We start from the raw sequence: 72,089 nt of genomic DNA, 5'->3' as shown, positions 1-72,089 counted from the left end.
ATGCGGTATGCAGAGTCACTACAAGCGGCATAGTAGAACACTGAAGAAGCATCTAAGTTTATGCAATCGCCCAGTAAGAAGAGCTACATTTCAAGTTTTAGTTATCGATTAATGAATTATTGGGCGGTTTGGTGCCTCGGACCTTGACCGAGGACCTTAAGCTTTTGCATGAACCGAGGACTGGCAGCCAGGTAAGACGCGAAATTGTGTAAAGTGTCAATATGTAGTAAATACATAAGAAAATCTCCCGTTTCCGTCATTTACTATCGAATCGACATAACGCCAGATCGTCACATTGGTCGCTTTTCTCTCTGAAACGGTTACATTTATCGTCTGCAAGCCGTTGTCGCGTGATGCGGTATGCAGAGTCACTACAAGCGGCATAGTAGAACACTGAAGAAGCATCTAAGTTTATGCAATCGGCCAGTAAGAAGAGCTACATTTCAAGTTTTAGTTATCGATTAATGAATTATTGGGCGGTTTGGTGCCTTGGACCAGACCGACGACCTTAAGATTATGCATGAACCGAGGACTGGCAGCCAGGTAACACGAGAAATTGTGTAAAGTGTTAATATGTAGCAAAAACCTCTGAAAATCTCCCGTTTCCGCCATTTACTATCGAATCGACATAACGCCAGATCGTCACATTGGTCGCTTTTCTCTCTGAAACGGTTACATTTATCGTCTGCAAGCCCTTGTCGCGTGATGCGGTATGCAGAGTCACTACAAGCGGCATAGTAGAACACTGGAGAAGCATCTAAGTATATGCAATCGCCCAGCAAGAAGAGCTACATTTCAAGTTTTAGTTATCGATTAATGAATTATTGGGCGGTTTGGTGCCTTGGACCAGACCGAGGACCTTAAGATTTTGCATGAACCGAGGACTGGCAGCCAGGTAACACGAGAAATTGTGTAAAGTGTTAATATGTAGTAAAAACCTAAGAAAATCTCCCGTTTCCGTCATTTACTATTGAATCGACATAACGCCAGATCGTCACATTGGTCGCTTTTCTCTCTGAAACGGTTACATTTATCGTCTGCAAGCCCTTGTCGCGTGCTGCGGTATGCAGACACAGTACAAGCAGGACACTAGAACACATAATAAGAATCTACGTTGATGCAATCTGCCAAAAAGAAGAACTACACTTCAAATTTTAGTAATCGAAAATTGAATTATTGGCCGGTTTAATGCCTTTGACATGACCGAGGACCTTAAGATTTTGCATGAACCGAGGACTGGCAGCTACGTAACACGAGAAAATGTGGAAAGTGTTAATATGTAGTAAAAATATAAGATAATCTCCTGTTTCCGTTATTTACTATCGAATCGACATAACTCCATATAGTCAAAATGGTCGCTTTTCTCTCTGAAACGGTTACATTTATCGTCAGCAAGCCCTTGTCGCGTGATGCGGTATGCAGACTCAGTACAAGCAGCACACTAGAACACAGAATAAGAATCTACGTTGATGCAATCGGCCAGTAAGAAGAGCTACATTTCAAGTTTTAGTTATCGATTAATGAATTATTGGGCGGTTTGGTGCCTTGGACCAGACCGAGGACCTTAAGATTTTGCATGAACCGAGGACTGGCAGCCAGGTAACACGAGAAATTGTGTAAAGTGTTAATATGTAGTAAAAACCTAAGAAAATCTCCCGTTTCCGTCATTTACTATCGAATCGACATAACGCCAAATCGTCACATTGGTCGCTTTTCTCTCTGAAACGGTTACATTTATCGTCTGCAAGCCCTTGTCGCGTGCTGCGGTATGCAGACACAGTACAAGCAGCACACTAGAACACAGAATTAGAATCTACGTTGATGCAATATGCCATAAAGAAGAACTACACTTCAAATTTTAGTAATCGAAAATTGAATTATTGGCCGGGTTAATGCCTTTGACATGACCGAGGACATTAAGATTTAGCATGAACCGAGGACTGGCAGCCACGTATCACGAGAAAATGTGGAAAGTGTTAATATGTAGAAAAATATAAGATAATCTCCTGTTTCCGTTATTTACTATCGAATCGACATAACTCCATATAGTCAAAATGGTCGCTTTTCCCTCTGAAACGGTTACATTTATCGTCTGCAAGCCCTTGTCGCGTGATGCGGTATGCAGACACAGTACAAGCAGCACACTAGAGCACAGAATAAGAATCTACGTTGATGCAATCGGCCAGTAAGAAGAGCTACATTTTAAGTTTTAGTTATCGATTAATGAATTATTGGGCGGTTTGCTGCCTTGGACCAGACCGAGGACCTTAAGATTTTGCATGAACCGAGGACTGGCAGCCAGGTAACACGAGAAATTGTGTAAAGTGTTAATATGTAGTAAAAACCCAAGAAAATCTCCCGTTTCCGTCATTCACTATCGAATCGACATAACGCCAGATCGTCACAGTGGTCGCTTTTCTCTCTGAAACGGTTACACTTATCGTCTGCAAGCCCTTGTCGCGTGCTGCGGTATGCAGACACAGTACAAGCAGCACACTAGAACACAGAATTAGAATCTACGTTGATGCAATATGCCATAAAGAAGAACTACACTTCAAATTTTAGTAATCGAAAATTGAATTATTGGCCGGTTTAATGCCTTTGACATGACCGAGGACATTAAGATTTAGCATGAACCGAGGACTGGCAGCCACGTATTACGAGAAAATGTGGAAAGTGTTAATATGTAGAAAAATATAAGATAATCTCCTGTTTCCGTTATTTACTATCGAATCGACATAACTCCATATAGTCAAAATGGTCGCTTTTCTCTCTGAAACGGTTACATTTATCGTCTGCAAGCCCTTGTCGCGTGATGCGGTATGCAGACACAGTACTAGCAGCACACTAGAACACAGAATAAGAATCTACGTTGATGCAATCGGCCAGTAAGAAGAGCTACATTTTAAGTTTTAGTTATCGATTAATGAATTATTGGGCGGTTTGGTGCCTTGGACCAGACCGAGGACCTTAAGATTTTGCATGAACCGAGGACTGGCAGCCAGGTAACACGAGAAATTGTGTAAAGTGTTAATATGTAGTAAAAACCCAAGAAAATCTCCCGTTTCCGTCATTCACTATCGAATCGACATAACGCCAGATCGTCACAGTGGTCGCTTTTCTCTCTGAAACGGTTACATTTATCGTCAGCAAGCCCTTGTCGCGTGATGCGGTATGCAGAGTCACTACGAGCGGCATAGTAGAACACTGAAGAAGCATCTAAGTTTATGCAATCGCCCAGTAAGAAGAGCTACATTTCAAGTTTTAGTTATCGATTAATGAATTATTGGGCGGTTTGGTGCCTTGGACCAGACCGAGGACCTTAAGATTTTGCATGAACCGAGGACTGGCAGCCAGGTAACACGAGAAATTCTGTAAAGTGTTAATATGTAGTAAAAACCTAAGAAAATCTCCCGTTTCCGTCATTTACTATCGAATCGACATAACGCCAGATCGTCACAGTGGTCGCTTTTCTCTCTGAAACGGTTACATTTATCGTCTGCAAGCCCTTGTCGCGTGATGCGGTATGCAGAGTCACTACAAGCGGCATAGTGGAACACTGAAGAAGCATCTAAGTTTATGCAATCGCCCAGTAAGAAGAGCTACATTTCAAGTTTTAGTTATCGATTAATGAATTATTGGGCGGTTTGGTGCCTTGGACCAGACCGAGGAACTTAAGATTTTGCATGAACCGAGGACTGGCAGCCAGGTAACACGAGAAATTGTGTAAAGTGTTAATATGTAGTAAAAACCTAAGAAAATCTCCCGTTTCCGTCATTTACTATCGAATCGACATAACGCCAGATCGTCACAGTGGTCGCTTTTCTCTCTGAAACGGTTACATTTATCGTCTGCAAGCCCTTGTCGCGTGATGCGGTATGCAGACACAGTACAAGCAGCACACTAGAACACAGAATAAGAATCTACGTTGATGCAATCGGCCAGTAAGAAGAGCTACATTTCAAGATTTAGTTATCGATTAATGAATTATTGGGCGGTTTGGTGCCTTGGACCAGACCGAGGAAATTAAGATTTTGCATGAACCGAGGACTGGCAGCCAGGTAACACGAGAAATTGTGTAAAGTGTTAATATGTAGTAAAAACCTAAGAAAATCTCCCGTTTCCGTCATTTACTATCGAATCGACATAACGCCAGATCGTCACAGTGGTCGCTTTTCTCTCTGAAACGGTTACATTTATCGTCTGCAAGCCCTTGTCGCGTGCTGTGGTATGCAGACACAGTACAAGCAGCACACTAGAACACAGAATAAGAATCTACGTTGATGCAATCTGCCAAAAAGAAGAACTACACTTCAAATTTTAGTAATCGAAAATTGAATTATTGGCCGGTTTAATGCCTTTGACATGACCGAGGACCTTAAGATTTTGCATGAACCGAGGACTGGCAGCCACGTAACACGAGAAAATGTGGAAAGTGTTAATCTGTAGTAAAAATATAAGATAATCTCCTGTTTCCGTTATTTACAATCGAATCGACATAACTCCATATAGTCAAAATGGTCGCTTTTCTCTCTGAAACGGTTACATTTATCGTCTGCAAGCCCTTGTCGCGTGATGCGGTATGCAGACACAGTACAAGCAGCACACTAGAACACAGAAAAAGAATCTACGTTGATGCAATCTGCCAAAAAGAAGAACTACACTTCAAATTTTAGTAATCGAAAATTGAATTATTGGCCGGTTTAATACCTTTGACATGACCGAGGACCTTAAGATTTTGCATGAACCGAGGACTGGCAGCCACGTAACACGAGAAAATGTGGAAAGTGTTAATATGTAGTAAAAATATAAGATAATCTCCTGTTTCCGTTATTTACAATCGAATCGACATAACCCCATATAGTCAAAATGGTCGCTTTTCTATCTGAAACGGTTACATTTGTCGTCTGCAAGCCCTTGTCGCGTGCTGCGGTATGCAGACACAGTACAAGCAGCACACTAGAACACAGAATAAGAATCTACGTTGATGCAATCGGCCAGTAAGAAGAGCTACATTTCAAGTTTTAGTTATCGATTAATGAATTATTGGGCGGTTTGGTGCCTTGGACCAGACCGAGGACCTTAAGATTTTGCATGAACCGAGGACTGGCAGCCAGGTAACACGAGAAATTGTGTAAAGTGTTAATATGTAGTAAAAACCCAAGAAAATCTCCCGTTTCCGTCGTTTACTATCGAATCGACATAACGCCAGATCGTCACAGTGGTCGCTTTTCTCTCTGAAACGGTTACATTTATCGTCTGCAAGCCCTTGTCGCGTGATGCGGTATGCAGACACAGTACAAGCAGCACACTAGAACACAGAATAAGAATCTACGTTGATGCAATCGGCCAGTAAGAAGAGCTACATTTCAAGTTTTAGTTATCGATTAATGAAATATTGGGCCGTTTGGTGCCTTGGACCAGACCGAGGACCTTAAGATTTTGCATGAACCGAGGACTGGCAGCCAGGTAACACGAGAAATTGTGTAAAGTGTTAATATGTAGTAAAAACCCAAGAAAATCTCCCGTTTCCGTCATTTACTATCGAATCGACATAACGCCAGATCGTCACAGTGGTCGCTTTTCTCTCTGAAACGGTTACATTTATCGTCTGCAAGCCCTTGTCGCGTGATGCGGTATGCAGAGTCACTACAAGCGGCATAGTAGAACACTGAAGAAGCATCTAAGTTGATGCAATCGCCCAGTAAGAAGAGCTACATTTCAAGTTTTAGTTATCGATTAATGAATTATTGGGCGGTTTGGTGCCTTGGACCAGACCGAGGACCTTAAGATTTTGCATGAACCGAGGACTGGCAGCCAGGTAACACGAGAAATTGTGTAAAGTGTTAATATGTAGTAAAAACCCAAGAAAATCTCCCGTTTCCGTCGTTTACTATCGAATCGACATAACGCCAGATCGTCACAGTGGTCGCTTTTCTCTCTGAAACGGTTACATTTATCGTCTGCAAGCCCTTGTCGCGTGATGCGGTATGCAGACACAGTACAAGCAGCACACTAGAACACAGAATAAGAATCTACGTTGATGCAATCGGCCAGTAAGAAGAGCTACATTTCAAGTTTTAGTTATCGATTAATGAATTATTGGGCGGTTTGGTGCCTTGGACCAGACCGAGGACCTTAAGATTTTGCATGAACCGAGGACTGGCAACCAGGTAACACGAGAAATTGTGTAAAGTGTTAATATGTAGTAAAAACCCAAGAAAATCTCCCGTTTCCGTCATTTACTATCGAATCGACATAACGCCAGATCGTCACAGTGGTCGCATTTCTCTCTGAAACGGTTACATTTATCGTCTGCAAGCCCTTGTCGCGTGATGCGGTATGCAGAGTCACTACAAGCGGCATAGTGGAACACTGAAGAAGCATCTAAGTTTATGCAATCGCCCAGTAAGAAGAGCTACATTTTAAGTTTTAGTTATCGATAAATGAATTATTGGGCGGTTTGGTACCTTGGACCTTGACCGAGGACCTTAAGCTTTTACATGAACCGAGGACTGGCAGCCAGGTAACACGAGAAATTGTGTAAAGTGTTAATATGTAGTAAATACCTAAGAAAATCTCCCGTTTCCGTCATTTACTATCGAATCGACATAACGCCAGATCGTCACATTGGTCGCTTTTCTCTCTGAAACGGTTACATTTATCGTCTGCAAGCCCTTGTCGCGTGATGCGGAATGCAGACACAGTACAAGCAGCACACTAGAACACAGAATAAGAATCTACGTTGATGCAATCGGCCAGTAAGAAGAGCTACATTTCAAGTTTTAGTTATCGATTAATGAATTATTGGGCGGTTTGGTGCCTTGGACCAGACCGAGGATCTTAAGATCTTGCATGAACCGAGGACTGGCAGCCAGGTAACACAAGAAATTGTGTAAAGTGTTAATATGTAGTAAAAACCTAAGAAAATCTCCCGTTTCCGTCATTTACTATCGAATCGACATAACGCCAGATCGTCACATTGGTCGCTTTTCTCTCTGAAACGGTTACATTTATCGTCTGCAAGCCCTTGTCGCGTGATGCGGTATGCAGACACAGTACAAGCAGCACACTAGAACACAGAATAAGAATCTACGTTGATGCAATCGGCCAGTAAGAAGAGCTACATTTCAAGTTTTAGTTATCGATTAATGAATTATTGGGCGGTTTGGTGCCTTGGACCAGACCGAGGACCTTAAGATTTTGCATGAACCGAGGACTGGCAGCCAGGTAACACGAGAAATTGTGTAAAGTGTTAATATGTAGTAAATACCTAAGAAAATCTCCCGTTTCCGTCATTTACTATCGAATCGACATAACGCCAGATCGTCACATTGGTCGCTTTTCTCTCTGAAACGGTTACATTTATCGTCTGCAAGCCCTTGTCGCGTGATGCGGTATGCAGACACAGTACAAGCAGCACACTAGAACACAGAATAAGAATCTACGTTGATGCAATCGGCCAGTAAGAAGAGCTACATTTCAAGTTTTAGTTATCGATTAATGAATTATTGGGCGGTTTGGTGCCTTGGACCAGACCGAGGACCTTAAGATTTTGCATGAACCGAGGACTGGCAGCCAGGTAACACGAGAAATTGTGTAACGTGTTAATATGTTGTAAAAACCTAAGAAAATCTCCCGTTTCCGTCATTTACTATCGAATCGACATAACGCCAGATCGTCACATTGGCCGCTTTTCTCTCTGAAACGGTTACATTTATCGTCTGCAAGCCCTTGTCGCGTGATGCGGTATGCAGACACAGTACAAGCAGCACACTAGAACACAGAATAAGAATCTACGTTGATGCAATCGGCCAGTAAGAAGTGCTACATTTCAAGTTTTAGTTATCGATTAATGAATTATTGGGTGGTTTGGTGCCTTGGACCAGACCGAGGACCTTAAGATTTTGCATGAACCGAGGACTGGCAGCCAGGTATCACGAGAAATTGTGTAAAGTGTTAATATGTAGTAAAAACCTAAGAAAATCTCCCGTTTCCGTCAATTACTATCGAATCGACATAACGCCAGATCGTCACATTGGTCGCTTTTCTCTCTGAAACGGTTACATTTATCGTCTGCAAGCCCTTGTCGCGTGATGCGGTATGCAGAGTCACTACAAGCGGCATAGTAGAACACTGAAGAAGCATCTAAGTTAATGCAATCGCCCAGTAAGAAGAGCTACATTTCAAGTTTTAGTTATCGATTAATGAATTATTGGGCGGTTTGGTGCCTTGGAACAGACCGAGGACTTAAAGATTTTGCATGAACCGAGGACTGGCAGCCAGGTAACACGAGAAATTGTGTAAAGTGTTAATATGTAGTAAAAACCTAAGAAAATCTCCCGTTTCCGTCATTTACTATCCAATCGACATAACGCCAGATCGTCACATTGGTCGCTTTTCTCTCTGAAACGGTTACATTTATCGTCTGCAAGCCCTTGTCGCGCGATGCGGTATGCAGACACAGTACAAGCAGCACACTAGAACACAGAATAAGAATCTACGTTGATGCAATCGGCCAGTAAGAAGAGCTACATTTCAAGTTTTAGTTATCGATTAATGAATTATTGGGCGGTTTGGTGCCTTGGACCAGACCGAGGACCTTAAGATTTTGCATGAACCGAGGACTGGCAGCCAGGTAACACGAGAAATTGTGTAAAGTGTTAATATGTAGTAAAAACCCAAGAAAATCTCCCGTATCCGTCGTTTACTATCGAATCGACATAACGCCAGATCGTCACAGTGGGCGCTTTTCTCTCTGAAACGGTTACATTTATTGTCTGCAAGCCCTTGTCGCGTGATGCGGTATGCAGACACAGTACAAGCAGCACACTAGAACACAGAATAAGAATCTACGTTGATGCAATCGGCCAGTAAGAAGAGCTACATTTCAAGTTTTAGTTATCGATTAATGAATTATTGGGCGGTTTGGTGCCTTGGACCAGACCGAGGACCTTAAGATTTTGCATGAACCGAGGACTGGCACCAAGGTAACACGAGAAATTGTGTAAAGTGTTAATATGTAGTAAAAACCCAAGAAAATCTCCCGTTTCCGTCATTTACTATCGAATCGACATAACGCCAGATCGTCACAGTGGTCGCTTTTCTCTCTGAAACGGTTACATTTATCGTCTGCAAGCCCTTGTCGCGTGATGCGGTATGCAGAGTCACTACAAGCGGCATAGTAGAACACTGAAGGAGCATCTAAGTTGATGCAATCGGCCAGTAAGAAGAGCTACATTTCAAGTTTTAGTTATCGATTAATGAATTATTGGGCGGTTTGGTGCCTTGGACCAGACCGAGGACCTTAAGATTTTGCATGAACCGAGGACTGGCAGCCAGGTAACACGAGAAATTGTGTAAAGTGTTAATATGTAGTAAAAACCCAAGAAAATCTCCCGTTTCCGTCATTTACTATCGAATCGACATAACGCCAGATCGTCACAGTGGTCGCTTTTCTCTCTGAAACGGTTACATTTATCGTCTGCAAGCCCTTGTCGCGTGATGCGGTATGCAGAGTCACTACATGCGGCATAGTAGAACACTGAAGAAGCATCTAAGTTTATGCAATCGCCCAGTAAGAAGAGCTACATTTCAAGTTTTAGTTATCGATTAATGAATTATTGGGCGGTTTGGTGCCTTGGACCAGACCGAGGACCTTAAGATTTTGCATGAACCGAGGACTGGCAGCCAGGTAACACGAGAAATTGTGTAAAGTGTTAATATGTAGTAAAAACCCAAGAAAATCTCCCGTTTCTGTCGTTTACTATCGAATCGACATAATGCCAGATCGTCACAGTGGTCGCTTTTCTCTCTGAAACGGTTACATTTATCGTCTGCAAGCCCTTGTCGCGTGATGCGGTATGCAGACACAGTACAAGCAGCACACTAGAACACAGAATAAGAATCTACGTTGATGCAATCGGCCAGTAAGAAGAGCTACATTTCAAGTTTTAGTTATCGATTAATGAATTATTGGGCGGTTTGGTGCCTTGGACCAGACCGAGGACCTTAAGATTTTGCATGAACCGAGGACTGGCAGGCAGGTAACACGAGAAATTGTGTAAAGTGTTAATATGTAGTAAAAACCCAAGAAAATCTCCCGTTTCCGTCATTTACTATCGAATCGACATAACGCCAGATCGTCACAGTGGTCGCTTTTCTCTCTGAAACGGTTACATTTATCGTCTGCAAGCCCTTGTCGCGTGATGCGGTATGCAGAGTCACTACAAGCGGCATAGTAGAACACTGAAGAAGCATCTAAGTTCATGCAATCGCCCAGTAAGGAGAGCTACATTTCAAGTGTTAGTTATCGATTAATGAATTATTGGGCTGTTTGGTACCTTGGACCTTGACCGAGGACCTTAAGCTTTTACATGAACCGAGGACTGGCAGCCAGGTAACACGAGAAATTGTGTAAAGTGTTAATATGTAGTAAATACCTAAGAGAATCTCCCGTTTCCGTCATTTACTATCGAATCGACATAACGCCAGATCGTCACATTGGTCGCTTTTCTCTCTGAAACGGTTACATTTATCGTCTGCAAGCCCTTGTCGCGTGATGCGGTATGCAGACACAGTACAAGCAGCACACTAGAACACAGAATAAGAATCTACGTTGATGCAATCGGCCAGTAAGAAAAGCTACATTTCAAGTTTTAGTTATCGATTAATGAATTATTGGGCGGTTTGGTGCCTTGGACCAGACCGAGGACCTTAAGATTTTGCATGAACCGAGGACTGGCAGCCAGGTAACACGAGAAATTGTGTAAAGTGTTAATATGTAGTAAAAACCTAAGAAAATCTCCCGTTTCCGTCATTTACTATCGAATCGACATAACGCCAGATCGTCACAGTGGTCGCTTTTCTCTCTGAAACGGTTACATTTATCGTCTGCAAGCCCTTGTCGCGTGATGCGGTATGCAGAGTCACTACAAGCGGCATAGTAGAACACTGAAGAAGCATCTAAGTTTATGCAATCGCCCAGTAAGAAGAGCTACATTTCAAGTTTTAGTTATCGATTAATGAATTATTGGGCGGTTTGGTGCCTTGGAACAGACCGAGGACTTTAAGATTTTGCATGAACCGAGGACTGGCAGCCAGGTAACACGAGAAATTGTGTAAAGTGTTAATATGTAGTAAAAACCTAAGAAAATCTCCCGTTTCCGTCATTTACTATCGAATCGACATAACGCCAGATCGTCACATTGGTCGCTTTTCTCTCTGAAACGGTTACATTTATCGTCTGCAAGCCCTTGTCGCGCGATGCGGTATGCAGACACAGTACAAGCAGCACACTAGAACACAGAATAAGAATCTACGTTGATGCAATCGGCCAGTAAGAAGAGCTACATTTCAAGTTTTAGTTATCGATTAATGAATTATTGGGCGGTTTGGTGCCTTGGACCAGACCGAGGACCTTAAGATTTTGCATGAACCGAGGACTGGCAGCCAGGTAACACGAGAAATTGTGTAAAGTGTTAATATGTAGTAAAAACCCAAGAAAATCTCCCGTTTCCGTCGTTTACTATCGAATCGACATAACGCCAGATCGTCACAGTGGGCGCTTTTCTCTCTGAAACGGTTACATTTATTGTCTGCAAGCCCTTGTCGCGTGATGCGGTATGCAGACACAGTACAAGCAGCACACTAGAACACAGAATAAGAATCTACGTTGATGCAATCGGCCAGTAAGAAGAGCTACATTTCAAGATTTAGTTATCGATTAATGAATTATTGGGCGGTTTGGTGCCTTGGACCAGACCGAGGACCTTAAGATTTTGCATGAACCGAGGACTGGCACCAAGGTAACACGAGAAATTGTGTAAAGTGTTAATATGTAGTAAAAACCCAAGAAAATCTCCCGTTTCCGTCATTTACTATCGAATCGACATAACGCCAGATCGTCACAGTGGTCGCTTTTCTCTCTGAAACGGTTACATTTATCGTCTGCAAGCCCTTGTCGCGTGATGCGGTATGCAGAGTCACTACAAGCGGCATAGTAGAACACTGAAGAAGCATCTAAGTTTATGCAATCGCCCAGTAAGAAGAGCTACATTTCAAGTTTTAGTTATCGATTAATGAATTATTGGGCGGTTTGGTGCCTTGGACCAGACCGAGGACCTTAAGATTTTGCATGAACCGAGGACTGGCAGCCAGGTAACACGAGAAATTGTGTAAAGTGTTAATATGTAGTAAAAACCCAAGAAAATCTCCCGTTTCTATCGTTTACTATCGAATCGACATAATGCCAGATCGTCACAGTGGTCGCTTTTCTCTCTGAAACGGTTACATTTATCGTCTGCAAGCCCTTGTCGCGTGATGCGGTATGCAGACACAGTACAAGCAGCACACTAGAACACAGAATAAGAATCTACGTTGATGCAATCGGCCAGTAAGAAGAGCTACATTTCAAGTTTTAGTTATCGATTAATGAATTATTGGGCGGTTTGGTGCCTTGGACCAGACCGAGGACCTTAAGATTTTGCATGAACCGAGGACTGGCAGCCAGGTAACACGAGAAATTGTGTAAAGTGTTAATATGTAGTAAAAACCCAAGAAAATCTCCCGTTTCCGTCATTTACTATCGAATCGACATAACGCCAGATCGTCACAGTGGTCGCTTTTCTCTCTGAAACGGTTACATTTATCGTCTGCAAGCCCTTGTCGCGTGATGCGGTATGCAGAGTCACTACAAGCGGCATAGTAGAACACTGAAGAAGCATCTAAGTTTATGCAATCGCCCAGTAAGGAGAGCTACATTTCAAGTGTTAGTTATCGATTAATGAATTATTGGGCGGTTTGGTACCTTGGACCTTGACCGAGGACCTTAAGCTTTTACATGAACCGAGGACTGGCAGCCAGGTAACACGAGAAATTGTGTAAAGTGTTAATATGTAGTAAATACCTAAGAGAATCTCCCGTTTCCGTCATTTACTATCGAATCGACATAACGCCAGATCGTCACATTGGTCGCTTTTCTCTCTGAAACGGTTACATTTATCGTCTGCAAGCCCTTGTCGCGTGATGCGGTATGCAGACACAGTACAAGCAGCACACTAGAACACAGAATAAGAATCTACGTTGATGCAATCGGCCAGTAAGAAAAGCTACATTTCAAGTTTTAGTTATCGATTAATGAATTATTGGGCGGTTTGGTGCCTTGGACCAGACCGAGGACCTTAAGATTTTGCATGAACCGAGGACTGGCAGCCAGGTAACACGAGAAATTATGTAAAGTGTTAATATGTAGTAAAAAACTAAGAAAATCTCCCGTTTGCGTCATTTACTATCGAATCGACATAACGCCAGATCGTCACAGTGGTCGCTTTTCTCTCTGAAACGGTTACATTTATCGTCTGCAAGCCCTTGTCGCGTGATGCGGTATGCAGAGTCACTACAAGCGGCATAGTAGAACACTGAAGAAGCATCTAAGTTTATGCAATCGCCCAGTAAGAAGAGCTGCAAATCAAGTTTTAGTTATCGATTAATGAATTATTGGGCGGTTTGGTGCCTTGGACCAGACCGAGGACCTTAAGATTTTGCATGAACCGAGGACTGGCAGCCAGGTAACACGAGAAATTGTGTAAAGTGTTAATATGTAGTAAAAACCCAAGAAAATCTCCCATTTCCGTCATTTACTATCGAATCGACATAACGCCATATCGTCACAGTGGTCGCTTTTCTCTCTGAAACTGTTACATTTATCGTCTGCAAGCCCTTGTCGCGTGATGCGGTATGCAGACACAGTACAAGCAGCACACTAGAACACAGAATAAGAATCTACGTTGATGCAATCGGCCAGTAAGAAGAGCTACATTTCAAGTTTTAGTTATCGATTAATGAATTATTGGGCGGTTTGGTGCCTTGGACCAGACCGAGGACCTTAAGATTTTGCATGAACCGAGGACTGGCAGCCAGGTAACACGAGAAATTGTGTAAAGTGTTAATATGTAGTAAAAACCCAAGAAAATCTCCCGTTTCCGTCATTTACTATCGAATCGACATAACGCCAGATCGTCACAGTGGTCGCTTTTCTCTCTGAAACGGTTACATTTATCGTCTGCAAGCCCTTGTCGCGTGACGCCGTATGCAGAGTCACTACAAGCGGCATAGTAGAACACTGAAGAAGCCTCTAAGTTTATGCAATCGCCCAGTAAGGAGATCTACATTTCAAGTTTTAGTTATCGATTAATGAATTATTGGGCGGTTTGGTGCCTTGGACCTTGACCGAGGACCTTAAGATTTTGCATGAACCGAGGACTGGCAGCCAGGTAACACGAGAAATTGTGTAAAGTGTTAATATGTAGTAAAAACCTAAGAAAATCTCCCGTTTCCGTCATTTACTATCGAATCGACATAACGCCAGATCGTCAAATTGGTCGCTTTTCTCTCTGAATCGGTTACATTTATCGTCTGCAAGCCCTTGTCGCGTGATGCGGTATGCAGACACAGTACAAGCAGCACACTAGAACACAGAATAAGAATCTACGTTGATGCAATCGGCCAGTAAGGAGAGCTACATTTCAAGTTTTAGTTATCGATTAATGAATTAATGGGCGGTTTGGTGCCTTGGACCAGACCGAGGACCTTAAGATTTTGCATGAACCGAGGACTGGGAGCCAGGTAACACGAGAAATTGTGTGAAGTGTTAATATGTAGTAAAAACCTAAGAAAATCACCCGTTTCCGTCATTTACTATCGAATCGACATAACGCCAGATCGTCACAGTGGTCGCTTTTCTCTCTGACACGGTTACATTTATCGTCTGCAAGCACTTGTCGCGTGATGCGGTATGCAGAGTCACTACAAGCGGCATAGTAGAACACTGAAGAAGCATCTAAGTTTATGCAATCGCCCAGTAAGAAGAGCTACATTTCAAGTTTTAGTTATCGATTAATGAATTATTGGGCGGTTTGGTGCCTTGGACCAGACCGAGGACCTTAAGATTTTGCATGAACCGAGGACTGGCAGCCAGGTAACACGAGAAATTGTGTAAAGTGTTAATATGTAGTAAAAACCTAAGAAAATCTCCCGTTTCCGTCATTTACTATCGAATCGACATAACGCCAGATCGTCATATTGGTCGCTTTTCTCTCTAAAACGGTTACATTTATCGTCTGCAAGCCCTTGTCGCGTGATGCGGTATGCAGAGTCACTACAAGCGGCATAGTAGAACACTGAAGAAGCATCTAAGTTTAAGCAATCGCCCAGTAAGAAGAGCTACATTTCAAGTTTTAGTTATCGATTAATGAATTATTGGGCGGTTTGGTGCCTTGGACCAGACCGAGGACCTTAAGATTTTGCATGAACCGAGGACTGGCAGCCAGGTAACACGAGAAATTGTGTAAAGTGTTAATATGTAGTAAAAACCTAAGAAAATCTCCCGTTTCCGTCATTTACTATCGAATGGACATAACGCCAGATCGTCGCAGTGGTCGCGTTTCTCTCTGAAACGGTTACATTTATCGTCTGCAAGCCCTTGTCGCGTGATGCGGTATGCAGACACAGTACAAGCAGCACACTAGAACACAGAATAAGAATCTACGTTGGTGCAATCGGCCAGTAAGAAGAGCTACATTTCAAGTTGTAGTTATCGATTAATGAATTATTGGGCGGTTTGGTGCCTTGGACCAGACCGAGGACCTTAAGATTTTGCATGAACCGAGGACTGGCAGCCAGGTAACACGAGAAATTGTGTAAAGTGTTAATATGTAGTAAAAACCCAAGAAAATCTCCCGTTTCCGTCATTTACTATCGAATCGACATAACGCCAGATCGTCACAGTGGTCGCTTTTCTCTCTGAAACGGTTACATTTATCGTCTGCAAGCCCTTGTCGCGTGATGCGGTATGCAGACACAGTACAAGCAGCACACTAGAACACAGAATAAGAATCTACGTTGATGCAATCGGCCAGTAAGAAGAGCTACATTTCAAGTTTTAGTTATCGATTAATGAATTATTGGGCGGTTTGGTGCCTTGGACCAGACCGAGGACCTTAAGATTTTGCATGAACCGAGGACTGGCAGCCAGGTAACACGAGAAATTGTATAAAGTGTTAATATGTAGTAAAAACCTAAGAAAATCTCCCGTTTCCGTCATTTACTATCGAATCGACATAACGCCAGATCGTCACATTGGTCGCTTTTCTCTCTGAAACGGTTACATTTATCGTCTGCAAGCCCTTGTCGCGTGATGCGGTATGCAGACCCAGTACAAGCAGCACACTAGAACACAGAATAAGAATCTACGTTGATGCTATCGCCCAGTAAGAAGAGCTGCAAATCAAGTTTTAGTTATCGATTAATGAATTATTGGGCGGTTTGGTGCCTTGGACCAGACCGAGGACCTTAAGATTTTGCATGAACCGAGGACTGGCAGCCAGGTAACACGAGAAATTGTGTAAAGTGTTAATATGTAGTAAAAACCTAAGAAAATCTCCCGTTTCCGTCATTTACTATCGAATCGACATAACGCCAGATCGTCACATTGGTCGCTTTTCTCTCTGAAACGGTTACATTTATCGTCTGCAAGCCCTTGTCGCGTGATGCGGTATGCAGAGTCACTACAAGCGGCATAGTATAACACTGAAGAAGCATCTAAGTTTATGCAATCGCCCAGTAAGAAGAGCTACATTTCAAGTTTTAGTTATCGATTATTGAAGTATTGGTCGGTTTGGTGCCTTGGACCAGACCGAGGACCTTAAGATTTTGCATGAACCGAGGACTGGCAGCCAGGTAACACGAGAAATTGTGTAAAGTGTTAATATGTAGTAAAAACCTAAGAAAATCTCCCGTTTCCGTCATTTACTATCGAATCGACATAACGCCAGATCGTGACAGTGGTCGCTTTTCTCTCTGAAACGGTTACATTTATCGTCTGCAAGCCCTTGTCGCGTGATGCGGTATGCAGACACATACAAGCAGCACACTAGAACACAGAATAAGAATCTACGTTGGTGCAATCGGCCAGTAAGAAGAGCTACATTTCAAGTTTTAGTTATCGATTAATGAATTATTGGGCGGTTTGGTGCCTTGGACCAGACCGAGGACCTTAAGATTTTGCATGAACCGAGGACTGGCAGCCAGGTAACACGAGAAATTGTGTAAAGTGTTAATATGTAGTAAAAAATCAAGAAAATCTCCCGTTTCCGTCATTTACTATCGAATCGACATAACGCCAGATTGTCACAGTGGGCGCTTTTCTCTCTGAAACGGTTACATTTATCGTCTGCAAGCCATTGTCGCGAGATGCGGTATGCAGAGTCACTATAAGCGGCATAGTAGAACACTGAAGAAGCATCTAAGTTTATGCAATCGCCCAGTAAGAAGAGCTACATTTCAAGTTTTAGTTATCGATTAATGAATTATTGGGCGGTTTGGTGCCTTGGACCAGACCGAGGACCTTAAGATTTTGCATGAACCGAGGACTGGCAGCCAGGTAACACGAGAAATTGTGTAAAGTGTAAATATGTAGTAAAAACGTAAGAAAATCTCCCGTTTCCGTCATTTACCATCGAATCGACATAACGCCAGATCGTCACAGTGGTCGTTTTTCTCTCTGAAACGGTTACATTTATCGTCTGTAAGCCCTTGTCGCGTGATGCGGCATGCAGACACAGTACAAGCAGCACACTAGAACACAGAATAAGAATCTACGATGATGCAATCGGCCAGGAAGAAGAGCTACATTTCAAGTTTTAGTTATCGATTAATGAATTATTGGGCGGTTTGGTGCCTTGGACCAGACCGAGGACCTTAAGATTTTGCATGAACCGAGGACTGGCAGCCAGGTAACACGAGAAATTGTGTAAAGTGTTAATATGTAGTAAAAACCTAAGAAAATCTCCCGTTTCCGTCATTTACTATCGAATCGACATAACGCCAGATCGTCACAGTGGTCGATTTCTCTCTGACACGGTTACATTTATCGTCTGCAAGCCCTTGTCGCGTGATGCGGTATGCAGACACAGTACAAGCAGCACACTAGAACACAGAATAAGAATCTACGTTGATGCAATCGGCCAGTAAGAAGAGCTACATTTCATGTTTTAGTTATCGATTAATGAATTATTGGGCGGTTTGGTGCCTTGGACCAGACCGAGGACCTTAAGATTTTGCATGAACCGAGGACTGGCAGCCAGGTAACACGAGAAATTGTGTAAAGTGTTAATATGTAGTAAAAACATAAGAAAATCTCCCGTTTCCGTCATTTACTATCGAATCGACATAACGCCAGATCGTCACAGTGGTCGCTTTTCTCTCTGAAACGGTTACATTTATCGTCTGCAAGCCCTTGTCGCGTGATGCGGTATGCTGACACAGTACAAGCAGCACACTAGAACACAGAATAAGAATCTACGTTGATGCAACCGGCCAGTAAGAAGAGCTACATATCAAGTTTTAGTTATCGATTAATGAATTATTGGGCGGTTTGGTGCCTTGGACCAGACCGAGGACCTTAAGATTTTGCATGAACCGAGGACTGGCAGCCAGGTAACACGAGAAATTGTGTAAAGTGTTAATATGTAGTAAAAACCTAAGAAAATCTCCCGTTTCCGTCATTTACTATCGAATCGAGATAACACCAGATCGTCACAGTGGTCGCTTTTCTCTCTGAAACGGTTACATTTATCGTCTGCAAGCCCTTGTCGCGTGATGCGGTATGCAGACACAGTACAAGCAGCACACTAGAACACAGAATAAGAATCTACGTTGATGCAATCGGCCAGTAAGAAGAGCTACATTTCAAGTTTTAGTTATCGATTAATGAATTATTGGGCGGTTTGGTGCCGTGGACCAGACCGAGGACCTTAAGATTTTGCATGAACCGAGGACTGGCAGCCAGGTAACACGAGAAATTGTGTAAAGTGTTAATATGTAGTAAAAACCTAAGAAAATCTCCCGTTTCCATCATTTACTATCGAATCGAGATAACGCCAGATCGTCACAGTGGTCGCTTTTCTCTCTGAAACGGTTACATTTATCGTCTGCAAGCCCTTGTCGCGTGATGCGGTATGCAGAGTCACTACAAGCGGCATAGTAGAACACTGAAGAAGCATCTAAGTTTATGCAATCGCCCAGTAAGAAGAGCTACATTTCAAGTTTTAGTTATCGATTAATGAATTATTGGGCGGTTTGGTGCCTTGGACCAGACCGAGGACCTTAAGATTTTGCATGAACCGAGGACTGGCAGCCAGGTAACACGAGAAATTGTGTAAAGTGTTAATATGTAGTAAAAACCTAAGAAAATCTCCGGTTTCCGTCATTTACTATCGAATCGACATAACGCCAGATCGTCACAGTGGTCGCTTTTCTCTCTGAAACGGTTACATTTATCGTCTGCAAGCCCTTGTCGCGTGATGCGGTATGCAGACGCAGTACAAGCAGCACACTAGCACACAGAATAAGAATCTACGTTGGTGCAATCGGCCAGTAAGAAGAGCTACATTTCAAGTTTTAGTTATCGATTAATGAATTATTGGGCGGTTTGGTGCCTTGGACCAGACCGAGGACCTTAAGATTTTGCATGAACCGAGGACTGGCAGCCAGGTAACACGAGAAATTGTGTAAAGTGTTAATATGTAGTAAAAACGTAAGAAAATCTCCCGTTTCCTTCATTTACCATCGAATCGACATAACGCCAGATCGTCACAGTGGTCTTTTTTCTCTCTGAAACGGTTACATTTATCGTCTGTAAGCCCTTGTCGCGTGATGCGGCATGCAGACACAGTACAAGCAGCACACTAGAACACAGAATAAGAATCTACGATGATGCAATCGGCCAGGAAGAAGAGCTACATTTCAAGTTTTAGTTATCGATTAATGAATTATTGGGCGGTTTGGTGCCTTGGACCAGACCGAGGACCTTAAGATTTTGCATGAACCGAGGACTGGCAGCCAGGTAACACGAGAAATTGTGTAAAGTGTTAATATGTAGTAAAAACCTAAGAAAATCTCCCGTTTCCGTCATTTACTATCGAATCGACATAACGCCAGATCGTCACATTGGTCGCTTTTCTCTCTGACACGGTTACATTTATCGTCTGCAAGCCCTTGTCGCGTGATGCGGTATGCAGACACAGTACAAGCAGCACACTAGAACACAGAATAAGAATCTACGTTGATGCAATCGGCCAGTAAGAAGAGCTACATTTCAAGTTTTAGTTATCGATTAATGAATTATTGGGCGGTTTGGTGCCTTGGACCAGACCGAGGACCTTAAGATTTTGCATGAACCGAGGACTGGCAGCCAGGTAACACGAGAAATTGTGTAAAGTGTTAATATGTAGTAAAAACATAAGAAAATCTCCCGTTTCCGTCATTTACTATCGAATCGACATAACGCCAGATCTTCACAGTGGCCGCTTTTCTCTCTGAAACGGTTACATTTATCGTCTGCAAGCCCTTGTCGCGTGATGCGGTATGCTGACACAGTACAAGCAGCACACTAGAACACAGAATAAGAATCCACGTTGATGCAACCGGCCTGTAAGAAGAGCTACATTTCAAGTTTTAGTTATCGATTAATGAATTATTGGGCGGTTTGGTGCCTTGGACCAGACCGAGGACCTTAAGATTTTGCATGAACCGAGGACTGGCAGGCAGGTAACACGAGAAATTGTGTAAAGTGTTAATATGTAGTAAAAACCTAAGAAAATCTCCCGTTTCCGTCATTTACTATCGAATCGACATAACGCCAGATCGTCACAGTGGTCGCTTTTCTCTCTAAACGGTTACATTTATCGTCTGCAAGCCCTTGTCGCGTGATGCGGTATGCAGACACAGTACAAGCAGCACACTAGAACACAGAATAAGAATCTACGTTGATGCAATCGGCCAGTAAGAAGAGCTACATTTCAAGTTTTAGTTATCGATTAATGAATTATTGGGTGGTTTGGTGCCTTGGACCAGACCGAGGACCTTAAGATTTTGCATGAACCGAGGACTGGCAGCCAGGTAACACGAGAAATTGTGTAAAGTGTTAATATGTAGTAAAAACCTAAGAAAATCTCCCGTTTCCGTCATTTACTATCGAATCGAGATAACGCCAGATCGTCACAGTGGTCGCTTTTCTCTCTGTAACGGTTACATTTATCGTCTGCAAGCCCTTGTCGCGTGATGCGGTATGCAGAGTCACTACAAGCGGCATAGAAGAACACTGAAGAAGCATCTAAGTTTATGCAATCGCCCAGTAAGAAGAGCTACATTTCAAGTTTTAGTTATCGATTAATGAATTATTGGGCGGTTTGGTGCCTTGGACCAGACCGAGGACCTTAAGATTTTGCATGAACCGAGGACTGGCAGCCAGGTAACACGAGAAATTGTGTAAAGTGTTAATATGTAGTAAAAACCTAAGAAAATCTCTCGTTTCCGTCATTTACTATCGAATCGACATAACGCCAGATCGTCACATTGGTCGCTTTTCTCTATGAAACGGTTACATTTATCGTCTGCAAGCCCTTGTCGCGTGCTGCGGTATGCAGAAACAGTACAAGCAGCACACTAGAACACAGAATAAGAATTTACATTGATGCAATCGGCCAAAAAGAAGAGCTACACTTCAAATTTTAGTTATCGAAAATTGAATTATTGGCCGGTTTAATGCCTTTGACATGACCGAGGGCCTTAAGATTTCGCATGAACCGAGGACTGGCAGCCACGTAACACGAGAAAATGTGGAAAGTGTTAATATGTAGTAAAAACCTAAGAAAACTCCCGTTTCCATCATTTACTATCGAATCGACATAACGCTAGATCGTCACAGTGGTCGCTTTTCTCTCTGAAACGGTTACATTTATCGTCTGCAAGCCCTTGTCGCGTGATGCGGTATGCAGAGTCACTACAAGCGGCATAGTAGAAAACTGAAGAAGCATCTAAGTTTATGCAATCGCCCAGTAAGAAGAGCTACATTTCAAGTTTTAGTTATCGATTAATGAATTATTGGGCGGTTTGGTGCCTTGGACCAGACCGAGGACCTTAAGATTTTGCATGAACCGAGGACTGGCAGCCAGGTAACACGAGAAATTGTGTAAAGTGTTAATATGTAGTAAAAACCTAAGAAAATCTCCCGTTTCCGTCATTTACTATCGAATCGACATAACGCCAGATCGTCACAGTGGTCGCTTTTCTCTCTGAAACGGTTACATTTATCGTCTGCAAGCCCTTGTCGCGTGATGCGGTATGTAGAGTCACTACAAGCGGCATAGTAGAACACTGAAGAAGCATCTAAGTTTATGCAATCGCCCAGTAAGAAGTGCTGCATTTTAAGTTTTAGTTATCGATTAATGAATTATTGGGCGGTTTGGTGCCTTGGACCAGACCGAGGACCTTAAGATTTTGCATGAACCGAGGACTGGCAGGCAGGTAACACGAGAAATTGTGTAAAGTGTTAATATGTAGTAAAAACCTAAGAAAATCTCCCGTTTCCGTCATTTACTATCGAATCGACATAACGCCAGATCGTCACAGTGGTCGCTTTTCTCTCTGAAACGGTTACATTTATCGTCTGCAAGCCCTTGTCGCGTGATGCGGTATGCAGACACAGTACAAGCAGCACACTAGAACACAGAATAAGAATTCACGTTGATGCAATCGGCAAGTAAGAAGAGCTACATTTCAAGTTTTAGTTATCGATTAATGAATTAATGGGCGGTTTGGTGCCTTGGACCAGACCGAGGACCTTAAGATTTTGCATGAACCGAGGACTGGCAGCCAGGTAACACAAGAAATTGTGTAAAGTGTTAATATGTAGTAAAAACCAAAGAAAATCTCCCGTTTCCGTCATTTACTATCGAATCGACATAACGCCAGATCGTCACATTGGTCGCTTTTCTCTCTGAAACGGTTACATTTATCGTCTGCAAGCCCTTGTCGCGTGATGCGGTATGCAGACACAGTACAAGCAGCACACTAGAACACAGAATAAGAATCTACGTTGATGCAATCGGCCAGTAAGAAGAGCTACATTTCAAGTTTTAGTTATCGATTAATGAATTATTGGGCGGTTTGGTGCCTTGGACCAGACCGAGGACCTTAAGATTTTGCATGAACCGAGGACTGGCAGCCAGGTAACACGAGAAATTGTGTAGAGTGTTAATATGTAGTAAAAACCTAAGAAAATCTCCCGTTTCCGTCATTTACTATCGAATCGACATAACGCCAGATAGTCACAGTGGTCGCTTTTCTCTCTGAAACGGTTACATTTATCGTCTGCAAGCCCTTGTCGCGTGATGCGGTATGCAGAGTCACTACAAGCGGCACAGTAGAGCACTGAAGAAGCATCTAAGTTTATGCAATCGCCCAGTAAGAAGAGCTACATTTCAAGTTTTAGTTATCGATTAATGAATTATTGGGCGGTTTGGTGCCTTGGACCAGACCGAGGACCTTAAGATTTTGCATGAACCGAGGACTGGCAGCAAGGTAACACAAGAAATTGTGTAAAGTGTTAATATGTAGTAAAAACCTAAGAAAATCTCCCGTTTCCGTCATTTACTATCGAATCGACATAACGCCAGATCGTCACAGTGGTCGCTTTTCTCTCTGAAACGGTTACATTTATCGTCTGCAAGCCCTTGTCGCGTGATGCGGTATGCAGACACAGTACAAGCAGCACACTAGAACACAGAATAAGAATCTACGTTGATGCAATCGGCCAGTAAGAAGAGCTACATTTCAAGTTTTAGTTATCGATTGATGAATTATTGGGCGGTTTGGTGCCTTGGACCAGACCGAGGACCTTAAGATTTTGCATGAACCGAGGACTGGCAGCCAGGTAACACGAGAAATTGTGTAAAGTGTTAATATGTAATAAAAACCTAAGAAAATCTCCCGTTTCCGTCATTTACTATGGAATCGATATAACGCCAGATCGTCACAGTGGTCGCTTTTCTCTCTGAAACGGTTACATTTATCGTCTGCAAGCCCTTGTCGCGTGATGCGGTATGCAGAGTCGCTATAAGCGGCATAGTAGAACACTGAAGAAGCATCTAAGTTTATGCAATCGCCCAGTAAGAAGAGCTACATTTCAAGTTTTAGTTATCGATTAATGAATTATTGGGCGGTTTGGTGCCTTGGACCAGACCGAGGACCTTAAGATTTTGCATGAACCGAGGACTGGCAGCCAGGTAACACGAGAAATTGTGTAAAGTGTTAATATGTAGTAAAAACCTAAGAAAATCTCCCGTTTCCGTCATTTACTATCGAATCGACATAACGCCAGATTGTGACAGTGGTCGCTTTTCTCTCTGAAACGGTTACATTTATCGTCTGCAAGCCCTTGTCGCGTGATGCGGTATGCAGACACAGTACAAGCAGCACACTAGAACACAGAATAAGAATCTACGTTGGTGCAATCGGCCAGTAAGAAGAGCTACATTTCAAGTTTTAGTTATCGATTAATGAATTATTGGGCGGTTTGGTGCCTTGGACCAGACCGAGGACCTTAAGATTTTGTATGAACCGAGGACTGGCAGCCAGGTAACACGAGAAATAGTGTAAAGTGTTAATATGTAGTAAAAAATCAAGAAAATCTCCCGTTTCCGTCATTTACTATCGAATCGACATAACGCCAGATCGTCACAGTGGTCGCTTTTCTCTCTGAAACGGTTACATTTATCGTCTGCAAGCCCTTGTCGCGTGATGCGGTATGTAGAGTCACTACAAGCGGCATAGTAGAACACTGAAGAAGCATCTAAGTTTATGCAATCGCCCAGTAAGAAGAGCTACATTTCAAGTTTTAGTTATCGATTAATGAATTATTGGGCGGTTTGGTGCCTTGGACCAGACCGAGGACCTTAAGATTTTGCATGAACCGAGGACTGGCAGCCAGGTAACACGAGAAATTGTATAAAGTGTTAATATGTAGTAAAAACCTAAGAAAATCTCCCGTTTCCGTCATTTACTATCGAATCGACATAACGCCAGATCGTCACATTGGTCGCTTTTCTATCTGAAACGGTTACATTTATCGTCTGCAAGCCCTTGTCGCGTGATGCGGTATGCAGACCCAGTACAAGCAGCACACTAGAACACAGAATAAGAATCTACGTTGATGCAATCGGCCAGTAAGAAGAGCTACATTTCAAGTTTTAGTTATCGATTAATGAATTATTGGGCGGTTTGGTGCCTTGGACCAGACCGAGGACCTTAAGATTTTGCATGAACCGAGGACTGGCAGCCAGGTAACACGAGAAATTGTGTAAAGTGTTAATATGTAGTAAAAACCTAAGAAAATCTCCCGTTTCCATCATTTACTATCGAATCGACATAACGCCAGATCGTGACAGTGGTCGCTTTTCTCTCTGAAACGGTTACATTTATCGTCTGCAAGCCCTTGTCGCGTGATGCGGTATGCAGACACAGTACAAGCAGCACACTAGAACACAGAATAAGAATCTACGTTGGTGCAATCGGCCAGTAAGAAGAGCTACATTTCAAGTTTTAGTTATCGATTAATGAATTATTGGGCGGTTTGGTGCCTTGGACCAGACCGAGGACCTTAAGATTTTGCATGAACCGAGGACTGGCAGCCAGGTAACACGAGAAATTGTGTAAAGTGTTAATATGTAGTAAAAAATCAAGAAAATCTCCCGTTTCCGTCATTTACTATCGAATCGACATAACGCCAGATCGTCACAGTGGTCGCTTTTCTCTCTGAAACGGTTACATTTATCGTCTGCAAGCCCTTGTCGCGTGATGCGGTATGCAGACACAGTACAAGCAGCACACTAGAACACAGAATAAGAATCTACGTTGATGCAATCGGCCAGTAAGAAGAGCTACATTTCAAGTTTTAGTTATCGATTAATGAATTATTGGGCGGTTTGGTGCCTTGGACCAGACCGAGGACCTTAAGATTTTGCATGAACCGAGGACTGGCAGCCAGGTAACACGAGAAATTGTGTAAAGTGTTAATATGTAGAAAAAACCTAAGAAAATCTCCCGTTTCCGTCATTTACTATCGAATCGACATAACGCCAGATTGTCACAGTGGTCGCTTTTCTCTCTGAAACGGTTACATTTATCTTCTGCAAGCCCTTGTCGCGAGATGCGGTATGCAGAGTCACTATAAGCGGCATAGTAGAACACTGAAGAAGCATCTAAGTTTATGCAATCGCCCAGTAAGAAGAGCTACATTTCAAGTTTTAGTTATCGATTAATGAATTATTGGGCGGTTTGGTGCCTTGGACCAGACCGAGGACCTTAAGATTTTGCATGAACCGAGGACTGGCAGCCAGGTAACACGAGAAATTGTGTAAAGTGTTAATATGTAGTAAAAACGTAAGAAAATCTCCCGTTTCCGTCATTTACCATCGAATCGACATAACGCCAGATCGTCACAGTGGTCGTTTTTCTCTCTGAAACGGTTACATTTATCGTCTGTAAGCCCTTGTCGCGTGATGCGGCATGCAGACACAGTACAAGCAGCACACTAGAACACAGAATAAGAATCTACGATGATGCAATCGGCCAGGAAGAAGAGCTACATTTCAAGTTTTAGTTATCGATTAATGAATTATTGGGCGGTTTGGTGCCTTGGACCAGACCGAGGACCTTAAGATTTTGCATGAACCGAGGACTGGCAGCCAGGTAACACGAGAAATTGTGTAAAGTGTTAATATGTAGTAAAAACCTAAGAAAATCTCCCGTTTCCGTCATTTACTATCGAATCGACATAACGCCAGATCGTCACATTGGTCGCTTTTCTCTCTGAAACGGTTACATTTATCGTCTGCAAGCCCTTGTCGCGTGATGCGGTATGCAGACACAGTACAAGCAGCACACTAGAACACAGAATAAGAATCTACGTTGATGCAATCGGCCAGTAAGAAGAGCTACATTTCAAGTTTTAGTTATCGATTAATGAATTATTGGGCGGTTTGGTGCCTTGGACCAGACCGAGGACCTTAAGATTTTGCATGAACCGAGGACTGGCAGCCAGGTAACACGAGAAATTGTGTAAAGTGTTAATATGTAGTAAAAACCTAAGAAAATCTCCGGTTTCCGTCATTTACTATCGAATCGACATAACGCCAGATCGTCACAGTGGTCGCTTTTCTCTCTGAAACGGTTACATTTATCGTCTGCAAGCCCTTGTCGCGTGATGCGGTATGCAGACGCAGTACAAGCAGCACACTAGAACACAGAATAAGAATCTACGTTGGTGCAATCGGCCAGTAAGAAGAGCTACATTTCAAGTTTTAGTTATCGATTAATGAATTATTGGGCGGTTTGGTGCCTTGGACCAGACCGAGGACCTTAAGATTTTGCATGAACCGAGGACTGGCAGCCAGGTAACGCGAGAAATTGTGTAAAGTGTTAATATGTAGTAAAAACGTAAGAAAATCTCCCGTTTCCGTCATTTACCATCGAATCGACATAACGCCAGATCGTCACAGTGGTCGTTTTTCTCTCTGAAACGGTTACATTTATCGTCTGTAAGCCCTTGTCGCGTGATGCGGCATGCAGACACAGTACAAGCAGCACACTAGAACACAGAATAAGAATCTACGATGATGCAATCGGCCAGGAAGAAGAGCCACATTTCAAGTTTTAGTTATCGATTAATGAATTATTGGGCGGTTTGGTGCTTTGGACCAGACCGAGGACCTTAAGATTTTGCATGAACCGAGGACTGGCAGCCAGGTAACACGAGAAATTGTGTAAAGTGTTAATATGTAGTAAAAACCTAAGAAAATCTCCCGTTTCCGTCATTTACTATCGAATCGACATAACGCCAGATCGTCACATTGGTCGCTTTTCTCTCTGAAACGGTTACATTTATCGTCTGCAAGCCCTTGTCGCGTGATGCGGTATGCAGACACAGTACAAGCAGCACACTAGAACACAGAATAAGAATCTACGTTGATGCAATCGGCCAGTAAGAAGAGCTACATTTCAAGTTTTAGTTATCGATTAATGAATTATTGGGCGGTTTGGTGCCTTGGACCAACCCGAGGACCTTAAGATTTTGCATGAACCGAGGACTGGCAGCCAGGTAACACGAGAAATTGTGTAAAGTGTTAATATGTAGTAAAAACATAAGAAAATCTCCCGTTTCCGTCATTTACTATCGAATCGACATAACGCCAGATCGTCACAGTGGTCGCTTTTCTCTCTGAAACGGTTACATTTATCGTCTGCAAGCCCTTGTCGCGTGATGCGGTATGCTAACACAGTACAAGCAGCACACTAGAACACAGAATAAGAATCCACGTTGATGCAACCGGCCAGTAAGAAGAGCTACATTTCAAGTTTTAGTTATCGATTAATGAATTATTGGGCGGTTTGGTGCCTTGGACCAGACCGAGGACCTTAAGATTTTGCATGAACCGAGGACTGGCAGGCAGGTAACACGAGAAATTGTGTAAAGTGTTAATATGTAGTAAAAACCTAAGAAAATCTCCCGTTTCCGTCATTTACTATCGAATCGACATAACGCCAGATCGTCACAGTGGTCGCTTTTCTCTCTAAACGGTTACATTTATCGTCTGCAAGCCCTTGTCGCGTGATGCGGTATGCAGACACAGTACAAGCAGCACACTAGAACACAGAATAAGAATCTACGTTGATGCAATCGGCCAGTAAGAAGAGCTACATTTCAAGTTTTAGTTATCGATTAATGAATTATTGGGCGGTTTGGTGCCTTGGACCAGACCGAGGACCTTAAGATTTTGCATGAACCGAGGACTGGCAGCCAGGTAACACGAGAAATTGTGTAAAGTGTTAATATGTAGTAAAAACCTAAGAAAATCTCCCGTTTCCGTCATTTACAATCGAATCGAGATAACGCCAGATCGTCACAGTGGTCGCTTTTCTCTCTGTAACGGTTACATTTATCGTCTGCAAGCCCTTGTCGCGTGATGCGGTATGCAGAGTCACTACAAGCGGCATAGTAGAACACTGAAGAAGCATCTAAGTTTATGCAATCGCCCAGTAAGAAGAGCTACATTTCAAGTTTTAGTTATCGATTAATGAATTATTGGGCGGTTTGGTGCCTTGGACCAGACCGAGGACCTTAAGATTTTGCATGAACCGAGGACTGGCAGCCAGGTAACACGAGAAATTGTGTAAAGTGTTAATATGTAGTAAAAACCTAAGAAAATCTCCGGTTTCCGTCATTTACTATCGAATCGACATAACGCCAGATCGTCACATTGGTCGCTTTTCTCTATGAAACGGTTACATTTATCGTCTGCAAGCCCTTGTCGCGTGCTGCGGTATGCAGAAACAGTACAAGCAGCACACTAGAACACAGAATAAGAATCTACATTGATGCAATCGGCCAAAAAGAAGAGCTACACTTCAAATTTTAGTTATCGAAAATTGAATTATTGGCCGGTTTAATGCCTTTGACATGACCGAGGGCCTTAAGATTTCGCATGAACCGAGGACTGGCAGCCACGTAACACGAGAAAATGTGGAAAGTGTTAATATGTAGTAAAAACCTAAGAAAATCTCCCGTTTCCGTCATTTACTATCGAATCGACATAACGCTAGATCGTCACAGTGGTCGCTTTTCTCTCTGAAACGGTTACATTTATCGTCTGCAAGCCCTTGTCGCGTGCTGCGGTATGCAGAGTCACTACAAGCGGCATAGTAGAAAACTGAAGAAGCATCTAAGTTTATGCAATCGCCCAGTAAGAAGAGCTACATTTCAAGTTTTAGTTATCGATTAATGAATTATTGGGCGGTTTGGTGCCTTGGACCAGACCGAGGACCTTAAGATTTTGCATGAACCGAGGACTGGCAGCCAGGTAACACGAGAAATTGTGTAAAGTGTTAATATGTAGTAAAAACCTAAGAAAATCTCCCGTTTCCGTCATTTACTATCGAATCGACATAACGCCAGATCGTCACAGTGGTCGCTTTTCTCTCTGAAACGGTTACATTTATCGTCTGCAAGCCCTTGTCGCGTGATGCGGTATGTAGAGTCACTACAAGCGGCATAGTAGAACACTGAAGAAGCATCTAAGTTTATGCAATCGCCCAGTAAGAAGTGCAGCATTTCAAGTTTTAGTTATCGATTAATGAATTATTGGGCGGTTTGGTGCCTTGGACCAGACCGAGGACCTTAAGATTTTGTATGAACCGAGGACTGGCAGCCAGGTAACACGAGAAATTGTGTAGAGTGTTAATATGTAGTAAAAACCTAAGAAAATCTCCCGTTTCCGTCATTTACTATCGAATCGACATAACGCCAGATAGTCACAGTGGTCGCTTTTCTCTCTGAAACGGTTACATTTATCGTCTGCAAGCCCTTGTCGCGTGATGCGGTATGCAGAGTCACTACAAGCGGCACAGTAGAGCACTGAAGAAGCATCTAAGTTTATGCAATCGCCCAGTAAGAAGAGCTACATTTCAAGTTTTAGTTATCGATTAATGAATTATTGGGCGGTTTGGTGCCTTGGACCCGACCGAGGACCTTAAGATTTTGCATGAACCGAGGACTGGCAGCAAGGTAACACGAAAAATTGTGTAAAGTGTTAATATGTAGTAAAAACCTAAGAAAATCTCCCGTTTCGGTCATTTACTATCGAATCGACATAACGCCAGATCGTCACAGTGGTCGCTTTTCTCTCTGAAACGGTTACATTTATCGTCTGCAAGCCCTTGTCGCGTGATGCGGTATGCAGACACAGTACAAGCAGCACACTAGAACACAGAATAAGAATCTACGTTGATGCAATCGGCCAGTAAGAAGAGCTACATTTCAAGTTTTAGTTATCGATTGATGAATTATTGGGCGGTTTGGTGCCTTGGACCAGACCGAGGACCTTAAGATTTTGCATGAACCGAGGACTGGCAGCCAGGTAACACGAGAAATTGTGTAAAGTGTTAATATGTAGTAAAAACCTAAGAAAATCTCCCGTTTCCGTCATTTACTATGGAATCGACATAACGCCAGATCGTCACAGTGGTCGCTTTTCTCTCTGAAACGGTTACATTTATCGTCTGCAAGCCCTTGTCGCGTGATGCGGTATGCAGAGTCGCTACAAGCGGCATAGTAGAACACTGAAGAAGCATCTAAGTTTATGCAATCGCCCAGTAAGAAGAGCTACATTTCAAGTTTTAGTTATCGATTAATGAATTATTGGGCGGTTTGGTGCCTTGGACCAGACCGAGGACCTTAAGATTTTGCATGAACCGAGGACTGGCAGCCAGGTAACACGAGAAATTGTGTAAAGTGTTAATATGTAGTAAAAACCTAAGAAAATCTCCCGTTTCCGTCATTTACTATCGAATCGACATAACGCCAGATTGTGACAGTGGTCGCTTTTCTCACTGAAACGGTTACATTTATCGTCTGCAACCCCTTGTCGCGTGATGCGGTATGCAGACACAGTACAAGCAGCACACTAGAACACAGAATAAGAATCTACGTTGGTGCAATCGGCCAGTAAGAAGAGCTATATTTCAAGTTTTAGTTATCGATTAATGAATTATTGGGCGGTTTGGTGCCTTGGACCAGACCGAGGACCTTAAGATTTTGTATGAACCGAGGACTGGCAGCCAGGTAACACGAGAAATAGTGTAAAGTGTTAATATGTAGTAAAAAATCAAGAAAATCTCCCGTTTCCGTCATTTACTATCGAATCGACATAACGCCAGATCGTCACAGTGGTCGCTTTTCTCTCTGAAACGGTTACATTTATCGTCTGCAAGCCCTTGTCGCGTGATGCGGTATGTAGAGTCACTACAAGCGGCATAGTAGAACACTGAAGAAGCATCTAAGTTTATGCAATCGCCCAGTAAGAAGAGCTACATTTCAAGTTTTAGTTATCGATTAATGAATTATTGGGCGGTTTGGTGCCTTGGACCAGACCGAGGACCTTAAGATTTTGCATGAACCGAGGACTGGCAGGCAGGTAATACGAGAAATTGTGTAAAGTGTTAATATGTAGTAAAAACCTAAGAAAATCTCCCGTTTCCGTCATTTACTATCGAATCGACATAACGCCAGATCGTCACAGTGGTCGCTTTTCTCTCTGAAACGGTTACATTTATCGTCTGCAAGCCCTTGTCGCGTGATGCGGTATGCAGACACAGTACAAGCAGCACACTAGAACACAGAATAAGAATCTACGTTGATGCAATCGGCCAGTAAGAAGAGCTACATTTCAAGTTTTAGTTATCGATTAATGAATTATTGGGCGGTTTGGTGCCTTGGACCAGACCGAGGACCTTAAGATTTTGCATGAACCGAGGACTGGCAGGCAGGTAACACGAGAAATTGTGTAAAGTGTTAATATGTAGTAAAAACCTAAGAAAATCTCCCGTTTCCGTCATTTACTATCGAATCGACATAACGCCAGATCGTCACAGTGGTCGCTTTTCTCTCTGAAACGGTTACATTTATCGTCTGCAAGCCCTTGTCGCGTGATGCGGTATGTAGAGTCACAACAAGCGGCATAGTAGAACACTGAAGAAGCATCTAAGTTTATGCAATCGCCCAGTAAGAAGTGCTGCATTTCAAGTTTTAGTTATCGATTAATGAATTATTGGGCGGTTTGGTGCCTTGGACCAGACCGAGGACCTTAAGATTTTGCATGAACCGAGGACTGGCAGGCAGGTAACACGAGAAATTGTGTAAACTGTTAATATGTAGTAAAAACCTAAGAAAATCTCCCGTTTCCGTCATTTACTATCGAATCGACATAACGCCAGATCGTCACAGTGGTCGCTTTTCTCTCTGAAACGGTTACATTTATCGTCTGCAAGCCCTTGTCGCGTGATGCGGTATGCAGACACAGTACAAGCAGCACACTAGAACACAGAATAAGAATCTACGTTGATGCAATCGGCCAGTAAGAAGAGCTACATTTCAAGTTTTAGTTATCGATTAATGAATTATTGGGCGGTTTGGTGCCTTGGACCAGACCGAGGACCTTAAGATTTTGCATGAACCGAGGACTGGCAGCCAGGTAACACGAGAAATTGTGTAGAGTGTTAATATGTAGTAAAAACCTAAGAAAATCTGCCGTTTCCGTCATTTACTATCGAATCGACATAACGCCAGATCGTCACAGTGGTCGCTTTTCTCTCTGAAACGGTTACATTTATCGTCTGCAAGCCCTTGTCGCGTGATGCGGTATGCAGAGTCACTACAAGCGGCACAGTAGAGCACTGAAGAAGCATCTAAGTTTATGCAATCGCCCAGTAAGAAGAGCTACATTTCAAGTTTTAGTTATCGATTAATGAATTATTGGGCGGTTTGGTGCCTTGGACCAGACCGAGGACCTTAAGATTTTGCATGAACCGAGGACTGGCAGCAAGGTAACACGAGAAATCTTGTAAAGTGTTAATATGTAGTAAAAACCTAAGAAAATCTCCCGTTTCCGTCATTTACTATCGAATCGACATAACGCCAGATCGTCACAGTGGTCGCTTTTCTCTCTGAAACGGTTACATTTATCGTCTGCAAGCCCTTGTCGCGTGATGCGGTATGCAGACACAGTACAAGCAGCACACTAGAACACAGAATAAGAATCTACGTTGATGCAATCGGCCAGTAAGAAGAGCTGCATTTCAAGTTTTAGTTATCGATTAATGAATTATTGGGCGGTTTGGTGCCTTGACCAGACCGAGGACCTTAAGATTTTGCATGAACCGAGGACTGGCATCCAGGTAACACGAGAAATTGTGTAGTGTTAATATGTAGCAAAAACCTAAGAAAATCTCCCGTTTCCGTCATTTACTATCGAATCGACATAACGCCAGATCGTCACAGTGGTCGCTTTTCTCACTGAAACGGTTACATTTATCGTCTGCAAGCCCTTGTCGCGTGATGCGGTATGCAGACACAGTACAAGCAGCACACTAGAACACAGAATAAGAATCTACGTTGATGCAATCGGCCAGTAAGAAGAGCTACATTTCAAGTTTTAGTTATCGATTAATGAATTATTGGGCGGTTTGGTGCCTTGGACCAGACCGAGGACCATAAGATTTTGCATGAACTGATGACTGGCAGCCAGGTAACACGAGAAATTGTGTAAAGTGTTAATATGTAGTAAAAACCTAAGAAAATCTCCCGTTTCCGTCATTTACTATCGAATCGACATAACGCCAGATCGTCACAGTGGTCGCTTTTCTCTCTGAAACGGTTACATTTATCGTCTGCAAGCCCTTGTCGCGTGATGCGGTATGCAGACACAGTACAAGCAGCACACTAGAACACAGAATAAGAATCTACGTTGATGCAATCGGCCAGTAAGAAGAGCTACATTTCAAGTTTTAGTTATCGATTAATGAATTATTGGGCGGTTTGGTGCCTTGGACCAGACCGAGGACCTTAAGATTTTGCATGAACCGAGGACTGGCAGCCAGGTAACACGAGAAATTGTGTAAAGTGTTAATATGTAGTAAAAACCTAAGAAAATCTCCCGTTTCCGTCATTTACTATCGAATCGACATAACGCCAGATCGTCACATTGGTCGCTTCTCTCTCTGAAACGGTTACATTTATCGTCTGCAAGCCCTTGTCGCGTGATGCGGTATGCAGAGTCACTACAAGCGGCATAGTAGAACACTGAAGAAGCATCTAAGTTTATGCAATCGCCCAGTAAGAAGAGCTACATTTCAAGTTTTAGTTATCGATTAATGAATTATTGGGCGGTTTGGTGCCTTGGACCAGACCGAGGACCTTAAGATTTTGCATGAACTGAGGACTGGCAGCCAGGTAACACGAGAAATTGTGTAAAGTGTTAATATGTAGTAAAAACCTAAGAAAATCTCCCGTTTCCGTCATTTACTATCGAATCGACATAACGCCAGATCGTCACAGTGGTCGCTTTTCTCTCTGAAACGGTTACATTTATCGTCTGCAAGCCCTTGTCGCGTGATGCGGTATGCAGAGTCACTACAAGCGGCATAGTAGAACACTGAAGAAGCATCTAAGTTTATGCAATCGCCCAGTAAGAAGAGCTACATTTCAAGTTTTAGTTATCGATTAATGAATTATTGGGCGGTTTGGTGCCTTGGACCAGACCGAGGACCTTAAGATTATGCATGAACCGAGGACTGGCAGCCAGGTAACACGAGAAATTCTGTAAAGTGTTAATATGTAGTAAAAACATAAGAAAATCTCCCGTTTCTGTTATTTACTATCGAATCGACATAACGCCAGATCGTCACAGTGGTCGCTTTTCTCTCTGAAAGGGTTACATTTATCGTCTGCAAGCCCTTGTCGCGTGATGCGGTATGCAGAGTCACTACAAGCGGCATAGTAGAACACTGAAGAAGCATCTAAGTTTATGCAATCGCCCAGTAAGAAGAGCTACATTTCAAGTTTTAGTTATCGATTAATGAATTATTGGGCGGTTTGGTGCCTTGGACCAGACCGAGGACCTTAAGATTTTGCATGAACCGAGGACTGGCAGCCAGGTAACACGAGAAATTGTGTAAAGTGTTAATATGTAGTAAAAACCTAAGAAAATCTCCCGTTTCCGTCATTTACTATCGAATCGACATAACGCCAGATCGTCACAGTGGTCGCTTTTCTCTCTGAAACGGTTACATTTATCGTCTGCAACCCCTTGTCGCGTGATGCGGTATGCAGAGTCACTACAAGCGGCATAGTAGAACACTGAAGAAGCATCTAAGTTTATGCAATCGCCCAGTAAGAAGAGCTACATTTCAAGTTTTAGTTATCGATTAATGAATTATTGGGCGGTTTGGTGCCTTGGACCAGACCGAGGACCTTAAGATTTTGCATGAACCGAGGACTGGCAGCCAGGTAACACAAGAAATTGTGTAAAGTGATAATATGTAGTAAAAACCTAAGAAAATCTCCCGTTTCCGTCATTTACTATCGAATCGACATAACGCCAGATCGTCACAGTGGTCGCTTTTCTCTCTGAAACGGTTACATTTATCGTCTGCAAGCCCTTGTCGCGTGATGCGGTATGCAGACACAGTACAAGCAGCACACTAGAACACAGAATAAGAATCTACGTTGATGCAATCGGCCAGTAAGAAGAGCTACATTTCAAGTTTTAGTTATCGATTAATGAATTATTGGGCGGTTTGGTGCCTTGGACCAGACCGAGGACCTTAAGATTTTGCATGAACCGAGGACTGGCAGCCAGGTAACACAAGAAATTGTGTAAAGTGTTAATATGTAGTAAAAACCTAAGAAAATCTCCCGTTTCCGTCATTTACTATCGAATCGACATAACGCCAGATCGTCACATTGGTCGCTTTTCTCTCTGAAACGATTACATTTATCGTCTGCAAGCCCTTGTCGCGTGATGCGGTATGCAGAGTCACTACAAGCGGCATAGTAGAACACTGAAGAAGCATCTAAGTTTATGCAATCGCCCAGTAAGAAGAGCTACATTTCAAGTTTTAGTTATCGATTAATGAATTATTGGGCGGTTTGGTGCCTTGGACCAGACCGAGGACCTTAAGATTTTGCATGAACTGAGGACTGGCAGCCAGGTAACACGAGAAATTGTGTAAAGTGTTAATATGTAGTAAAAACCTAAGAAAATCTCCCGTTTCCGTCATTTACTATCGAATCGACATAACGCCAGATCGTCACAGTGGTCGCTTTTCTCTCTGAAACGGTTACATTTATCGTCTGCAAGCCCTTGTCGCGTGATGCGGTATGCAGAGTCACTACAAGCGGCATAGTAGAACACTGAAGAAGCATCTAAGTTTATGCAATCGCCCAGTAAGAAGAGCTACATTTCAAGTTTTAGTTATCGATTAATGAATTATTGGGCGGTTTGGTGCCTTGGACCAGACCGAGGACCTTAAGATTTTGCATGAACCGAGGACTGGCAGCCAGGTAAGACGAGAAATTCTGTAAAGTGTTAATATGTAGTAAAAACCTAGGAAAATCTCCCGTTTCCGTTATTTACTATCGAATCGACATAACGCCAGATCGTCACAGTGGTCGCTTTTCTCTCTGAAAGGGTTACATTTATCGTCTGCAAGCCCTTGTCGCGTGATGCGGTATGCAGAGTCACTACAAGCGGCATAGTAGAACACTGAAGAAGCATCTAAGTTTATGCAATCGCCCAGTAAGAAGAGCTACATTTCAAGTTTTAGTTATCGATTAATGAATTATTGGGCGGTTTGGTGCCTTGGACCAGACCGAGGACCTTAAGATTTTGCATGAACCGAGGACTGGCAGCCAGGTAACACGAGAAATTGTGTAAAGTGTTAATATGTAGTAAAAACCTAAGAAAATCTCCCGTTTCCGTCATTTACTATCGAATCGACATAACGCCAGATCGTCACAGTGGTCGCTTTTCTCTCTGAAACGGTTACATTTATCGTCTGCAAGCCCTTGTCGCGTGATGCGGTATGCAGAGTCACTACAAGCGGCATAGTAGAACACTGAAGAAGCATCTAAGTTTATGCAATCGCCCAGTAAGAAGAGCTACATTTCAAGTTTTAGTTATCGATTAATGAATTATTGGGCGGTTTGGTGCCTTGGACCAGACCGAGGACCTTAAGATTTTGCATGAACCGAGGACTGGCAGCCAGGTAACACGAGAAATTGTGTAAAGTGTTAATATGTAGTAAAAACCTAAGAAAATCTCCCGTTTCCGTCATTTACTATCGAATCGACATAACGCCAGGTCGTCACATTGGTCGCTTTTCTCTCTGAAACGGTTACATTTATCGTCTGCAAGCCCTTGTCGCGTGATGCGGTATGCAGACACAGTACAAGCAGCACACTAGAACACAGAATAAGAATCTACGTTGATGCAATCGGCCAGTAAGAAGAGCTACATTTCAAGTTTTAGTTATCGATTAATGAATTATTGGGCGGTTTGGTGCCTTGGACCAGACCGAGGACCTTAAGATTTTGCATGAACCGAGGACTGGCAGCCAGGTAACACGAGAAGTTGTGTAAAGTGTTAATATGTAGTAAAAACCTAAGAAAATCTCCCGTTTCCGTCATTTACTATCGAATCGACATAACGCCAGATCGTCACAGTGGTCGCTTTTCTCTCTGAAACGGTTACATTTATCGTCTGCAAGCCCTTGTCGCGTGATGCGGTATGCAGACACAGTACAAGCAGCACACTAGAACAAAGAATAAGAATCTACGTTGATGCAATCGGCCAGTAAGAAGAGCTACATTTCAAGTTTTAGTTATCGATTAATGAATTATTGGGCGGTTTGGTGCCTTGGACCAGACCGAGGACCTTAAGATTTTGCATGAACCGAGGACTGGCAGAGAGGCAACACGAGAAATTGTGTAAAGTGTTTATATGTAGTAAAAACCTAAGAAAATCTCCCGTTTCCGTCATTTACTATCGAATCGACATAACGCCAGATGGTCACATTGGTCGCTTTTCTCTCTGAAACGGTTACATTTATCGTCTGCAAGCCCTTGTCGCGTGATGCGGTATGCAGACACAGTACAAGCAGCACACTAGAACACAGAATAAGAATCTACGTTGATGCAATCGGCCAGTAAGAAGAGCTACATTTCAAGTTTTAGTTATCGATTAATGAATTATTGGGCGGTTTGGTGCCTTGGACCAGACCGAGGACGTTAAGATTTTGCATGAACCGAGGACTGGCAACCAGGTAACACGAGAAATTGTGTAAAGTGTTAATATGTAGTAAAAACCTAAGAAAATCTCCCGTTTCCGTCATTTACTATCGAATCGACATAACGCCAGATCTTCACATTGGTCGCTTTTCTCTCTGAAACGGTTACATTTATCGTCTGCAAGCCCTTGTCGCGTGATGCGGTATGCAGACACAGTACAAGCAGCACACTAGAAAACAGAAAAAGAATCTACGTTGATGCAATCGGCCAGTAAGAAGAGCTACATTTCAAGTTTTAGTTATCGATTAATGAATTATTGGGCGGTTTGGTGCCTTGGTCCAGACCGATGACCTTAAGATTTTGCATGAACCGAGGACTGACAGCCAGGTAACACGAGAAATTGTGTAAAGTGTTAATATGTAGTAAAAACCTAAGAAAATCTCCCGTTTCCGTCATTTACTATCGAATCGAAATAACGCCAGATCGTCACAGTGGCCGCTTTTCTCTCTGAAACGGTTACATTTATTGTCTGCAAGCCCTTGTCGCGTGATGCGGTATGCAGACACAGTACAAGCTGCACACTAGAACCCAGAATAAGAATCTACGTTGATGCAATCGGCCAGTAAGAAGAGCTACATTTCAAGTTTTAGTTATCGATTAATGAATTATTGGGCGGTTTGGTGCCTTGGACCAGACCGAGGACCTTAAGATTTTGCATGAACCGAGAACTGGCAGCCAGGTAACACGAGAAATTGTGTAAAGTGTTAATATGTAGTAAAAACCTAAGAAAATCTCCCGTTTCCGTCATTTACTATCGAATCGACATAACGCCAGATCGTCACAATGGTCGCTTTTTTCTCTGAAACGGTTACATTTATCGTCTGCAAGCCCTTGTCGCGTGATGCGGTATGCAGACACAGTACAAGCAGCACACTAGAACACAGAATAAGAATCTACGTTGATGGAATCGGCCAGTAAGAAGAGCTACATTTCAAGTTTTAGTTATCGATTAATGAATTATTGGGCGGTTTGGTGCCTTGGACCAGACCGAGGACCTTAAGATTTTGCATGAACCGAGGACTGGCAGCCAGGTAACACGAGAAATTGTGTAAAGTGTTAATATGTAGTAAAAACCTAAGAAAATCTCCCGTTTCCGTCATTTACTATCGAATCGACATAACGCCAGATCGTCACAGTGGCCGCTTTTCTCTCTGAAACGGTTACATTTATCGTCTGCAAGCCCTTGTCGCGTGATGCGGTATGCAGACACAGTACAAGCAGCACACTAGAACACAGAATAAGAATCTACGTTGATGCAATCGGCCGGTAAGAAGAGCTACATTTCAAGTTTTAGTTATCGATTAATGAATTATTGGGCGGTTTGGTGCCTTGGACCAGACCGAGGACCTTAAGATTTTGCATGAACCGAGGACTGGCAGCAAGGCAACACGAGAAATTGTGTAAAGTGTTAATATGTAGTAAAAACCTAAGAAAATCTCCCGTTTCCGTCATTTACTATCGAATCGACACAACGCCAGATCGTCACATTGGTCGCTTTTCTCCCTGAAACGTTTACATTTATCGTCTGCAAGCCCTTGTCGCGTGATGCGGTATGCAGACACAGTACAAGCAGCACACTAGAACACAGAATAAGAATCTACGTTGATGCAATCGGCCAGTAAGAAGAGCTACATTTCAAGTTTTAGTTATCGATTAATGAATTATTGGGCGGTTTGGTGCCTTGGACCAGACCGAGGACGTTAAGATTTTGCAGCCAGGTAACACGAGAAATTGTGTAAAGTGTTAATATGTAGTAAAAACCTAAGAAAATCTCCCGTTTCCGTCATTTACTATCGAATCGACATAACGCCAGATCGTCACATTGGTCGCTTTTCTCTCTGAAACGGTTACATTTATCGTCTGCAAGCCCTTGTCGCGTGATGCGGTATGCAGACACAGTACAAGCAGCACACTAGAACACAGAATAAGAATCTACGTTGATGCAATCGGCCAGTAAGAAGAGCTACATTTCAAGTTTTAGTTATCGATTAATGAAATACTGAGCGGTTTGGTGCCTTGGACCAGACCGAGGACCTTAAGATTTTGCATGAACCGAGGACTGGCAGCCAGGTAACACGAGAAATTGTGTAAAGTGTTAATATGTAGTAAAAACCTAAGAAAATCTCCCGTTTCCGTCATTTACTATCGAATCGACATAACGCCAGATCGTCACATTGGTCGCTTTTCTCTCTGAAACGGTTACATTTATCGTCTGCAAGCCCTTGTCGCGTGATGCGGTATGCAGACACAGTACAAGCAGCACACTAGAACACAGAATAAGAATCTACGTTGATGCAATCGGCCAGTAAGAAGAGCTACATTTCAAGTTTTAGTTATCGATTAATGAATTATTGGGCGGTTTGGTGCCTTGGACCAGACCGAGGACCTTAAGATTTTGCATGAACCGAGGACTGGCAGCCAGGTAACACGAGAAATTGTGTAAAGTGTTAATATGTAGTAAAAACCTAAGAAAATCTCCCGTTTCCGTCATTTACTATCGAATCGACATAACGCCAGATCGTCACATTGGTCGCTTTTCTCTCTGAAACGGTTACATTTATCGTCTGCAAGCCCTTGTCGCGTAATGCGGTATGCAGACACAGTACAAGCAGCACACTACAACACAGAATAAGAATCTACGTTGATGCAATCGGCCAGTAAGAAGAGCTACATTTCAAGTTTTAGTTATCGATTAATGAATTATTGGGCGGTTTGGTGCCTTGGACCAGACCGAGGACCTTAAGATTTTGCATGAACCGAGGACTGGCAGCCAGGTAACACGAGAAATTGTGTAAAGTGTTAATATGTAGTAAAAACCTAAGAAAATCTCCCGTTTCCGTCATTTACTATCGAATTGACATAACGCCAGATCGTCACAGTGGCCGCTTTTCTCTCTGAAACGGTTACATTTATCGTCTGCAAGCCCTTGTCGCGTGATGCGGTATGCAGACACAGTACAAGCTGCACACTAGAACACAGAATAAGAATCTACGTTGATGCAATCGGCCAGTAAGAAGAGCTACATTTCAAGTTTTAGTTATCGATTAATGAATTATTGGGCGGTTTGGTGCCTTGGACCAGACCGAGGACCTTAAGATTTTGCATGAACCGAGGACTGGCAGCCAGGTAACACGAGAAATTGTGTAAAGTGTTAATATGTAGTAAAAACCTAAGAAAATCCCCCGTTTCCGTCATTTACTATCGAATCGACATAACGCCAGATCGTCACATTGGTCGCTTTTCTCTCTGAAACGGTTACATTTATCGTCTGCAAGCCCTTGTTGCGTGATGCGGTATGCAGACACAGTACAAGCAGCACACTAGAACACAGAATAAGAATCTACGTTGATGCAATCGGCCAGTAAGAAGAGCTACATTTCAAGTTTTAGTTATCGATTAATGAATTATTGGGCGGTTTGGTGCCTTGGACCAGACCGAGGACGTTAAGATTTTGCATGAACCGAGGACTGGCAGCCAGGTAACACGAGAAATTGTGTAAAGTGTTAATATGTAGTAAAAACCTAAGAAAATCTCCCGTTTCCGTCATTTACTATCGAATCGACATAACGCCAGATCGTCACAGTGGTCGCTTTTCTCTCTGAAACGGTTACATTTATCGTCTGCAAGCCCTTGTCGCGTGATGCGGTATGCAGACACAGTACAAGCAGCACACTAGAACACAGAATAAGAATCTACGTTGATGCAATCGGCCAGTAAGAAGAGCTACATTTCAAGTTTTAGTTATCGATTAATGAATTATTGGGCGGTTTGGTGCCTTGGACCAGACCGAGGACCTTAAGATTTTGCATGAACCGAGGACTGGCAGCCAGGTAACACGAGAAATTGTGTAAAGTGTTAATATGTAGTAAAAACCTAAGAAAATCTCCCGTTTCCGTCATTTACTATCGAATCGACATAACGCCAGATCGTCACAGTGGCCGCTTTTCTCTCTGAAACGGTTACATTTATCGTCTGCAAGCCCTTGTCGCGTGATGCGGTATGCAGACACAGTACAAGCTGCACACTAGAACACAGAATAAGAATCTACGTTGATGCAATCGGCCAGTAAGAAGAGCTACATTTCAAGTTTTAGTTATCGATTAATGAATTATTGGGCGGTTTGGTGCCTTGGACCAGACCGAGGACCTTAAGATTTTGCATGAACCGAGGACTGGCAGCCAGGTAACACGAGAAATTGTGTAAAGTGTTAATATGTAGTAAAAACCTAAGAAAATCTCCCGTTTCCGTCATTTACTATCGAATCGACATAACGCCAGATGGTCACATTGGTCGCTTTTCTCTCTGAAACGGTTACATTTATCGTCTGCAAGCCCTTGTCGCGTGATGCGGTATGCAGACACAGTACAAGCAGCACACTAGAACACAGAATAAGAATCTACGTTGATGCAATCGGCCAGTAAGAAGAGCTACATTTCAAGTTTTAGTTATCGATTAATGAATTATTGGGCGGTTTGGTGCCTTGGACCAGACCGAGGACCTTAAGATTTTGCATGAACCAAGGACTGGCAGCCAGGTAACACGAGAAATTGTGTAAAGTGTTAATATGTAGTAAAAACCTAAGAAAATCTCCCGTTTCCGTCATTTACTATCGAATCGACATAACGGCAGATCGTCACAGTGGTCGCTATTCTCTCTGAAACGGTTACATTTATCGTCTGCAAGCCCTTGTCGCGTGATGCGGTATGCAGAGTCACTACAAGCGGCATAGTAGAACACTGAAGAAGCATCTAAGTTTATGCAATCGCCCAGTAAGAAGAGCTATATTTCAAGTTTTAGTTATCGATTAATGAATTATTGGGCGGTTTGGTGCCTTGGACCAGACCGAGGACCTTAAGATTTTGCATGAACCGAGGACTGGCAGCCAGGTAACACGAGAAATTGTGTAAAGTGTTAATATGTAGTAAAAACCTGAGAAAATCTCCCGTTTCCGTCATTTACTATCGAATCGACATAACGCCAGATCGTCACAGTGGTCGCTTTTCTCTCTGAAACGGTTACATTTATCGTCTGCAAGCCCTTGTCGCGTGATGCGGTATGCAGACACAGTACAAGCAGCACACTAGAACACAGAATAAGAATCTACGTTGATGCAATCGCCCAGTAAGAAGAGCTACATTTCAAGTTTTAGTTATCGATTAATGAATTATTGGGCGGTTTGGTGCCTTGGACCAGACCGAGGACCTTAAGATTTTGCATGAACCGAGGACTGGCAGCCAGGTAACACGAGAAATTGTGTAAAGTGTTAATATGTAGTAAAAACCTAAGAAAATCTCCCGTTTCCGTCATTTACTATCGAATCGACATAACGCCAGATCGTCACAGTGGTCGCTTTTCTCTCTGAAACGGTTACATTTATCGTCTGCAAGCCCTTGTCGCGTGATGCGGTATGCAGACACAGTACAAGCAGCACACTAGAACACAGAATAAGAATCTACGTTGATGTAATCGGCCAGGAAGAAGAGCTATATTTCAAGTTTTAGTTATCGATTAATGAATTATTGGGCGGTTTGGTGCCTTGGACCAGACCGATGACCTTAAGATTTTGCATGAACCGAGGACTGGCAGCCAGGTAACACGAGAAATTGTGTAAAGTGTTAATATGTAGTAAAAACCTAAGAAAATCTCCCGTTTCCGTCGTTTACTATCGAATCGACATAACGGCAGATCGTCACAGTGGTCGCTTTTCTCTCTGAAACGGTTACATTTATCGTCTGCAAGCCCTTGTCGCGTGATGCGGTATGCAGAGTCACTACAAGCGGCATAGTAGAACACTGAAGAAGCATCTACGTTTATGCAATCGCCCAGTAAGAAGAGCTATATTTCAAGTTTTAGTTATCGATTAATGAATTATTGGGCGGTTTGGTGCCTTGGACCAGACCGAGGACCTTAAGATTTTGCATGAACCGAGGACTGGCAGCCAGGTAACACGAGAAATTGTGTAAAGTGTTAATATGTAGTAAAAACCTAAGAAAATCTCCCGTTTCCGTCATTTACTATCGAATCGACATAACGCCAGATCGTCACAGTGGTCGCTTTTCTCTCTGAAACGGTTACATTTATCGTCTGCAAGCCCTTGTCGCGTGATGCGGTATGCAGACACAGTACAAGCAGCACACTAGAACACAGAATAAGAGTCTACGTTGAAGCAATCGCCCAGTAAGAAGAGCTACATTTCAAGTTTTAGTTATCGATTAATGAATTATTGGGCGGTTTGGTGCCTTGGACCAGACCGAGGACCTTAAGATTTTGTATGAACCGAGGACTGGCAGCCAGGTAACACGAGAAAATGTGGAAAGTGTTAATATGTAGTAAAAACCCAAGAAAATCTCCCGTTTCCGTCATTTACTATCGAATCGACATAACGCCAGATCGTCACAGTGGTCGCTTTTCTCTCTGAAACGGTTACATTTATCGTCTGCAAGCCCTTGTCGCGTGATGCGGTATGCAGACACAGTACAAGCAGCACACTAGAACACAGAATAAGAATCTACGTTGATGCAATCGGCCAGTAAGAAGAGCTACATTTCAAGTTTTAGTTATCGATTAATGAATTATTGGGCGGTTTGGTGCCTTGGACCAGACCGAGGACCTTAAGATTTTGCATGAACCGAGGACTGGCAGCCAGGTAACACGAGAAATTGTGTAAAGTGTTAACATGTAGTAAAAACCTAAGAAAATCTCCCGTTTCCGTCATTTACTATCGAATCGACATAACGCCAGATCGTCACATTGGTCGCTTTTCTCTGTGAAACGGTTACATTTATCGTCTGCAAGCCCTTGTCGCGTGATGCGGTATGCAGACACAGTACAAGCAGCACACTAGAACACAGAATAAGAATCTACGTTGATGCAATCGGCCAGTAAGAAGAGCTACATTTCAAGTTTTAGTTATCGATTAATGAAATATTGGGCGGTTTGGTGCCTTGGACCAGACCGAGGACCTTAAGATTTTGCATGAACCGAGGACTGACAGCCAGGTAACACGAGAAATTGTGTAAAGTGTTAATATGTAGTAAAAACCTAAGAAAATCTCCCGTTTCCGTCATTTACTATCGAATCGACATAACGCCAGATCGTCACAGTGGCCGCTTTTCTCTCTGAAACGGTTACATTTATCGTCTGCAAGCCCTTGTCGCGTGATGCGGTATGCAGACACAGTACAAGCTGCACACTAGAACACAGAATAAGAATCTACGTTGATGCAATCGGCCAGTAAGAAGAGCTACATTTCAAGTTTTAGTTATCGATTAATGAATTATTGGGCGGTTTGGTGCCTTGGACCAGACCGAGGACCTTAAGATTTTGCATGAACCGAGGACTGGCAGCCAGGTAACACGAGAAATTGTGTAAAGTGTTAATATGTAGTAAAAACCTAAGAAAATCTCCCGTTTCCGTCATTTACTATCGAATCGACATAACGCCAGATCGTCACATTGGTCGCTTTTCTCTCTGAAACGGTTACATTTATCGTCTGCAAGCCCTTGTCGCGTGATGCGGTATGCAGACACAGTACAAGCAGCACACTAGAACACAGAATAAGAATCTACGTTGATGCAATCGGCTAGTAAGAAGAGCTACATTTCAAGTTTTAGTTATCGATTAATGAATTATTGGGCGGTTTGGTGCCTTGGACCAGACCGAGGACCTTAAGATTTTGCATGAACCGAGGACTGGCAGCCAGGTAACACGAGAAATTGTGTAAAGTGTTAATATGTAGTAAAAACCTAAGAAAATCTCCCGTTTCCGTCATTTACTATCGAATCGACATAACGCCAGATCGTCACAGTGGCCGCTTTTCTCTCTGAAACGGTTACATTTATCGTCTGCAAGCCCTTGTCGCGTGATGCGGTATGCAGACACAGTACAAGCTGCACACTAGAACACAGAATAAGAATCTACGTTGATGCAATCGGCCAGTAAGAAGAGCTACACTTCAAGTTTTAGTTATCGATTAATGAATTATTGGGCGGTTTGGTGCCTTGGACCAGACCGAGGACCTTAAGATTTTGCATGAACCGAGGACTGGCAGCCAGGTAACACGAGAAATTGTGTAAAGTGTTAATATGTAGTAAAAACCTAAGAAAATCTCCCGTTTCCGTCATTTACTGTCGAATCGACATAACGCAGGATGGTCACATTGGTCGCTTTTCTCTCTGAAACGGTTACATTTATCGTCTGCAAGCCCTTGTCGCGTGATGCGGTATGCAGACACAGTACAAGCAGCACACTAGAACACAGAATAAGAATCTACGTTGATGCAATCGGCCAGTAAGAAGAGCTACATTTCAAGTTTTAGTTATCGATTAATGAATTATTGGGCGGTTTGGTGCCTTGGACCAGACCGAGGACCTTAAGATTTTGCATGAACCGAGGACTGGCAGCCAGGTAACACGAGAAATTGTGTAATGTGTTAATATGTAGTAAAAACCTAAGAAAATCTCCCGTTTCCGTCATTTACTATCGAATCGACATAACGCCAGATCGTCACAGTGGCCGCTTTTCTCTCTGAAACGGTTACATTTATCGTCTGCAAGCCCTTGTCGCGTGATGCGGTATGCAGACACAGTACAAGCTGCACACTAGAACACAGAATAAGAATCTACGTTGATGCAATCGGCCAGTAAGAAGAGCTACATTTCAAGTTTTAGTTATCGATTAATGAATTATTGGGCGGTTTGGTGCCTTGGACCAGACCGAGGACCTTAAGATTTTGCATGAACCGAGGACTGGCAGCCAGGTAACACGAGAAATTGTGTAAAGTGTTAATATGTAGTAAAAACCTAAGAAAATCTCCCGTTTCCGTCATTTACTATCGAATCGACATAACGCCAGATCGTCACATTGGTCGCTTTTCTCTCTGAAACGGTTACATTTATCGTCTGCAAGCCCTTGTCGCGTGATGCGGTATGCAGACACAGTACAAGCTGCACACTAGAACACAGAATAAGAATCTACGTTGATGCAATCGGCCAGTAAGAAGAGCTACATTTCAAGTTTTAGTTATCGATTAATGTATTATTGGGCGGTTTGGTGCCTTGGACCAGACCGAGGACCTTAAGATTTTGCATGAACCAAGGACTGGCAGCCAGGTAACACGAGAAATTGTGTAAAGTGTTAATATGTAGTAAAAACCTAAGAAAATCCCCCGTTTCCGTCATTTACTATCGAATCGACATAACGCCAGATCGTCACATTGGTCGCTTTTCTCTCTGAAACGGTTACATTTATCGTCTGCAAGCCCTTGTTGCGTGATGCGGTATGCAGACACAGTACAAGCAGCACACTAGAACACAGAATAAGAATCTACGTTGATGCAATCGGCCAGTAAGAAGAGCTACATTTCAAGTTTTAGTTATCGATTAATGAATTATTGGGCGGTTTGGTGCCTTGGACCAGACCGAGGACGTTAAGATTTTGCATGAACCGAGGACTGGCAGCCAGGTAACACGAGAAATTGTGTAAAGTGTTAATATGTAGTAAAAACCTAAGAAAATCTCCCGTTTCCGTCATTTACTATCGAATCGACATAACGCCAGATCGTCACAGTGGTCGCTTTTCTCTCTGAAACGGTTACATTTATCGTCTGCAAGCCCTTCTCGCGTGATGCGGTATGCAGACACAGTACAAGCAGCACACTAGAACACAGAATAAGAATCTACGTTGATGCAATCGGCCAGTAAGAAGAGCTACATTTCAAGTTTTAGTTATCGATTAATGAATTATTGGGCGGTTTGGTGCCTTGGACCAGACCGAGGACCTTAAGATTTTGCATGAACCGAGGACTGGCAGCCAGGTAACACGAGAAATTGTGTAAAGTGTTAATATGTAGTAAAAACCTAAGAAAATCTCCCGTTTCCGTCATTTACTATCGAATCGACATAACGCCAGATCGTCACAGTGGCCGCTTTTCTCTCTGAAACGGTTACATTTATCGTCTGCAAGCCCCTGTCGCGTGATGCGGTATGCAGACACAGTACAAGCTGCACACTAGAACACAGAATAAGAATCTACGTTGATGCAATCGGCCAGTAAGAAGAGCTACATTTCAAGTTTTAGTTATCGATTAATGAATTATTGGGCGGTTTGGTGCCTTGGACCAGACCGAGGACCTTAAGATTTTGCATGAACCGAGGACTGGCAGCCAGGTAACACGAGAAATTGTGTAAAGTGTTAATATGTAGTAAAAACCTAAGAAAATCTCCCGTTTCCGTCATTTACTATCGAATCGACATAACGCCAGATGGTCACATTGGTCGCTTTTCTCTCTGAAACGGTTACATTTATCGTCTGCAAGCCCTTGTCGCGTGATGCGGTATGCAGACACAGTACAAGCAGCACACTAGAACACAGAATAAGAATCTACGTTGATGCAATCGGCCAGTAAGAAGAGCTACATTTCAAGTTTTAGTTATCGATTAATGAATTATTGGGCGGTTTGGTGCCTTGGACCAGACCGAGGACCTTAAGATTTTGCATGAACCAAGGACTGGCAGCCAGGTAACACGAGAAATTGTGTAAAGTGTTAATATGTAGTAAAAACCTAAGAAAATCTCCCGTTTCCGTCATTTACTATCGAATCGACATAACGCCAGATCGTCACAGTGGCCGCTTTTCTCTCTGAAACGGTTACATTTATCGTCTGCAAGCCCTTGTCGCGTGATGCGGTATGCAGACACAGTACAAGCAGCACACTAGAACACAGAATAAGAATCTACGTTGATGCAATCGCCCAGTAAGAAGAGCTACATTTCAAGTTTTAGTTATCGATTAATGAATTATTGGGCGGTTTGGTGCCTTGGACCAGACCGATGACCTTAAGATTTTGCATGAACCGAGGACTGGCAGCCAGGTAACACGAGAAATTGTGTAAAGTGTTAATATGTAGTAAAAACCTAAGAAAATCTCCCGTTTCCGTCATTTACTATCGAATCGACATAACGCCAGATCGTCACAGTGGTCGCTTTTCTCTCTGAAACGGTTACATTTATCGTCTGCAAGCCCTTGTCGCGTGATGCGGTATGCAGACACAGTACAAGCAGCACACTAGAACACAGAAGAAGAATCTACGTTGATGCAATCGGCCAGGAAGAAGAGCTATATTTCAAGTTTTAGTTATCGATTAATGAATTATTGGGCGGTTTGGTGCCTTGGACCAGACCGATGACCTTAAGATTTTGCATGAACCGAGGACTGGCAGCCAGGTAACACGAGAAATTGTGTAAAGTGTTAATATGTAGTAAAAACTTAAGAAACTCTCCCGTTTCCGTCATTTACTATCGAATCGACATAACGGCAGTTCGTCACAGTGGTCGCTTTTCTCTCTGAAACGGTTACAATTATCGTCTGCAAGCCCTTGTCGCGTTATGCGGTATGCAGAGTCACTACAAGCGGCATAGTAGAACACTGAAGAAGCATCTAAGTTTATGCAATCGCCCAGTAAGAAGAGCTATATTTCAAGTTTTAGTTATCGATTAATGAATTATTGGGCGGTTTGGTGCCTTGGACCAGACCGAGGACCTTAAGATTTTGCATGAACCGAGGACTGGCAGCCAGGTAACACGAGAAATTGTGTAAAGTGTTAATATGTAGTAAAAACCTAAGAAAATCTCCCGTTTCCGTCATTTACTATCGAATCGACATAACGCCAGATCGTCACAGTGGTCGCTTTTCTCTCTGAAACGGTTACATTTATCGTCTGCAAGCCCTTGTCGCGTGATGCGGTATGCAGACACAGTACAAGCAGCACACTAGAACACAGAATAAGAATCTACGTTGATGCAATCGCCCAGTAAAAAGAGCTACATTTCAAGTTTTAGTTATCGATTAATGAATTATTGGGCGGTTTGGTGCCTTGGACCAGACCGAGGACCTTAAGATTTTGTATGAACCGAGGACTGGCAGCCAGGTAACACGAGAAAATGTGGAAAGTGTTAATATGTAGTAAAAACCCAAGAAAATCTCCCGTTTCCGTCATTTACTATCGAATCGACGTAACGCCAGATCGTCACATTGGTCGCTTTTCTCTCTGAAACGGTTACATTTATCGTCTGCAAGCCCTTGTCGCGTGATGCGGTATGCAGAGTCACTACAAGCGGCATAGTAGAACACTGAAGAAGCATCTAAGTTTATGCAATCGCCCAGTAAGAAGAGCTACATTTCAAGTTTTAGTTATCGAATAATGAATTATTGGGCGGTTTGGTGCCTTGGACCAGACCGAGGACCTTAAGATTTTGCATGAACCGAGGACTGGCAGCCAGGTAACACGAGAAATTGTGTAAAGTGTTAATATGTAGTAAAAACCTAAGAAAATCTCCCGTTTCCGCCATTTACTATCGAATCGACATAACGCCAGATCGTCACAGTGGTCGTTTTTCTCTCTGAAACGGTTACATTTATCGTCTGCAAGCCCTTGTCGCGTGATGCGGTATGCAGACACAATACAAGCAGAACACTAGAACACAGAATAAGAATCTATGTTGATGTAATCGGCCAGGAAGAAGAGCTACATTTCAAGTTTTAGTTATCGATTAATGAATTATTGGGCGGTTTGGTGCCTTGGACCAGACCGAGGACCTTAAGATTTTGCATGAACCGAGGACTGGCAGCCAGGTAACACGAGAAATTGTGTAAAGTGTTAATATGTAGTAAAAACCTAAGAAAATCTCCCGTTTCCGTCATTTACTATCGAATCGACATAACGCCAGATCGTCACAGTGGTCGCTTTTCTCTCTGAAACGGTTACATTTATCGTCTGCAAGCCCTTGTCGCGTGATGCGGTATGCAGACACAGTACAAGCAGCACACTAGAACACAGAATAAGAATCTACGTTGATGCAATCGGCCAGGAAGAAGAGCTACATTTCAAGTTTTAGTTATCGATTAATGAATTATTGGGCGGTTTGGTGCCTTGGACCAGACCGAGGACCTTATGATTTTGCATGAACCGAGGACTGGCAGCCAGGTAACACGAGAAATTGTGTAAAGTGTTAATATGTAGTAAAAACCTAAGAAAATCTCCCGTTTCCGTCATTTACTATCGAATCGACATAACGCCAGATCGTCACAGTGGTCGCTTTTCTCTCTGAAACGGTTACATTTATCGTCTGCAAGCCCTTGTCGCGTGATGCGGTATGCAGAGTCACTACAAGCGGCATAGCAGAACACTGAAGAAGAATCTAAGTTCATGCAATCGCCCAGTAAGAAGAGCTACATTACAAGTTTTAGTTATCGATTAATGAATTATTGGGCGGTTTGGTGCCTTGGACCAGACCGATGACCTTAAGATTTTGCATGAACCGAGGACTGGCAGCCAGGTAACACGAGAAATTGTGTAAAGTGTTAATATGTAGTAAAAACCTAAGAAAATCTCCCGTTTCCGTCATTTACTATCGAATCGACATAACGCCAGATCGTCACAGTGGTCGCTTTTCTCTCTGAAACGGTTACATTTATCGTCTGCAAGCCCTTGTCGCGTGATGCGGTATGCAGACACAGTACAAGCAGCACACTAGAACACAGAATAAGAATCTACGTTGATGCAATCGGCCAGTAAGAAGAGCTACATTTCAAGTTTTAGTTATCGATTAATGAATTATTGGGCGGTTTGGTGCCTTGGACCAGACCGAGGACCTTAAGATTTTGCATGAACCGAGGACTGGCAGCCAGATAACACGAGAAATTGTGTAAATTTTTAATATGTAGTAAAAACCCAAGAAAATCTCCCGTTTCCGTCATTTACTATCGAATCGACATAACGCCAGATCGTCACAGTGGTCGCTTTTCTCTCTGAAACGGTTACATTTATCGTCTGCAAGCACTTGTCGCGTGATGCGGTATGCAGACACAGTACAAGCATCAACTTAGATGCTTCTTCAGTGTTCTACTATGCCGCTTGTAGTGACTCTGCATACCGCATCACGCGACAAGGGCTTGCAGACGATAAATGTAACCGTTTCAGAGAGAAAAGCGACCACTGTGACGATCTGGCGTTATGTCGATTCGATAGTAAATGACGGAAACGGGAGATTTTCTTAGGTTTTTACTACATATTAACACTTTACACAATTTCTCGTGTTACCTGGCTGCCAGTCCTCGGTTCATGCAAAATCTTAAGGTCCTCGGTCTGGTCCAAGGCACCAAACCGCCCAATAATTCATTAATCGATAACTAAAACTTGAAATGTAGCTCTTCTTACTGGCCGATTGCATCAACGTAGATTCTTATTCTGTGTTCTAGTGTGCTGCTTGTACTGTGTCTGCATACCGCATCACGCGACAAGGGCTTGCAGACGATAAATGTAACCGTTTCAGAGAGAAAAGCGACCAATGTGACGATCTGGCGTTATGTCGATTCGATAGTAAATGACGGAAACGGGAGATTTTCTTAGGTTTTTACTACATATTAACACTTTACACAATTTCTCGTGTTACCTGGCTGCCAGTCCTCGGTTCATGCAAAATCTTAAGGTCCTCGGTCTGGTCCAAGGCACCAAACCGCCCAATAATTCATTAATCGATAACTAAAACTTGAAATGTAGCTCTTCTTACTGGCCGATTGCATCAACGTAGATTCTTATTCTGTGTTCTAGTGTGCTGCTTGTACTGTGTCTGCATACCGCATCACGCGACAAGGGCTTGCAGACGATAAATGTAACCGTTTCAGAGAGAAAAGCGACCAATGTGACGATCTGGCGTTATGTCGATTCGATAGTAAATGACGGAAACGGGAGATTTTCTTGGGTTTTTACTACATATTAACACTTTACACAATTTCTCGTGTTACCTGGCTGCCAGTCCTCGGTTCATGCAAAATCTTAAGGTCCTCGGTCTGGTCCAAGGCACCAAACCGCCCAATAATTCATTAATCGATAACTAAAACTTGAAATGTAGCTCATCTTACTGGCCGATTGCATCAACGTAGATTCTTATTCTGTGTTCTAGTGTGCTGCTTGTACTGTGTCTGCATACCGCATCACGCGACAAGGGCTTGCAGACGATAAATGTAACCGTTTCAGAGAGAAAAGCGACCAATGTGACGATCTGGCGTTATGTCGATTCGATAGTAAATGACGGAAACGGGAGATTTTCTTAGGTTTTTACTACATATTAACACTTTACACAATTTCTCGTGTTACCTGGCTGCCAGTCCTCGGTTCATGCAAAATCTTAAGGTCCTCGGTCTGGTCCAAGGCACCATGACTAGAACACAGAATAAGAATCTACGTTGATGCAATCGGCCAGTAAGAAGAGCTACATTTCAAATTTTAATTATCGATTAATGAATTATTGGGCGGTTTGGTGCCTTGGACCAGACCGAGGACCTTAAGATTTTGCATGAACCGAGGACTGGCAGCCAGGTAACACGAGAAATTGTGTAAAGCGTTAATATGTAGTAAAAACCTAAGAAAATCTCCCGTTTCCGTCATTTACTATCGAATCGACATAACGCCAGATCGTCACAGTGGTCGCTTTTCTCTCTGAAGCGGTTACATTTATCGTCTGCAAGCCCTTGTCGCGTGATGCGGTATGCAGAGTCACTACAAGCGGCATAGTAGAACACTGAAGAAGCATATAAGTTTATGCAATCGCCCAGTAAGAAGAGCTACATTTCAAGTTTTAGTTATCGATTAATGAATTATTGGGCGGTTTGGTGCCTTGGACCAGACCGAGGACCTTAAGATTTTGCATGAACCGAGGACTGGCAGCCAGGTAACACGAGAAATTGTGTAAAGTGTTAATATGTAGTAAAAACCTAAGAAAATCTCCCGTTTCCGTCATTTACTATCGAATCGACATAACGCCAGATCGTCACATTGGTCGCTTTTCTCTCTGAAACGGTTACATTTATCGTCTGCAAGCCCTTGTCGCGTGATGCGGTATGCAGAGTCACTACAAGCGGCATAGTAGAACACAGAATAAGAATCTACGTTGATGCAATCGGCCAGTAAGAAGAGCTACATTTCAAGTTTTAGTTATCGATTAATGAATTATTGGGCGGTTTTGTGCCTTGGACCAGACCGAGGACCTTAAGATTTTGCATGAACCGAGGACTGGCAGCCAGGTAACACGAGAAATTGTGTAAAGTGTTAATATGTAGTAAAAACCTAAGAAAATCTCCCGTTTCCGTCATTTACTATCGAATCGACATAACGCCAGATCGTCACAGTGGTCGCTTTTCTCTCTGAAACGGTTACATTTATCGTCTGCAAGCCCTTGTCGCGTGATGCGGTATGCAGACACAGTACAAGCAGCACACTAGAACACAGAATAAGAATCTACGTTGATGCAATCGGCCAGTAAGAAGAGCTACATTTCAAGTGTTAGTTATCGATTAATGAATTATTGGGCGGTTTGGTGCCTTGGACCAGACCGAGGACCTTAAGATTTTGCATGAACCGAGGACTGGCAGCCAGGTAACACGAGAAATTGTGTAAAGTGTTAATATGTAGTAAAAACCTAAGGAAATCTCCCGTTTCCGTCATTTACTATCGAATCGACATAACGCCAGATCGCCACAGTGGTCGCTTTTCTCTCTGAAACGGTTACATTTATCGTCTGCAAGCCCTTGTCGCGTGATGCGGTATGCAGACACAGTACAAGCAGCACACTAGAACACAGAATAAGAATCTACGTTGATGCAATCGGCCAGTAAGAAGAGCTACATTTCAAGTTTTAGTTATCGATTAATGAATTATTGGGCGGTGTGGTGCCTTGGACCAGACCGAGGACCTTAAGATTTTGCATGAACCGAGGACTGGCAGCCAGGTAACACGAGAAATTGTGTAAAGTGTTAATATGTAGTAAAAACCTAAGAAAATCTCCCGTTTCCGCCATTTACTATCGAATCGACATAACGCCAGATCGTCACAGTGGTCGCTTTTCTCTCTGAAACGGTTACATTTATCGTCTGCAAGCCCTTGTCGCGTGATGCGGTATGCAGAGTCACTACAAGCAGCATAGTAGAACACAGAATAAGAATCTACGTTGATGCAATCGGCCAGTAAGAAGAGCTACATTTCAAGTTTTAGTTATCGATTAATGAATTATTGGGCGGTTTGGTGCCTTGGACCAGACCGAGGACCTTAAGATTTTGCATGAACCGAGGACTGGCAGCCAGGTAACACGAGAAATTGTGTAAAGTGTTAATATGTAGTAAAAACCTAAGAAATTCTCCCGTTTCCGTCATTTACTATCGAATCGACATAACGCCAGATCGTCACAGTGGTCGCTTTTCTCTCTGAAACGGTTACATTTATCGTCTGCAAGCCCTTGTCACGTGATGCGGTATGCAGACACAGTACAAGCAGCACACTAGAACACAGAATGAGTATCTACGTTGATGCAATCGGCCAGTAAGAAGAGCTACATTTCAAGTTTTAGTTATCGATTAATGAATTATTGGGCGGTTTGGTGCCTTGGACCAGACCGAGGACCTTAAGATTTTGCATGAACCGAGGACTGGCAGCCAGGTAACACGAGAAATTGTGTAAAGTGTTAATATGTAGTAAAAACCTAAGAAAATCTCCCGTTTCCGTCATTTACTATCGAATCGACATAACGCCAGATCGTTACATTGGTCGCTTTTCTCTCTGAAACGGTTACATTTATCGTCTGCAAGCCCTTGTCGCGTGATGCGGTATGCAGAGTCACTACAAGCGGCATAGTAGAACACAGAATAAGAATCTACGTTGATGCAATCGGCCAGTAAGAAGAGCTACATTTCAAGTTTTAGTTATCGATTAATGAATTATTGGGCGGTTTTGTGCCTTGGACCAGACCGAGGACCTTAAGATTTTGCATGAACCGAGGACTGGCAGCCAGGTAACACGAGAAATTGTGTAAAGTGTTAATATGTAGTAAAAACCTAAGAAAATCTCCCGTTTCCGTCATTTACTATCGAATCGACATAACGCCAGATCGTCACAGTGGTCGCTTTTCTCTCTGAAACGGTTACATTTATCGTCTGCAAGCCCTTGTCGCGTGATGCGGTATGCAGACACAGTACAAGCAGCACACTAGAACACAGAATAAGAATCTACGTTGATGCAATCGGCCAGTAAGAAGAGCTACATTTCAAGTGTTAGTTATCGATTAATGAATTATTGGGCGGTTTGGTGCCTTGGACCAGACCGAGGACCTTAAGATTTTGCATGAACCGAGGACTGGCAGCCAGGTAACACGAGAAATTGTGTAAAGTGTTAATATGTAGTAAAAACCTAAGAAAATCTCCCGTTTCCGTCATTTACTATCGAATCGACATAACGCCAGATCGTCACAGTGGTCGCTTTTCTTTCTGAAACGGTTACATTTATCGTCTGCAAGCCCTTGTCGCGTGATGCGGTATGCAGACACAGTACAAGCAGCACACTAGAACACAGAATAAGAATCTACGTTGATGCAATCGGCCAGTAAGAAGAGCTACATTTCAAGTTTTAGTTATCGATTAATGAATTATTGGGCGGTGTGGTGCCTTGGACCAGACCGAGGACCTTAAGATTTTGCATGAACCGAGGACTGGCAGCCAGGTAACACGAGAAATTGTGTAAAGTGTTAATATGTAGTAAAAACCTAAGAAAATCTCCCGTTTCCGCCATTTACTATCGAATCGACATAACGCCAGATCGTCACAGTGGTCGCTTTTCTCTCTGAAACGGTTACATTTATCGTCTGCAAGCCCTTGTCGCGTGATGCGGTATGCAGAGTCACTACAAGCGGCATAGTAGAACACAGAATAAGAATCTACGTTGATGCAATCGGCCAGTAAGAAGAGCTACATTTCAAGTTTTAGTTATCGATTAATGAATTATTGGGCGGTTTGGTGCCTTGGACCAGACCGATGACCTTAAGATTTTGCATGAACCGAGGACTGGCAGCCAGGTAACACGAGAAATTGTGTAAAGTGTTAATATGTAGTAAAAACCTAAGAAAATCTCCCGTTTCCGTCATTTACTATCGAATCGACATAACGCCAGATCGTCACAGTGGTCGCTTTTCTCTCTGAAACGGTTACATTTATCGTCTGCAAGCCCTTGTCACGTGATGCGGTATGCAGACACAGTACAAGCAGCACACTAGAACACAGAATGAGTATCTACGTTGATGCAATCGGCCAGTAAGAAGAGCTACATTTCAAGTTTTAGTTATCGATTAATGAATTATTGGGCGGTTTGGTGCCTTGGACCAGACCGAGGACCTTAAGATTTTGCATGAACCGAGGACTGGCAGCCAGGTAACACGAGAAATTGTGTAAAGTGTTAATATGTAGTAAAAACCTAAGAAAATCTCCCGTTTCCGTCATTTACTATCGAATCGACATAACGCCAGATCGTTACATTGGTCGCTTTTCTCTCTGAAACGGTTACATTTATCGTCTGCAAGCCCTTGTCGCGTGATGCGGTATGCAGACACAGTACAAGCAGCACACTAGAACACAGAATAAGAATCTACGTTGATGCAATCGGCCAGTAAGAAGAGCTACATTTCAAGTTTTAGTTATCGATTAATGAATTATTGGGCGGTTTGGTGCCTTGGACCAGACCGAGGACCTTAAGATTTTGCATGAACCGAGGACTGGCAGCCAGGTAACACGAGAAATTGTGTAAAGTGTTAATATGTAGTAAAAACCCAAGAAAATCTCCCGTTTCCGTCATTTACTATCGAATCGACATAACGCCAGATCGTCACAGTGGTCGCTTTTCCCTCTGAAACGGTTACATTTATCATCTGCAAGCCCTTGTCGCGTGATGCGGTATGCAGAGTCACTACAAGCGGCATAGTAGAACACTGAAGAAGCATCTAAGTTTATGCAATCGCCCAGTAAGAAGAGCTACATTTCTAGTTTTAGTTATCGATTAATGAATTATTGGGCGGTTTGGTGCCTTGGACCAGACCGAGGACCTTAAGATTTTGCATGAACCGAGGACTGGCAGCCAGGTAACACGAGAAATTGTGTAAAGTGTTAATATGTAGTAAAAACCTAAGAAAATCTCCCGTTTCCGTCATTTACTATCGAATCGACATAACGCCAGATCGTCACAGTGGTCGCTTTTCTCTCTGAAACGGTTACATTTATCGTCTGCAAGCCCTTGTCGCGTGATGCGGTATGCAGACACAGTACAAGCAGCACACTAGAACACAGAATAAGAATCTACGTTGATGCAATCGGCCAGGAAGAAGAGCTACATTTCAAGTTTTAGTTATCGATTAATGAATTATTGGGCGGTTTGGTGCCTTGGACCAGACCGAGGACCTTAAGATTTTGCATGAACCGAGGACTGGCAGCCAGGTAACACGAGAAATTGTGTAAAGTGTTAATATGTAGTAAAAACCCAAGAAAATCTCCCGTTTCCGTCATTTACTATCGAATCGACATAACGCCAGATCGTCACAGTGGTCGCTTTTCTCTCTGAAACGGTTACATTTATCGTCTGCAAGCCCTTGTCGCGTGATGCGGTATGCAGACACAGTACAAGCAGCATACTAGAACACAGAATATGAATCTACGTTGATGCAATCGGCCAGTAAGAAGAGCTACATTTCAAGTTTTAGTTATCGATTAATGAATTATTGGGCGGTTTGGTGCCTTGGACCAGACCGAGGACCTTAAGATTTTGCATGAACCGAGGACTGTCAGCCAGGTAACACGAGAAATTGTGTAAAGTGTTAATATGTTGTAAAAACCTAAGAAAATCTCCCGTTTCCGTCATTTACTATCGAATCGGCATAAGTCCAGATCGTCACATCGGTCGTTTTTCTCTCTGAAACGGTTACATTTATCGTCTGCAAGCCCTTGTCGCGTGATGCGGTATGCAGACACAGTACAAGCAGCACACTAGAACACAGAATAAGAATCTACGTTGATGCAATCGGCCAGTAAGAAGAGCTACATTTCAAGTTTTAGTTATCGATTAATGAATTATTGGGCGGTTTGGTTCCTTGGACCAGACCGAGGACCTTAAGATTTTGCATGAACCGAGGACTGGCAGCCAGGTAACACGAGAAATTGTGTAAAGTGTTAATATGTAGTAAAAACCTAAGAAAATCTCCCGTTTCCGTCAATTACTATCGAATCGACATAACGCCAGATCGTCACAGTGGTCGCTTTTCTCTCTGAAACGGTTACATTTATCGTCTGCAAGCCCTTGTCGCGTGATGCGGTATGCAGACACAGTACAAACAGCACACTAGAACACAGAATAAGAATCTACGTTGATGCAATCGGCCAGTAAGAAGAGCTACATTTCAAGTTTTAGTTATCGATTAATGAATTATTGGGCGGTTTTGTGCCTTGGACCAGACCGAAGACCTTAAGATTTTGCATGAACCGAGGACTGGCAGCCAGGTAACACGAAAAATTGTGTAAAGTGTTAATATGTAGTAAAAACCTAAGAAAATCTCCCGTTTCCGTCATTTACTATCGAATCGACATAACGCCAGATCGTCACAGTGGTCGCTTTTCTCTCTGAAACGGTTACATTTATCGTCTGCAAGCCCTTGTCGCGTGATGCGGTATGCAGACACAGTACAAGCAGCACACTAGAACACAGAATAAGAATCTACGTTGATGCAATCGGCCAGTAAGAAGAGCTACATTTCAAGTGTTAGTTATCGATTAATGAATTATTGGGCGGTTTGGTGCCTTGGACCAGACCGAGGACCTTAAGATTTTGCATGAACCGAGGACTGGCAGTCAGGTAACACGAGAAATTGTGTAAAGTGTTAATATGTAGTAAAAACCTAAGAAAATCTCCCGTTTCCGTCATTTACTATCGAATCGACATAACGCCAGATCGTCACAGTGGTCGCTTTTCTCTCTGAAACGGTTACATTTATCGTCTGCAAGCCCTTGTCGCGTGATGCGGTATGCAGACACAGTACAAGCAGCACACTAGAACACAGAATAAGAATCTACGTTGATGCAATCGGCCAGTAAGAAGAGCTACATTTCAAGTTTTAGTTATCGATTAATGAATTATTGGGCGGTGTGGTGCCTTGGACCAGACCGAGGACCTTAAGATTTTGCATGAACCGAGGACTGGCAGCCAGGTAACACGAAAAATTGTGTAAAGTGTTAATATGTAGTAAAAACCTAAGAAAATCTCCCGTTTCCGCCATTTACTATCGAATCGACATAACGCCAGATCGTCACAGTGGTCGCTTTTCTCTCTGAAACGGTTACATTTATCGTCTGCAAGCCCTTGTCGCGTGATGCGGTATGCAGACACAGTACAAGCAGCACACTAGAACACAGAATATGAATCTACGTTGATGCAATCGGCCAGTAAGAAGTGCTACATTTCAAGTTTTAGTTATCGATTAATGAATTATTGGGCGGTTTGGTGCCTTGGACCAGACCGAGGACCTTAAGATTTTGCATGAACCGAGGACTGTCAGCCAGGTAACACGAGAAATTGTGTAAAGTGTTAATATGTAGTAAAAACCTAAGAAAATCTCCCGTTTCCGTCATTTACTATCGAATCGGCATAACGCCAGATCGTCACATCGGTCGTTTTTCTCTCTGAAACGGTTACATTTATCGTCTGCAAGCCCTTGTCGCGTGATGCGGTATGCAGAGACAGTACAAGCAGCACACTAGAACACAGAATAAGAATCTACGTTGATGCAATCGGCCAATAAGAAGAGCTACATTTCAAGTTTTAGTTATCGATTAATGAATTATTGGGCGGTTTGGTGCCTTGGACCAGACCGAGGACCTTAAGATTTTGCATGAACTGAGGACTGGCAGCCAGGTAACACGAGAAATTGTGTAAAGTGTTAATATGTAGTAAAAACCTAAGAAAATCTCCCGTTTCCGTCAATTACTATCGAATCGACATAACGCCAGATCGTCACAGTGGTCGCTTTTCTCTCTGAAACGGTTACATTTATCGTCTGCGAGCCCTTGTCGCGTGATGCGGTATGCAGAGTCACTACAAGCGGCATAGTAGGACACTGAAGAAGCATCTAAGTATATGCTATCGCCCAGTAAGAAGAGCTACATTTCAAGTTTTAGTTATCGATTAATGAATTATTGGCCGGTTTAATGCCTTTGACATGACCGAGGGCCTTAAGATTTTGCATGAACCGAGGCCTGGCAGCCACGTAACACGAGAAAATGTGGAAAGTTTTAATATGTAGTAAAAATATAAGATAATCTCCTGTTTCCGTTATTTACTATCGAATCGACATAACTCCAGATAGTCACAGTGGTCGCTTTTCTCTCTGAAACGGTTACATTTATCGTCTGCAAGCCCTTGTCGCGTGATGCGGTATGCAGAGTCACTACAAGCGGCATAGTAGAACACTGAAGAAGCATCTAAGTTTATGCAATCGGCCAGTAAGAAGAGCTACATTTCAAGTTTTAGTTATCGATTCATGAATTATTGGGCGGTTTGGTGCCTTGGACCAGACCGAGGACCTTAAGATTTTCCATGAACCGAGGACTGGCAGCCAGGTAACACGAGAAATTGTGTAAAGTGTTAATATGTAGTAAAAACCTAAGAAAATCTCCCGTTTCCGTCATTTACTATCGAATCGACATAACGCCAGATCGTCACAGTGGTCGCTTTTCTCTCTGAAACGGTTACATTTATCGTCTGCAAGCCCTTGTCGCGTGATGCGGTATGCAGACACAGTACAAGCAGCACACTAGAACACAGAATAAGAATCTACGTTGATGCAATCGGCCAGTAAGGAGAGCTACATTTCAAGTTTAAGTTATCTATTAATGAATTATTGGGCGGTTTGGTGCCTTGGACCAGACCGAGGACCTTAAGATTTTGCATGAACCGAGGACTGGCAGCCAGGTAACACGAGAAATTGTGTAAAGTGTTAATATGTAGTAAATACCTAAGAAAATCTCCCGTTTCCGTCATTTACTATCTAATCGACATAGCGCCAGATCGTCACAGTGGTCGCTTTTCTCTCTGAAACGGTTACATTTATCGTCTGCAAGCCCTTGTCGCGTGATGCGGTATGCAGAGTCACTACAAGCGGCATAGTAGAACACTGAAGAAGCATCTAAGTTTATGCAATCGCCCAGTAAGAATAGCTACATTTCAAATTTTAGTTATCGATTAATGAATTATTGGGCGGTTTGGTGCCTTGGACCAGACCGAGGACGTTAAGATTTTGCATGAACCGAGGACTGGCAGCCAGGTAACACGAGAAATTGTGTAAAGTGTTAATATGTAGTAAAAACCTAAGAAAATCTCCCGTTTCCGTCATTTACTATCGAATCGACATAACGCCAGATCGTCACATTGGTCGCATTTCTCTCTGAAACGGTTACATTTATCGTCTGCAAGCCCTTGTCGCGTGATGCGGTATGCAGAGTCACTACAAGCGGCATAGTAGAACACTGAAGAAGCATCTAAGTTTATGCAATCGCCCAGTAAGAAGAGCTACATTTCAAGTTTTAGTTATCGATTTATGAATTATTGAGCGGTTTGGTGCCTTGGACCAGACCGAGGACCTTAAGATTATGCATGAACCGAGGACTGGCAGCCAGGTAACACGAGAAATTGTGTAAAGTGTTAATATGTAGTAAAAACCTAAGAAAATCTCCCGTTTCCGTCATTTACTATCGAATCGACATAGCGCCAGATCGTCACAGTGGTCGCTTTTCTCTCTGAAACGGTTACATTTATCGTCTGCAAGCCCTTGTCGCGTGATGCGGTATGCAGAGTCACTACAAGCGGCATAGTAGAACACTGAAGAAGCATCTAAGTTTATGCAATCGGCCAGTAAGAAGAGCTACATTTCAAGTTTTAGTTATCGATTAATGAATTATTGGGCGGTTTGGTGCCTTGGACCAGACCGAGGACCTTAAGATTTTGCATGAACCGAGGACTGGCAGCCAGGTAACACGAGAAATTGTGTAAAGTGTTAATATGTAGTAAAAACCTAAGAAAATCTCCCGTTTCCGTCATTTACTATCGAATCGACATAACGCCAGATCGTTACATTGGTCGCTTTTCTCTCTGAAACGGTTACATTTATCGTCTGCAAGCCCTTGTCGCGTGATGCGGTATGCAGACACAGTACAAGCAGCACACTAGAACACTGAAGAAGCATCTACGTTGATGCAATCGGCCAGTAAGAAGAGCTACATTTCAAGTTTTAGTTATCGATTAATGAATTATTGGGCGGTTTGGTGCCTTGGACCAGACCGAGGACCTTAAGATTTTGCATGAACCGAGGACTGGCAGCCAGGTAACACGAGAAATTGTGTAAAGTGTTAATATGTAGTAAAAACCTAAGAAAATCTCCCGTTTCCGTCATTTACTATCGAATCGACATAACGCCAGATCGTCACAGTGGTCGCTTTTCTCTCTGAAACGGTTACATTTATCGTCTGCAAGCCCTTGTCGCGTGATGCGGTATGCAGAGTCACTACAAGCGGCATAGTAGAACACAGAATAAGAATCTACGTTGATGCAATCGTCCAGTAAGAAGTGCTACATTTCAAGTTTTAGTAATCGGTTAATGAATTATTGGGCGGTTTGGTGCCTTGGACCAGACCGAGGACCTTAAGATTTTGCATGAACCGAGGACTGGCAGCCAGGTAACACGAGAAATTGTGTAAAATGTTAATATGTAGTAAAAACCTAAGAAAATCTCCCGTTTCCGTCATTTACTATCGAGTCGACATAACGCCAGATCGTCACAGTGGTCGCTTTTCTCTCTGAAACGGTTACATTTATCGTCTGCAAGCCCTTGTCGCAGGATGCGGTATGCAGACACAGTACAAGCAGCACACTAGAACACAGAATAAGAATCTACGTTGATGCAATCGGCCAGGAAGAAGAGCTACATTTCAAGTTTTAGTTATCGATTAATGAATTATTGGGCGGTTTGGTGCCTTGGACCAGACCGAGGACCTTAAGATTTTGCATGAACCGAGGACTGGCAGCCAGGTAACACGTGAAATTGTGTAAAGTGTTAATATGTAGTAAAAACATAAGAAAATCTCCCGTTTCCGTCATTTACTATCGAATCGACATAACGCCAGATCGTCACAGTGGTCGCTTTTCTCTCTGAAACGGTTACATTTATCGTCTGCAAGCCCTTGTCGCGTGATGCGGTATGCAGACACAGTACAAGCAGCACACTAGAACACAGAATAAGAATCTACGTTGATGCAATCGGCCTGTAAGAAGAGCTACATTTCAAGTTTTAGTTATCGATTAATGAATTATTGGGCGGTTTGGTGCCTTGGACCAGACCGAGGACCTTAAGATTTTGCATGAACCGAGGACTGTCAGCCAGGTAACACGAGAAATTGTGTAAAGTGTTAATATGTAGTAAAAACCTAAGAAAATCTCCCGTTTCCGTCATTTACTATCGAATCGGCATAACGCCAGATCGTCACATCGGTCGTTTTTCTCTCTGAAACGGTTACATTTATCGTCTGCAAGCCCTTGTCGCGTGATGCGGTATGCAGACACAGTACAAGCAACACACTAGAACACAGAATAAGAATCTACGTTGATGCAATCGGCCAGTAAGAAGAGCTACATTTCAAGTTTTAGTTATCGATTAATGAATTATTGGGCGGTTTGGTGCCTTGGACCAGACCGAGGACCTTAAGATTTTGCATGAACCGAGGACTGGCAGCCAGGTAACACGAGAAATTGTGTAGAGTGTTAATATGTAGTAAAAACCTAAGAAAATCTCCCGTTTCCGTCAATTACTATCGAATCGACATAACGCCAGATCGTCACAGTGGTCGCTTTTCTCTCTGAAACGGTTACATTTATCGTCTGCAAGCCCTTGTCGCGTGATGCGGTATGCAGAGTCACTACAAGCGGCATAGTAGAACACTGAAGAAGCATCTAAGTATATGCTATCGCCCAGTAAGAAGAGCTACATTTCAAGTTTTAGTTATCGATTAGTGAATTATTGGGCGGTTTGGTGCCTTGGACCAGACCGAGGACGTTAAGATTTTGCATGAACCGAGGACTGTCAGCCAGGTAACACGAGAAATTGTGTAAAGTGTTAATATGTAGTAAAAACCTTAGAGAATCTCCCGTTTCCGTCATTTACTATCGAATCGACATAACGCCAGATCGTCACAGTGGTCGCTTTTCTCTCTGAAACGGTTACATTTATCGTCTGCAAGCCCTTGTCGCGTGATGCGGTATGCAGAGTCACTACAAGCGGCATAGTAGAACACTGAAGAAGCATCTAAGTTTATGCAATCGGCCAGTAAGAAGAGCTACATTTCAAGTTTTAGTTATCGATTCATGAATTATTGGGCGGTTTGGTGCCTTGGACCAGACCGAGGACCTTAAGATTTTGCATGAACCGAGGACTGGCAGCCAGGTAACACGAGAAATTGTGTAAAGTGTTAATATGTAGTAAAAACCTAAGAAAATCTCCCGTTTCCGTCATTTACTATCGAAACGACATAACGCCAGATCGTCACAGTGGTCGCTTTTCTCTCTGAAACGGTTACATTTATCGTCTGCAAGCCCTTGTCGCGTGATGCGGTAAGCAGAGTCACTACAAGCGGCATAGTAGAACACTGAAGAAGCATCTAAGTTTATGCAATCGCCCAGTAAGAAGAGCTACATTTCAAGTTTTAGTTATCGATTTATGAAGTATTGGGCGGTTTGGTGCCTTGGACCAGACCGAGGACCTTAAGATTTTGCATGAACCGAGGACTGGCAGCCAGGTAACACGAGAAATTGTGTAAAGTGTTAATATGTAGTAAAAACCTAAGAAAATCTCCCGTTTCCGTCATTTACTATCGAATCGACATAGCGCCAGATCGTCACAGTGGTCGCTTTTCTCTCTGAAACGGTTACATTTATCGTCTGCAAGCCCTTGTCGCGTGATGCGGTAAGCAGAGTCACTACAAGCGGCATAGTAGAACACTGAAGAAGCATCTAAGTTTATGCAATCGCCCAGTAAGAAGAGCTACATTTCAAGTTTTAGTTATCGATTTATGAAGTATTGGGCGGTTTGGTGCCTTGGACCAGACCGAGGACCTTAAGATTTTGCATGAACCGAGGACTGGCAGCCAGGTAACACGAGAAATTGTGTAAAGTGTTAATATGTAGTAAAAACCTAAGAAAATCTCCCGTTTCCGTCATTTACTATCGAATCGACATAGCGCCAGATCGTCACAGTGGTCGCTTTTCTCTCTGAAACGGTTACATTTATCGTCTGCAAGCCCTTATCGCGTGATGCGGTATGCAGAGTCACTACAAGCGGCATAGTAGAACACTGAAGAAGCATCTAAGTTTATGCAATCGGCCAGTAAGAAGAGCTACATTTCAAGTTTTAGTTATCGATTAATGAATTATTGGGCGGTTTGGTGCCTTGGACCAGACCGAGGACCTTAAGATTTTGCATGAACCGAGGACTGGCATCAGGTAACACGAGAAATTGTGTAAAGTGTTAATATGTAGTAAAAACCTAAGAAAATCTCCCGTTTCCGTCATTTACTATCGAATCGACATCACGCCAGATCGTCACAGTGGTCGCTTTTCTCTCTGAAACGGTTACATTTATCGTCTGCAAGCCCTTGTCGCGTGATGCGGTATGCAGAGTCACTACAAGCGGCATAGTAGAACACAGAATAAGAATCTACGTTGATGCAATCGGCCAGTAAGAAGAGCTACATTTCAAGTTTTAGTTATCGATTAATGAATTATTGGGCGGTTTGGTGCCTTGGACCAGACCGATGACCTTAAGATTTTGCATGAACCGAGGACTGGCAGCCAGGTAACACGAGAAATTGTGTAAAGTGTTAATATGTAGTAAAAACCTAAGAAAATCTCCCGTTTCCGTCATTTACTATCGAATCGACATAACGCCAGATCTTCACAGTGGTCGCTTTTCTCTCTGAAACGGTTACATTTATCGTCTGCAAGCCCTTGTCGCGTGATGCGGTATGCAGAGTCACTACAAGCGGCATAGTAGAACACTGAAGAAGCATCTAAGTTTATGCAATCGCCCAGTAAGAAGAGCTACATTTCAAGTTTTAGTTATCGATTAATGAATTATTGGGCGGTTTGGTGCCTTGGACCAGACCGAGGACCTTAAGATTTTGCATGAACCGAGGACTGTCAGCCAGGTAACACGAGAAATTGTGTAAAGTGTTAATATGTAGTAAAAACCTAAGAAAATCTCCCGTTTCCGTCATTTACTATCGAATCGACATAACGCCAGATCGTCACAGTGGTCGCTTTTCTCTCTGAAACGGTTACATTTATCGTCTGCAAGCCCTTGTCGCGTGATGCGGTATGCAGAGTCACTACAAGCGGCATAGTAGAACACTGAAGAAGGATCTAAGTTTATGCAATCGCCCAGTAAGAAGAGCTACATTTCCAGTTTTAGTTATCGATTTATGAATTATTGGGCGGTTTGGTGCCTTGGACCAGACCGAGGACCTTAAGATTTTGCATGAACCGAGGACTGGCAGCCAGGTAACACGAGAAATTGTGTAAAGGGTTAATATGTAGTAAAAACCTAAGAAAATCTCCCGTTTCCGTCATTTACTATCGAATCGACAAAACGCCAGATCGTCACAGTGGTCGCTTTTCTCTCTGAAACGGTTACATTTATCGTCTGCAAGCCCTTGTCGCGTGATGCGGTATGCAGAGTCACTACAAGCGGCATAGTAGAACACAGAATAAGAATCTACGTTGATGCAATCGGCCAGTAAGAAGAGCTACATTTCAAGTTTTAGTTATCGATTAATGAATTATTGGGCGGTTTGGTGCCTTGGACCAGACCGAGGACCTTAAGATTTTGCATGAACCGAGGACTGGCAGCCAGGTAACACGAGAAATTGTGTAAAGTGTTAATATGTAGTAAAAACCTAAGAAAATCTCCCGTTTCCGTCATTTACTATCGAATCGACATAACGCCAGATCGTCACATTGGTCGCTTTTCTCTCTGAAACGGTTACATTTATCGTCTGCAAGCCCTTGTCGCGTGATGCAGTATGCAGACACAGTACAAGCAGCACACTAGAACACAGAATAAGAATCTACGTTGATGCAATCGGCCAGTAAGAAGAGCTACATTTCAAGTTTTAGTTATCGATTAATGAATTATTGGGCGGTTTGGTGCCTTGGACCAGACCGAGGACCTTAAGATTTTGCATGAACCGAGGACTGGCAGCCAGGTAACACGAGAAATTGTGTAAAGTGTTAATATGTAGTAAAAACCTAAGAAAATCTCCCGTTTCCGTCATTTACTATCGAATGGACATAGCGCCAGATCGTCACATTGGTCGCTTTTCTCTCTGAAACGGTTACATTTATCGTCTGCAAGCCCTTGTCGCGTGATGCGGTATGAAGACACAGTACAAGCAGCACACTTGAACACAGAATAAGAATCTACGTCGATGCAATCGGCCAGTAAGAAGAGCTACATTTCAAGTTTTAGTTATCGATTAATGAATTATTGGGCGGTTTGGTGCCTTGGACCAGACCGAGGACCTTAAGATTTTGCATGAACCGAGGACTGGCAGCCAGGTAACACGAGAAATTGTGTAAAGTGTTAATATGTAGTAAAAACCTAAGAAAATCTCCCGTTTCCGTCATTTACTATCGAATCGACATATCGCCTGATCGTCACAGTGGTCGCTTTTCTCTCTGAAACGGTTACATTTATCGTCTGCAAGCCCTTGTCGCGTGATGCGGTATGCAGAGTCACTACAAGCGGCATAGTAGAACACTGAAGAAGCATCTAAGTTTATGCAATCGCCCAGTAAGAAGAGCTACATTTCAAGATTTAGTTATCGATTAATGAATTATTGGGCGGTTTGGTGCCTTGGACCAGACCGAGGACCTTAAGATTTTGCATGAACCGAGGACTGGCAGCCAGGTAACACGAGAAATTGTGTAAAGTGTTAATATGTAGTAAAAACCTAAGAAAATCTCCCGTTTCCGTCAATTACTATCGAATCGACATAACGCCAGATCGTCACATTGGTCGCATTTCTCTCTGAAACGGTTACATTTATCGTCTGCAAGCCCTTGTCGCGTGATGCGGTATGCAGACACAGTACAAGCAGCACACTAGAACACAGAATAAGAATCTACGTTGATGCAATCGGCCAGTAAGAAGAGCTACATTTCAAGTTTTAGTTATCGATTAATGAATTATTGGCGGTTTGGTGCCTTGGACCAGACCGAGGACCTTAAGATTTTGCATGAACCGAGGACTGGCAGCCAGGTAACACGAGAAATTGTGTAAAGTGTTAATATGTAGTAAAAACCTAAGAAAATCTCCCGTTTCCGTCATTTACTATCGAATCGACATAACGCCAGATCGTCACAGTGGTCGCTTTTCTCTCTGAAACGGTTACATTTATCGTCTGCAAGCACTTGTCGCGTGATGCGGTATGCAGAGTCACTACAAGCGGCATAGTAGAACACTGAAGAAGCATCTAAGTTTATGCAATCGCCCAGTAAGAAGAGCTACATTTCAAGTTTTAGTTATCGATTAATGAATTATTGGGCGGTTTGGTGCCTTGGACCAGACCGAGGACCTTAAGATTTTGCATGAACCGAGGACTGGCAGCCAGGTAACACGAGAGATTGTGTAAAGTGTTAATATGTAGTAAAAACCTAAGAAAATCTCCCGTTTCCTTCATTTACTATCGAATCGACATAACGCCAGATCGTCACAGTGGTCGCTTTTCTCTCTGAAACGGTTACATTTATCGTCTGCAAGCCCTTGTCGCGTGATGCGGTATGCAGACACAGTACAAGCAGCACACTAGAACACAGAATAAGAATCTAAGTTGATGCAATCGGCCAGTAAGAAGAGCTACATTTCAAGTTTTAGTTATCGATTAAAAATTATTGGGCGGTTTGGTGCCTTGGACCAGACCGAGGACCTTAAGATTTTGCATGAACCGAGGACTGGCAGCCAGGTAACACGAGAAATTGTGTAAAGTGTTAATATGTAGTAAAAACCTAAGAAAATCTCCCGTTTCCGTCATTTACTATCGAATCGACATAACGCCAGATCGTTACATTGGTCGCTTTTCTCTCTGAAACGGTTACATTTATCGTCTGCAAGCCCTTGTCGCGTGATGCGGTATGCAGACACAGTACAAGCAGCACACTAGAACACAGAATAAGAATCTACGTTGATGCAATCGGCCAGTAAGAAGAGCTACATTTCAAGTTTTAGTTATCGATTAATGAATTATTGGGCGTTTTGGTGCCTTGGACCAGACCGAGGACCTTACGATTTTGCATGAACCGAGGACTGGCAGCCAGGTAACACGAGAAATTGTGTAAAGTGTTAATATGTAGTAAAAACCTAAGAAAATCTCCCGTTTCCGTCATTTACTATCGAATCGACATAACGCCAGATCGTCACAGTGGTCGCTTTTCCCTCTGAAACGGTTACATTTATCGTCTGCAAGCCCTTGTCGCGTGATGCGGTATGCAGAGTCACTACAAGCGGCATAGTAGAACACTGAAGAAGCATCGAAGTATATGCTATCGCCCAGTAAGAAGAGCCACATTTCAAGTTTTAGTTATCGATTAATGAATTATTGGCCGGTTTAATGCCTTTGACATGACCGAGGGCCTTAAGATTTTGCATGAACCGAGGCCTGGGAGCCACGTAACACGAGAAAATGTGGAAAGTTTTAATATGTAGTAAAAATATAAGATAATCTCCTGTTTCCGTTATTTACTATCGAATCGACATAACTCCAGATAGTCAAAATGGTTGCTTTTCTCTCTGAAACGGTTACATTTATCGTCTGCAAGCCCTTGTCGCGTGATGCGGTATGCAGAGTCACTACAAGCGGCATAGTAGAACACTGAAGAAGCATCTAAGTTTATGCAATCGGCCAGTAAGAAGAGCTACATTTCAAGTTTTAGTTATCGATTCATGAATTATTGGGCGGTTTGGTGCCTTGGACCAGACCGAGGACCTTAAGATTTTGCATGAACCGAGGACTGGCAGCCAGGTAACACGAGAAATTGTGTAAAGTGTTAATATGTAGTAAAAACCTAAGAAAATCTCCCGTTTCCGTCATTTACTATCGAATCGACATAACGCCAGATCGTCACAGTGGTCGCTTTTCTCTCTGAAACGGTTACATTTATCGTCTGCAAGCCCTTGTCGCGTGATGCGGTATGCAGACACAGTACAAGCAGCACACTAGAACACAGAATAAGAATCTACGTTGATGCAATCGGCCAGTAAGAAGAGCTACATTTCAAGTTTTAGTTCTCTATTAATGAATTATTGGGCGGTTTGGTGCCTTGGACCAGACCGAGGACCTTAAGATTTTGCATGAACCGAGGACTGGCAGCCAGGTAACACAAGAAATTGTGTAAAGTGTTAATATGTAGTAAAAACCTAAGAAAATCTCCCGTTTCCGTCATTTACTATCGAATCGACATAGCGCCAGATCGTCACAGTGGTCGCTTTTCTCTCTGAAACGGTTACATTTATCGTCTGCAAGCCCTTGTCGCGTGATGGGGTATGCAGAGTCACTACAA

This window comes from Schistocerca cancellata, unplaced genomic scaffold, assembly GCF_023864275.1.
Source record: "Schistocerca cancellata isolate TAMUIC-IGC-003103 unplaced genomic scaffold, iqSchCanc2.1 HiC_scaffold_1151, whole genome shotgun sequence".
In the NCBI taxonomy this organism is placed as follows: Eukaryota; Metazoa; Arthropoda; class Insecta; order Orthoptera; family Acrididae; genus Schistocerca; species Schistocerca cancellata.
Note: the sequence above shows the minus strand (reverse complement) of the source record.